Source organism: Dermacentor variabilis, chromosome 6, assembly GCF_050947875.1.
Source record: "Dermacentor variabilis isolate Ectoservices chromosome 6, ASM5094787v1, whole genome shotgun sequence".
Classification (NCBI taxonomy): Eukaryota; Metazoa; Arthropoda; class Arachnida; order Ixodida; family Ixodidae; genus Dermacentor; species Dermacentor variabilis.
In genome coordinates this window covers 84,287,777-84,348,724 of record NC_134573.1, presented here as the reverse complement: position 1 = coordinate 84,348,724, position 60,948 = coordinate 84,287,777, and the positions used below count along the sequence as shown (strand labels likewise).

The 60,948-nt window shown below is 45.6% G+C and overlaps 2 protein-coding genes, 1 non-coding gene and 1 pseudogene across 4 annotated transcripts; 2 read left to right on the top strand and 2 right to left on the bottom strand.

Annotated features, from left to right (window-relative positions):
• Positions 1–3,473: 3,473 nt before the first annotated feature.
• Positions 3,474–17,296, bottom strand: LOC142584914 (endothelin-converting enzyme-like 1). Its single transcript, XM_075695263.1, has 2 exons — positions 16,943–17,296; positions 3,474–6,077 (listed from the first exon to the last, which is right to left on the bottom strand). The coding sequence occupies exons 1-2, from the start codon at positions 17,054–17,056 to the stop codon at positions 3,867–3,869; spliced, it is 2,325 nt and encodes a 774-aa protein (XP_075551378.1). The 5' UTR covers positions 17,057–17,296; the 3' UTR covers positions 3,474–3,866.
• Positions 17,055–21,019, top strand: LOC142586200 (uncharacterized; annotated as a pseudogene).
• Positions 21,020–23,417: 2,398 nt separating this feature from the next.
• On the bottom strand, positions 23,418–23,501 carry TRNAL-CAG (transfer RNA leucine (anticodon CAG)). Its single transcript has one exon. It is a non-coding gene; the product is annotated as a tRNA-Leu (tRNA).
• Positions 23,502–24,954: 1,453 nt separating this feature from the next.
• Chmp1 (charged multivesicular body protein 1) lies at positions 24,955–56,988 on the top strand. Of its 2 annotated transcripts, none has more exons than XM_075695265.1 (6): positions 24,955–25,187; positions 37,114–37,211; positions 38,970–39,185; positions 41,260–41,411; positions 43,009–43,084; positions 56,191–56,988. In XM_075695265.1, exons 1-6 carry the CDS (start codon positions 25,169–25,171, stop codon positions 56,230–56,232), a joined length of 603 nt encoding a protein of 200 aa, XP_075551380.1. In that variant the 5' UTR covers positions 24,955–25,168; the 3' UTR covers positions 56,233–56,988. The 2 variants fall into 2 exon arrangements, with proteins under 2 accessions (XP_075551380.1, XP_075551379.1); XM_075695264.1 differs by lacking the exon at positions 24,955–25,187 and adding an exon at positions 35,872–35,898 and having other exon boundaries at positions 37,086–37,211.
• Positions 56,989–60,948: the final 3,960 nt, after the last annotated feature.

Genomic DNA, 60,948 nt, shown 5'->3' with positions numbered 1-60,948 from the left:
CATCACTCTCCCCGCTCTCCGTGATCCTGGCGTATTCTCGGGCAAAGATGGGGAAGACGTCGATGACTGGATCAGCCTGTATGAACATGTCAGCCGCAATAACCGGTGGGACGCTACTATTATGCTCGCCAACGTAGTCTTTTACCTCGATGGCACACCTAGAGTTTGGTATCGCACGCACGAAGGTGAGCTCACCAGTTGGGATTCACTTAAGACACAGCTTCGAGACTTGTTCGGCAACCCCTACGGTCACCAACTTGCCGTGCAGAAGGCGCTTTCCGGCCGTGTGCAGACGTCAACAGAGCCCTATGTCACGTACATTCAGGACGTCTTGGCTCTGTGCCGCAAAGTTGACACCCATATGACTGAGTCCGACAAGGTTTCGCACATTCTCAAAGGCATTGCCGATGACGCCTTCAACTTGCTCGTTTGCAACAACGTAGCGACGGTGGATGCTGTTATAGAAGAGTGCCGCCGCCTGGAACTCGCTAAAAGCCGACGTATTGACCAGCAGTTTGCCCGTCTGCCCAACACCCCAGCGACATCTTCCTGTGCCAACACTCCTCGTCCCAACAACACTGCCGATGTTACCAGGATCGCCCGGCGTGAGATCGAGGCCGCCTATCCGGCTGCCTTCGACTCCAGCTCCTCCAACGCACCTGCAGTCATGGTTTCTCTGATCCACGCAGTTGTCCGCCAGGAGTTCGCAACGATGGGTCTTCACACCATCTGCTTCTTCGATTCCGCCCCGTCCCGCATCATCTTACCCAGCACCTCCACCAGATATGTTGCGTAGGAAGACGCAGACGAAAAGCTATGTACAAGTATATTTACAAGAAAATACGCTGCGCTTGGCCAAGAGGAAACAAACCGCGCTAGCTTCTAATCGTCGTCGTCTAACTGCTCGGCTCTTCGTCATTAGAGATACTATCCCGTAGCACTCTGGCATCTAGTGATGTCGTGCATGTCAGTAGGCTCAAGACCTACTACACTGCTTCAGACTCCGGCCTTTAGTCGCTCCGGGACTGCGCTTTTGCCGCCGGGGGTAGTGCTGGTAGTGCTAGGGTAGCACCGAGCGGGTGACCGCTCGGTGCTTGCGTCGGCAATAACGCAAATTTGACGTCAGGAGATTGAAATAAAAAAATATTGGAATAGTTTTACGTTACAGCGCCCCTTATGAACAACAGTTAAATAAGACAACAGACACCACTCAGTACTTATTTTGCGGCTTTTTCCTTCCGCGTATGGGCAAACGCGAAGCCGTCGCACGTGGAAGCTGCGTCGTTTCAGCGTCTGTTCGGACAACGGAGGCGCTGGTTCCCAGCAACCAAAAGCACTGGGCCTCTTCGATGTTCGGAGTTCTGGGAGCCCGCTGGCAGCCAGATGGCAGCCAGCTACTTCAGGTCCTGACAGGAAGTCACGTGGGCTGGGATCCCAAGACAACCCGAAGCTGCCCCAAGTTTGCAAAATCGAACGTCGGGGAAGCTGGCAGCGGGATTAATGTAAACATGATATATACCATCATGGCAGTGCCCGGCGAGGCCGGCGCGTGCTCGTCGTAGTAGGCCCATTCATGCGTTTCCAGCTTTAAAATATTTAGCCGCATTCAGGGATACGACCACTTTTCAGAGATTTCGGATTTCGCGCGACTCGGCACAGGACGCGCACTGGGCCAACCTCACTTTGCACAGCGCAACAGACGACCCCTGATGCGTGCGATGCCGCGACGCGAATTCGCGCGAAAGCGATTGTATCCCCGAAAACGATAGCCCGAGGATGCCTGCTCGCCGCGATCACGTCGCCCATCGGCGACATTGACGAGTTGGCTTTGTCTGAACACTTGACAAGACGTGAAAAAACAGGATATCGGGTGCGTCTTATACGCACAAAATTTCGTGCCGACCTGTTTCTACGTCGATTTCATAAAGTTTGTTTCTGGCGATAGTTCTTCTCTTATGACCATAAGGAGCTGGGGATGCGGCTAGCGCACGAAAATACACACCGCCTGTAACCAACGAAGAGTTGCACACGACGGCAAAGAATACTGCCGTGATCATAAAAGCAATAAGCTAGTGTGCGTGTGCCTACTACTCAACCAGGGTATTCTTAACATCAAAGGCCTGCCGTTCGAACACATATCGCTTAAGAGCTGCAGCCCAAGCGTACGACGAAGAGAGAGCGAACACGGGCGAGCTGCAACGCTTTCGCTAACTGCAAAGAAAAGGAGATATATCCGGATTTATGCGCGAGATATGTGAACCCGAAATGAACCAAATTAAATGCGCTGCGACAGAACGCTCCCAAAGAACGCTGCTCGGAACGCTCTCGCTGGGGATCAATGGCTAGGCGGCGAGCGGAGAGGTTGGAGCGACTTCGCACGCTGGCTCCAAGATACCGACGACACAACGACGACACACGACACAACGTCACATCATATCGCAGAGCTCGCGAAACGCATCTTAGCTACGTTAGCTCGGCGAGCAAGTTGCGGAGGAAAAGTGCGGCTTGGAAGATGCCAACATTCTCTTTTTGTTAATGTTTCTTCATACAAACTCCTGTGTCTCTCTATATATATTGGTAATAATTAACCACAGCAATAAAAATTATTCGCATTACCGTCTTTCTTTTTTAAGTTCGTAACGCAACAAGCACCATGTTCCTTCATTGTGTTTACTGTTAATATTGCTCATATACCAGCAAAGCCTTAAAACGTCACAAAGCTCTCGTTGCACGATTGGAGTTAGCTGGCTTCGGCGATGAACGTGCCCCCTCAGGTCAGTTGCGCGAAACGCGCACACAAGCGCCTTTTCATCGGCGAAGGAAGACCCGCAGCCAACCACCACGAAAGAGGACCAAAGATACAAACGCAGTTGTTTGCTTTACAACGCAAGCGTCGATTTCTGGGTCGCCCACAACGTAAAGCTATAAAAGAGGCACGACGGGAAGCAACACGAACGAGTCACTCTCTCGTTCACGCACACAGCATCGCCATTTTACTACAGCACTGATCCTGCCTCAAACACCGTTAGTAGCGCCACTAAAACCATGTCAAGCGCGAGAAAAACCCCTATTTCGTCCCGCTTCTGTAGAAAAGTTCACCTTTCGTGCGTGCATATGCAGCTACAGCGCTCTAGCGTTCCCATTGGTTCGTCTATTTGCGTTTGAACAGTGACTCGCGAAGAAAAAAAAATTATTCGAAAGTGTGCGCTCGCCATACAGTTCATCCTCCACGGTGTATCGCCTTGAGAGCTTCGGTCATAATGAGAGCCAAAAGTTCGACAAGAAACTGCCAGCTCTGATACTTTACATGTATCATCTGTGCACTTATACATGTGTACAAAAGGGAAATCTAACTTACAAATTGCAATGTCGTTCAATAAACGCCATGGGGGTAATGACAATGCAATTCGACGTGGAAGCCGCTGTGAAGTCAGATGCTTCTGTTTTGAAGAGCAGCACGCACACGCTGCAAGGGCAGTCCATCTTGGTTTATAACCCAGTGAAATGTGTCTAACTTAGAACCAAAGCAACAAACACAACATTACACACAAGTTCGACAATGGAAAGTTAAAGACCGCATAATAAAAGCGTAAACAAATAAAAACTGCTGTCTGGTTTCACACACATCGTCTTCAAAAACAGTTCGGCCCAATTCGACAAGAAGGATAGTGCTACGTCATCGGCCATACAAAGTAACCGCACTATACCTCAACGTAAGAAAAATAAAGGTACTGTGGACCGTATTCTATATAGCAATCATGTAGCTTCAATAATTGTTTCAAGCGAAGTTTGCCAATACACAAAGAGGCACAAGTGAAGAGTCACACAAAATAAGCTTCAGAACGGCGCCGCATTCGCCATCACTGTCACCACGCAGCGCACTTGGAACGAGGATTCATCGTCCTCCCTTGCGGGCAGTGGAAGGCCTCTCCGAACGCGTCAAAAAGCATCAGCGGTACGTTGCACCAGGATGCTTGGGTGAGACCTCGCCTTGGCTCCATTTCGACCTCCGGTAACACGCAGCTGGGAAAGCAGAGCGCCAGAAAGAAGAGCTGCTCGGCGCTGTAGTCCTCAAAGCCGCGGTTCCACTCCGGGTAGCCGGGACTCGCGGAGAGCGCATCTAACAGTGGTTTCAAAGAGGCTACCGCCACAAGCATGGCATCCGTGTCTCTGCGATCCTCTCCGAACTCCGTGCCGCTAAGGTCGCCGCGCTGAAAGGCCTCCTGAACGCAGCGCACGCTATCGTTCGTAGCGAGTTGATCCAACCTGGACTTGTAAGGACCGTCTGTGCCAGCTGCCCTGAAGGATATTGTTAGCAGCTGGCGGGCTATTAGCGAACCCATGAGGCCATAGTTAACGCTCTCGTATGCCGTGGTCGGAAACACAGACTGCAGCACGTACATGTTGGGGATGACGACATCGCGAGGAGACAACACGAACGGCGACGCGTCGTGCTGGTGCCAGACGTCGCCCCACCACAGTGTTCTCTGTGCCTGGGCGCGCATGCTCTGTAGGCGGTTTCCTGGCGCGAAGCCGAACCAAGACGGCGTCACCGACAAGTCGCTGTGAACGCCGTCCCAGAACGTGCGGGGAATGATGCTCAGGTTGTCGATGAAGTCTTCACCCAAGTCTGGCAGGTCCACCATCGCCGCGTGAGAGGGCACTTCCGCACCAGTGGCCTCGCCGGTCAGAACGGCTTCGAAGTTGAGGACGCTCCCGTTGATCCTCGCGAACGCCTCCGGACGCGCAGCACCGTTGAGCCAAGCCGCCCGGCGCACAGATGTGCCGACGGCAGACTTGACAGCTTGGAAAACTTCGGTGGCCTTCGTTACTCGCTCAATGTCAAGCAGGAGCGCGATGTAAGGTGAAGACAGCAGACGCGGCACCATTTGGTCCACAATCCCGTAGCACAGGTCCGGGTGGCGCCGGGCACGAGCGATGTCGTCGCCGTAGATGATAGTGGCGAGCTGATTGCTGGCGAAACGACCCAAGCCTTGGACCACGCAGAGACCCGCCACGAGGAGGAGGTCCGTCTGCCACCGGTTCGAGCCGAAAAGAGCGCCCACTTTTCGCATGTGCATCTTGTTGTAGACTTCCACACGATGCACTACGTCCGAGACCACCGGAACTGGCTGGTCTCTCGTGAGCAGCCAGAACCAGTAATGACCAGAAACAAAAGGTGTGAGATCGTCGGCGAAGGTGATGATGTTGTCGTACAGAGTCGACGACTCGTTTTCCAGTGACTCGTTGCCACTGGTTGCCGTCGAGTCACCGAGAACTTCCCTCTGAAGTTTGTCGAGCTGCTCGCAGGAGACCGACTCGGATTGCTCGTCGCCACGTTCCATCAGGGCGTCGCGTAATTGACAGATGTACTCTGTGTTGTTCTTGCGCAGCTCGCGTTCTTTCAGCAGAAGGCGCGGACCCAGTCCCAGGAAGTCGTCGGTGAAGACAAATCGCGCGGACAAGTGTTTCGTCCCAGGTGACATCGCTGGCCCTGGCGTGGAGAAAAGACGGTAGACGTAGAAGAAGAGCGGGAAATGCCAGTTCACGGAGAGGTCCACGGCCACTTCGACAATGTTGGCGCGTGTGTCCACTTGTGGCCAGGGCAAGCGGCGTTCACGCAGGAATCGTTTGAATTCGCCGATTCCTCGTGTCCTCTCGGCCAGACAGCTCTTGTAGAGCATGACCGCCTTCTCGTGACTATCCTGCAACTGCCGCGGCGGAGAAGACCTGGCGACGCGTTTGCCCACGTCTCTGCGGAAGCTGATGGCCGAGTCTTCTAGCATGGAGCGACCTCCGAAGCTGGGTCGCCAGCCTTCGCACACGTAGCTGTGGAAGTCCTGACATGGGTCCAGCGAGGCGTTGATGGAGGCAGCCAACGCGGTGACGAAGTCGCGGCACTGTGGAGCCCAGCACGGCAACTGGTGGCGCGCGCGATGACTGCGCGGGAACAGCAGCACGATGAGTAGCAGCAGCGAGACCACGAGGACGCAGCAGCCGAGGGCGCTGCGCGCGCCGGCCGCGCCGCCGTAGACGCTGCGCATCCGGGACGTCAGGAAATGCATGCGTGGGCGAGACTGCGGGAGACAATCGTCAATTAGGGGCAACAATGGAAAACTGATAGGCCTGGGTCAGTCACGTGTCGGGTATCTTCAGCTGCGGGGTTATGTATCTCTGTAAGAAACATCCATAAGCTCGATGCCTGCTTCTTTTGTTGGGCGTGAAGCAACCCACGAAAAAAGGAAAGGAGATGTTGGGAAAGAGCGCTTAATTGCGATAAGGTAGAAGACCGGGCCACTAAATGGGGCGGGGGGACATCCACTGCAGGATGCGACGGAACAGGATGCATGGTGAAGAGGCAAGGCAAACTCTGTCTCTTTGTCCTAGTCATTCGTACTGTCTTTAAATTACACTCATGAGTGCGCGAATAGTTATTTTTGATACCGAATCGACTGTTGTCAGGAGCGAATCGAATATCGAATAATTTTCTAAAAATTTTCGAATAATGAACAGCCGTTATCACAATCTAAAACGACGTTCACACCCTGATAGTCTTAAAATAAGCAAGCTTCTGTCATTACATAGTACGTATAAGACTTGTTTATTAAAGTACAAATGGAGCATTAGAAGCAAACAGGCAGATTTTCGCATGCGAATGACTCTTCAGAATGCGAATGACCGCTGTATAGCCTGTCAAGTATGGCTATTTAAGTGGCATAGCCTGCTCCACTAGGCAAGTTCTCGGGTTTTAATTCTATACTATGACCGCGTGAATTGAACTTTGCCACAGGTTAGCACCAATTTTATGTTTAAATGGGTGCAGCGGACGTTTCGAAATATTCGAAATGTATTCGAAAAGTATTCGCATTTCCGAACAGCGACTATTCGATTAGAAGATCGAATCCAATAGGACACTATTCAGTTCGCTATTGAAATTTTTCGAATATTCGCACACCTGTATTTAGAATAGATTCGTCTAACTCACCTTAATGTAAGCTGCAGCCAACTTTAGATTATTCAGTATCACTGATTATCATTTGTCGGCAAGAGCTGAAACAACGAAGAACTCAAGGTGCCGTTTAGACTAGGGTCTGAAGTTTTGTCACTGCCATGGATACAGTGCTAACGTGTTTATTTACAACATGCCCATTGGCTTTCTTTATATTATGTTGCGTGACTATCGCTGCCCTCCTCGCGAACATCGAGAGGCCAATCGAGAACCGCCGACATTTCTTTTTAACGCGATTATCGTGGCTAGGATTTGTGTCTACTGTATACGTGCCTAGATAGCTGTGTCTAGCCGCTTTCCACGGCCTCTTCAATGAAAAAGAAGGCACGTCTAACATTCTAGCAGAATCTAACAACTAAATTCTAACTTCTAGCGGAATCGAGCCCTTGTCGCACGGTTTAATCAACCTAGCAGTCACACGCTTTAGCACACTGTGCCACGAATGCATTAGGTGTGTACCGCATTTCAATACACCTCTTCCACGTCATACTTTGGTGACTGGGTATGTGCCATGTGTCGCTATTCATTGAAAAAAAAATAGAAAGTGCACAGGATGTATGGCATCAGGGTGTACGTGCGCATATCGCAGTGGCGTACCTAGGTGGCACAACGTGTCCAGAGGAAAGCATTACCTGGTCAGCAGACGAGATAAGCAAGAGAGGTTCTGGAGTATACGCGGAATGAAAGCTAGGAAGAGATCGATTAGTACCGGATTCATTACAGTCCTATCTGTATCTACCCTCTCTCGATATGTAGATTTTTAAGGAACAGAGAAATGATCGACGACATATAGGCAAAATGCAAGGCCGCTATGCAAGTAGTTACATTGCCCCACTAACTCAAGCAGGCTAGGCCACTGTAACCACTCCGGTTCGAAAGGAATGCCGATAAATCATCATCATCATAATCGTCGCTGAAGCGCGGGAACGGAGTTCTCATAGGAATACACTTCTCACGCATGACGCTTTTCTCGGCGTCCGCACGCACAGGCACGCCAAGCGTCTCAGTAGCCACGCACGGGCTTCGCGGCGGCGCCACCAGATGGCGCAGCGCGTGCGAAGGAAAAAGAGGCCACAGGTTAGCCCGGTTGCAGTGCGCACTTGATACATGGAACGTTTCGGCGGCGGCAGTTACGGTGCGTCGCTACACTGCTTGCTTGCTAATCGCATTAACGTCGATGTTAAACGTGAGATCGGTTCTACAGATTGGCGACAGCGCCCTCAAGCGGCGTCGCAGCGAAGCCCGCGCCTGGCGCGCGTACGATTCTTCCGAGAACCGGATGAATTTAGCATGGTCTTTTTCTTTTGCCGCTGAAGATTGGCACACACGCAGGGACACATACGGCAGTTACTAAAGTTGTCGTCAGCGAGGTTTGTTGAAGAACGGCACAAACCCCATATGGTGGCGCATTACACAGTGGCCCAAGTTGGTGACATATGTTCATTGATGAACGAGACAGACCGAGTGCCACATACGAAGTACTCCAAGTTGACATCAAAGAAGTTCACTGAACAGCGGCACCTACCCAGCCACCCCCGTCGGCGTCAAAGAGGTGCAATGAAGAGCGCCACATAGCCATTGCCAGGTACTCGGTGACCCAAGTGGGTATGACGATTGGTTTCTGGCCCTGTTCCGTCAGCACAGCCGCCCGATGCGCTACCCATAAGACCAATGTTTCTTAATCTACTTCAGTACGTGGCCCGTTTTAGTAGTACCAAATGTGCAACGACATCACTCCCCGGCCGCTATATATACGCCTTCTGAGAATTTATTTTTTTACTCATGCTGATACACTCATAATTTATTTAAAAGAAATAACAGCTGCGGTGCTTCTATTTATTTAGGTATTTATTTAATCATACGTTTTATTATGAACTGTGTCTTTGCTTTCCTGATACAACCATATCTGCTGAACCCCAATTAAACAATTTCGGTGAGACAAAACTGGCTGTGGCTTGGAAGCCGTGTCCGGTGAGCTTTATATTGTGGTGACTCAAGGTTTAGATATCGGCTTGTCTTGCCGTTTCGCCGAAAATATTGTGGCCTTCTAAACTAATATTACACTGTAGAATAAAAATCATTTCAGGGGCGATATGCGTGCGTTTGTGCGTGTGTGTGCGTGTAATAATAATATTTGGGGTTTTACGTGCCAAAACCACTTTCTGATTATGAGGCATGCCGTAGTGGAGGACTCCGGAAAGTTTGACCACCTGGGGTTATTTAACGTGCACCTATATCTAAGCACACGGGTGTTTTCGCATTTCGCCCCCATCGAAATGCGGCCGCCGTCGCCGGGATTCGATCCCGCGACCTCGTGCTCAGCAGCCCAACACCATAGCCACTGAGCAACCACGGCAGGTGTGTGTTAGTGTGTGCGTGTGTCACCCCTGACATGATTGTTAGTCTGCACTGTATTATTGTTTTGGCCATATATATATATATATATATATATATATATATATAATTTATTGGTTCTAACTCTTCAATGGCTCAAGTCACATCCGGTGTACCCCAGGGGAGCGTGCTTGGTGCCCTGCTCTTTCTAATGTTTATTAATGATTTAACCAATTGTGTATCTTCCAAAATTCGACTGTTCGCTGATGACTGTGTTGTCTACCAAGCAATTAAATGTGAAACTGACCACCAATTTTTACACATTGACCTCGATTCAATTAACACTTGGTGTTCATCGTGGCTAATGATCCTAAACCACTCTAAGACAAAGCTGGTCTCCTTTACAAGAAACTCTTCCCGCATCCCAACCACATACACTATTAATCACGTAACAATTGAGACAGCTTCTACTTACAAATATTTAGGAGTTCACCTTCAGTCCGACTTAACCTGGAACTATCACATTGATCTGATTCTAGCAGCTGCTAACAGTTCTCTTGACCTGTTAAAACATAACCTTCGACACGCTCCGGCGCCTGCGCGTAAACTTGCTTATATCACCCTAATCCGACCTAAAATCGAGTACGCCTCAGCCAAATGGGACCCGGATCAAACCTACCTCATAGATAACATCGAATCTCTGCAGAACCATGCTGCTCGTTTCATTTCTTCAGATTACTCACGTTTCACTAGCGTCTCAGTGTTAAAGGCTCGTGCTGGTCTTGATAACCTTTCCCATCGTCGCAAACTTGCTCGCATAACGCTTTATCACAAAAGTTACCATCATCCATTGCTTCATGACGATTTCTTTCAATCACCATAGGCGGTCTTTCCACGCCATGACCATCCTTTCAAGATCAAATGCATCATTTGCCGCTCTTCTTCTTTTGCGAAATCATTCATACCCAAAACAATTATTGAGTGGAACCCGCTGCCTGCTTCAATCGCAACTGAAATTAATTCGTCTAAATTTCATGAACTTCTAAAAAAAGAATGTGATGAGTAGCCTTTCTTCTAGTTTTGTTCTGTTACCGCAATGTGTTTGATTTTTAACATGTGTGTGCGTGTGCGTGTGCGTGTGCGCGTGCGTGCGTGCGTGTGTGTGTGTGTGTGTGTGTGTGTGTGTGTGTGTGTGTGTGTGTGTGTGTGTGTGTGTGTGTGTGTGTGTGTGTGTGTGTGTGTGTGTGTGCGCGTGCGTGTGTGTGTGTGTGTGTGTGTGTGTGCGTGTGTGTGTGTGTGTGTGTGTGTTCTGTTTATTATGTTGCGTTTCTCCACTATGTCTCCTTGAGTGTTGCTGTTCTGCTATTTTATTCATATTGCCTATTCCTTGAATACGCTTCTCTAGATGTTTATAGAATTTTTGTCACCCCCCTATTTAATACCCTCGTTGTGAGGGCCTTTAGGGGTTTCTTGAAATAAATAAATATATACATGTATATACAATATATGGCATGCATTTCTGTTACTTTCTTACCACAACGTCGTTTTATGCATTGAAGCACGAAAGTAACTGGCACTCGTAAGTAATTCCCAGAAAGACCGGGAATTACTAACTCGAAACTGATGTCATCCTGAGAATTAATTTCAAAATCCGCCTTGCAAACTCTACGGCTAGAATGTGTGAATTGCGATATGGTCCATAAGGTAACTAGTTAAAAACTTGATCAGTAAATTTCTGTTAATTAGTCTATTACGCATTTCAATTTTTTGTGCAAGTAGTGTCAGCCACTTCGAGTAGACAGACCACCTCATCAACTCTAATTGCGCTATCAGTCACAGGCGACCTTTAAAAAATTTGGAACTATTCGGTGAAACATCCGGTATATCGCGGGTGTCCCAGCTAATTTTATCCAGAGTTTAGAAATATACCGATGCGCTTCAAGACGACGCGGCCAAATGCATGTTGCTGACTACTGTATTTAGTAAGCCACACTATTTTTTGTATTCTGCTTAATTCCATGATCGGAATTTTTTTTTATTCTGCTTAATTCCGAAATTGGAACCAAGCAGAATACAAGCAGCATCTGCATTAAGTGGAAAAAAACGGATGCTTAATGGGTAGAAAGTCAGAAGCTGTTTAATCGGACGTTTTGCAACCCGTTCTACAACTTTCTAATTCGAATATTTTTGCCTAACTTTGTTGCTTGAGAAGTTGGTTAGTTAATCTTGACTATTATGCGATTCAGCGGAATATAAAACTAGCGCGACTTACTACATACAATAGTCAGGAACATGCATTTGGTCGCGTCGTATTAGGGTGCATCGGCATATTTTTAAGGTTTGGCTAAAGTTGGATGGTACACACTGTATATGGCTTACAACGGATCGGCCGCCAACTAACAGAGAAATTTCGGGAAGTTGCTTCCTAAGTGGCACTTCTCCAGCCCTGCTCAATGAATACCCTCCGACAAACACCCTTATAAAATGCTTCGGAGTGCAACTTTGCATGTCTGTTACCAAAAACTATCTATCTATCTATCTATCTATCTATCTATCTATCTATCTATCTATCTATCTATCTATCTATCTATCTATCTATCTATCTGTCTGTCTGTCTGTCTGTCTGTCTGTCTGTCTGTCTATCTATCTATCTATCTATCTATCTATCTATATATATATATATATATATATATATCTATCTATCTAATACTGCGAATTGCGAAGTTCCAAGCAGAAGGGCACCCAACGGATTTCAGGAACCCACATAATTGTAATAAGGCGTAAAATTGAGACTTTAAAAGGAGAAGGACTTCGCACAACAAATCTGATAAGGTTTAGAGTTACAGCTAAATGTACAAGTTTATGTGGATGTACAGAAATACACCTAAATGGCAAGCTGAGCAATGAAGACCTGTGGCACGAATTCCAGTCTACTATACGGCCTATTCGAAGCAGCGGACAATACTTGCAAAAAAATTGAGATGCAAAATCAACTAATTATTAAACACTCATTAATTATGTTTTAGCTAATTACATTATGGCCCACATTGCAATTTACAAATTCTAGCCGTGGACATGGAACGAATTTTCAAGATGACACCAGTTTCGAGATATAAATTCCCGAACATTGCCGAGAAATGCATTGGCGTTCCAGTTACTATGTCAACAAACCGTCGTTTCATTCACTGAAGCACGCAAGTAACTGGAACGCCAATGCATTTCACCGCAAAGTTCGGCAATTTAAATCTCGAAACTGGTGTCGTCCTGAGAATGCGTTTCAAGTGAATCCGCATTGCAAAGTCCAAAACTAGAATTTGTAAACTGTAAAATGGGCCATCAGATAATTAGCTGAGGAATTAATTAGTGAATTCTTGTTAATTAGTCGATTTTGCATTTCAATTTTCTGTGCAAGTAGTGTCCGCCGCTTCGAGTAGACCGGCTCATAAACAAGAATTGAGCTATATGCCGCAGGCAACCTTCAAAAAATTTTGAAAGTGTTCGCTGAAACACTCTGTGTGTGTATATATATATATATATATATATATATATATATATATATATATTCTTCAACTGAATGAAAATGCACTTATATCTGATTTACCAGTCTATAAATTAACGTACCGGTGCTCTCACTCCGTTGCTTTAACAATGACGACGACCACTAAATCAGTTCTAACAGATAAACTATTCTCCCGAAGCTCTATCTTCGCTAACTTCATTATAATGTGCTGATTAGAAAAAAGTTCAGGTCAATTTTCTTTGTTTTTCTTTTCGTGCTGAAACTCCAGCACCGACATGTCCGCGTGAATTCACCAATTTCGCTTTCTTGGTCCATATTTTGGCCGTTGTAGCTTTTGCTCTTTCAGAATACAATTTTGACGATCTGTACTGATAAAAAATATTTGCCTACGTATAAGCGCACGCAATCAAAATTCATGACGTCACGGCGATCGCGCATTAGCTTCAAGTTGGCGGCGGTGCCCGCCTTTCGTTCTTTTTACCAAGCCTGCTCGCACGGTAACCTAGATTTCTCGCTTATATTTTTCACGCGAAGCTTGAATTGCCTCTCCCGTGTCGGCGTCACCGTACGAAACAATTCAAGCAGCGCGAAAATATGAATTGCTTGCCGGGCTGCGGGTTGCGCGACCACCACGCTAACTGATTCAGCCATTATGGGTTCATCATACGCGCCCTATAAAGCGGGGTTTTATGTGCATGAAGCAGACGCAGCACAAAGAACGAGCCAATCACAGGCGTCCCCTCGCTCCGGAGGGAAAGGCTGTGATCACGTGTTCGTTTGCCTCGCACCGGCGTTTCCTGCCAGTTCAGGCCCGGCATTCACATGGGAGGCCGCGTTTGGTTCGTTCTGCCGAAGAGCAGGCTGCGTTGAAGGAACGGCAGCGCGGCAGCGGGCCGCGCGTTCGGCCATCGGTTCGGCCGGAGAACGGGCGGCGTTCGCTTGAGAAAGCGCTCGTCGTCGACGTGCCGACCTGGCCATGAGGGAGTGCGAAGCCGAGGAGTTCCGACAACGAATAGCCGCGGATCCCGAGCATCGCTTGCACCCATTTTCACAGAAGTGGAAGAGCGGTCATTTTTTTTTCCTTTTTCCTACTGTGAAACGATAATTTACTAATATACAGCTCGCACCCAAAAATCTTCGACATTGCGACTGCCTGTCAATTTGAACTAAATTCTGATGTTTTACGTGCCAGAACCACGATATGATTATGTGGCACTCCGCATAGTGGGGACTCCAGAATAATTCTGACCAGCTGGGATTCTTTAAAGGGGTGGAGACATCACAATTTTCGTTCATGGGTTTGTTGATTCAAACGTTGCGTCATCCTTCAGGGAGCACGATACACACAGCGGGATTCATATATATCCGATAAATAATTTAATAATAGCATCATTATACCGAGCGATTTCGGTTACGGTTTCTGGGCTCCGGGGGACGTTATGACGTCACAGAGGAGGAAAAGCAACTTGGCTTGGTCACGTGGGCCACAAAAAATAGTGACGTAAAACGATGCTGCGTCGTCTGCTCACGCGTACGCGTGCTCTCCCAGCAGAGGTAAATAACTGGCGATTCGAAGTGCATGTCGCGATTATTATAATTATTGCGAAGAGCGACAACAACGGTAAGAAAGTATTGCGGCTTGTGAGAGTCGGTGATTCATTCCGAAGCGCCCTAAGCTTTAGCTTTGAAGTGAACCGGAAAAGGCCTAGCGACGATATCGGCGGCGCCGAACGATCAGAGGCGGTGAGGCTGCCGTCGGTGCCAGTGGGACCACTCCTCGGTCGCTGATTGGCCGCTTCGCCGTACGGCTGCCGCACAAATTAGTCCCGGGCCCGTTCTCTCTGCGGCAAGGAAATCTCGCCGTTCGCGAGCAAAACCGCCGTCGCACGGGGATCTGCGAACGGCAAACGGCGTGCGGCGAGTCTCCGTGCCGGTAACGTGGACGGGCCTTCACATTGAGAAAGGCCAAGCGAACGAGAGACCGCTCCGAGCTGCCGAACTATGCACGAACGCCGCATATCCTGGTACCTTTCGGAGTCGGCCGGCTAGTGTTACACGCAGTTTGCCGTTCGCGGGCCGCCGTGCGGCGTTTGTGTTGTCCACTTCTCTCCTCTTGTGTCCAAGTCTGCACGCCTTACCCCTTCTTTGCATTAAGAAAGGATTTCTATATGCCTGCAGCTCAGTCATAGTGGAGGCTATGCTCGGTCGCTCGGGTTAGCAGGCTCCGTAATCGGCATTTCATCGCTACTCATCATACGTCACGTATTTGTGCTAGTGTGCTATGACGTCAATATTTTCGTTCCTCCTCTGTGACGTCATAACTGCCGCGCTAGCGATGGGTCTCGACCATGAGAAGGAGTTTTTAGTGACTTTTTTAGAGCTGAATTAAAATTATTTTGAAATGTTTGCAGCGTCCAATACCTCGTTCTGGGTGTCCTTACATACGGAAGCAGCGTACAACATGCTTTTTATAGCCTTAAAATTTGGTGTCCCAACCCCTTTAACCGTACACCTTAGTGTCCGTACACGGGTGTCTCTGCGTTTCGGCCTCATCTAAGTGTGGCAGCTGTGGCCGAGATTTAATCCCGCACATTCGCTCCTGACAGCGCAGCGCCAAAGCCACTGCGCCCCCACGGCGGGTGGCCTTCTGTCCAACTTAGCTTCAATGTACCAGAGTAGCTCATAGGCCGCATATTTTAACGCGATAGCGTTAAGGAGCTCGTGTCGCAGAAAAGCCGTCAGCGGCGTTGGCCGTGAGCGATAAATCCCAGAAGGCACTTCATATGTAGAAAACAACTTGCAAGATGGGCTGAGTGGGAATCGAACCAGGGTATCCGGAGTGTGAGACGGAGATGCTACCACTCAGCCACGCGTTCGATGGCTCGAAATAGGACAAAAGCGCCTCTAGTGAATGCGGTGTTGCCTTAGAAACGTGTCGTAGAAAGTTATACTGCGGTGTATATCGGTAACTATGAGCATGTAAATTACAGAACTCGCAGTTACACGAGTAGCGAAGTACGTTTCCGCTACATTTCTTCTGCGCTCTGCGCACACGCAGAGCCATCTTGCGGCAGACACAAAAGTCCCGCTCCTCGCAATGTATGGCGCTGCCCTGTCAGGTGGCGCGCCACTCTCCCGCGCGACGAAGCTCCTCTTTCCGCTCACAGCGCGATTCCTAGATGCAGCGTTCGATGCGGGACGCCTCTAACGTGATCGCTGCGCCGTAGTGCGTCTGGTGGGAAAGCGTCGCCCGCGATATGTACCGTGCTGCTTGCGAGGAGCCATGCGTCTGCGTGGTGCTCCCAAGCGAGATGGAGGACGATCCCATCGAGGCGTCAGCCCCATGATCACGTCCGCCTTCATGGCGCGTCGCGGCCCGGCTGTCCGTGCCGATTACGACGTTTGGCTCGCGTAGATCGTTTCTCCATCCGAGTCATCGAGTTCTTTGGTACGTTCCGCTTTCTCAGGCGCACGTTTCGTCATTGTGTGACTCAAGAGCATGCCGAGCGAATGAGTGGGCGGTGGGAACGGGGTGCGATAACGCTATCGCGTTCCACTCTTGAAGGCAAAGCTTAAGCGTCCTCGAATTTTTTAATGGACTTTCAGAACACGGCCTCAATTTAACCAACTTTCAGTTAGCAACATCGAGAAGGCACACCCTTCCAGTAAAACGATACTTACCGCACTTATTCGTAACTTTCCTGTTGCATTTCGAAGTATTTTAATATTGAGAAAAATTCTCTACAATGCAGCAAATACGTTAGGATTAGGTATTCTAAATGCGCTTGTTAATAAAAGCGCGTACTCTCACGACGCTGCTACCTGACGGGCAACCTTCTAAAACATCGTTTCTTGAAGATCTTGGCCGTTTAGTTACGTTGCATGGAGCACTTCAGTGAAGTTCAACAGAAAGCCAAAGGGGCCATGTCCAAAATTTTTGGGCATGCAACTAATTTGCCTGTTTTTTGGGGATCCCTCAAGAATGCGCTCAAGTAGGACAACGCCTATAGGGAGAGCTACGACAACACAGGGCTCGAAATCTGTTCCGCAAGCTGGGTGCGTGCATAATATACACTCACGCTGGATGAGCCCTCTTCGGGTGTTGTGTGCATGCGGTCCGACTTTCGCCGCGATGAGTCGACCAGGATGGACCGCGGAGTGGGCACCGGCGACACCGTCTGGCTCGCGGACATGGCGCCAGGTGACCAGGTGAGCCGGCGCGAGGGCAGACGACGTTGTGGGCCCTGACGTTATGGGCTGACAGGGAGCGTCTGCCTGCGTTGCCGATCAGCTATGCCCCAGGGGATAATCGAGAGACGCTGCAAGAGAGGCAGAGAGATTATCGCAGTCACTCCGGCGGCGATCACGATTGCCAGCTCGTGATGGCGTTCCTTCTTCTGTTAGCGTGCTCTAGCTCGTGCTGCTCGTTCCCACGCTGCGTGACGACGATGATGATGGTCCTAGCTGTAGCTAGTACCCACAGGCGCGATGTGGAGCATATCAGACAGCAGGAGTAAACGCATAAGAAAGAAGCAGTTAAATGAAGAAAAAAAAATTCAATGCCATATCACTCTGAGAAGGAAGATGGCCAGCGAAACCCGCCGTGGTTGCTAACTTGCTATGATGGCTATGGTGTTGATCTGCTAAGCACGAGGTTGCGGGACCGAATCCAGGCCATGGCGGCCGCGTTTCGGTGGGGTCGAAACGCGAAAACACCCGTGTACTTAGAATTAGGTGCACCTTTAAGAACTCCAGGCGGTGTAAATTTCCGGAGTCCCCCACTACGGCGTGCCTCATAATCAAATCGGGGTTCTGGCGCGAAAAACCCCAGAATCCAATTCAATTCAATGACCGACGAAGCTGTGCAAGTGTATAGTGATGGCTATATTGGTTTAATATATGGTGATTACCATATTGATTGAATAAAGACAGACTTATCCGACTTCACCGGCCGCTGCCTGGCACGCTGGAAGCGCCGGACTAAACCGATCAGATCGACCAGACAACTACCGCCATCTGTAGTGAAGCATGATGAGTAGCTGAGGCTTGGCACGGCTGGGCCAGAGGGGTTCGGTGCTAAGTGTGCGGGATGAAGAAGAATAAACATTTTATTTAAATAGCGGACTGAGGTTCTTGAGGGTGGAGCCCCTATTCCAGGGCCCCACTAGCTCTAGCGGCTCGTTCGGCCTGGTCCAAGGTTGCCTGCTGGCTTCCCAGGTCCGACCGCCGGGTCTTCTTCCAACACTAGAGCCAATTTCCTCATCCCTATTGGGAAAAGTAGTGGGGGGACTGTAGATCCCCGTGGAGTGTTTTTCAGCGGCCATGTGAATCTTGTCCAATTTTAGGTGTCCCAGCGCTATGGACGCCGTCTTGTATTTGAGAAAACTCAGCACTTAACTGCAAATCCTCCCCCCACAGCCTACTTCTCGTAGGCAGGCGAGTATCGCGTCATGGGATATGTTGTCAAAGGCCTTCTGCAGGTCCAAGGCAAGCAGGATTGTTTTCATATTTTGGGATCGTGGTTTGAGAACCTCGTCCCGAAGGAGGAGGAAGAGATCCTGCGTGGAAACCCCATGTCGGAAACCGTACATCGAATTTGGTAGGAGTTTGTTGTCCTCTACGTATCTTGCAAGCCGTGTTTGGATGACTTTTTCGAAACGTTTTGTAAGGCAGGAGGTTAACGAGATTGGTCGGAGCTTGTGGAACGATTTTGGTCTCCCTGGCTTAGGTATTAGAATGACCTCAGCCTCTTTCCATTCCAGCCTCCTATTTTCCAAACCGTATCGTTGAAGAGTTGCGTTAGTTTCTCGAGAGCTTCGGTGCCCAGGTTCATGATCATGGCGTTTGTGATACGATCCGGTCCTAGCGCCGCGTTCCTCTTGAAAGCGTGTGCTGCAGCGTATACTTCTGGAAGGGAAATATCGGTTCGTCTAGGGCGGGCTTGGCCGGTCCCGTGTAACCTGGTGTGGTGGTTGCGGTCACCCTTACGTACGTACTTTGGAGCTCATGCGGTAGCTCCGCGTCTGAGCCTGCGTAGTTGCTAGCTATGCGCCTCAGGAAGAGCGTAGTTTCTCTTCGTCTTGTTGCAGGGGTGAGCATACCGCCAATGATTGCTCACGTTTTCTTCGTACTTAGAGTGCCACGGAGAGAGTCGCACAAATTCCTCCAGTTCGTAGTTCACAGCTCTTGCGAGTACGCATTGGCTGCCTCCGAGAGCATTGTTCTGCGCTCTCTGAGCTTTCGATTGTGCCGTTGTTTCTTCCATCTTTGGTAAGACTTCTTCTTGCTTCCCAAAGGTGGCTGAGATATTAATTTTGTCGACCACTGGGTTTTCCTGTGTGGTTTGAAATTGTCTGGTGACTAGTTCAGCCGCGTCCCGTAGATACCCCGCCAAGTATCATGTCATGTTGAGATTCAGGGCTTCAGTTTGTGATTCCCTAAATGTCTTCTAGTCTGTCAGACGATTCACTGCCGTTCAGGGAATCTCTCAGAGGGGCCACGATGAAAGCCCCACAAGTGAAAACAAGGGATACTGCGCTGAGCTCTTGAACTTGTTTAGCAAATATGACGATATTGTCAGAAAGAAACTGAATGGTGGAGCAGCGAACGCGAAGTACGTTCATCATTCGGTGCAGGACCAGATCTTCGAAATTCTCAGCCCCATCGCATTAACAAATTTAAAGGAAGAGATGGGAAAAAAACCTGCAAGTGCTTTGTACATATTGTCGATGAAACCAAGGACCTGAGCAGGACGGAGCAATTATCGGTTGTAGCAAGCTACTACGTCAGTGGGGCTGTCCTTGAGTGGTTTCTTGGATTCCGAAACGCTGAGCACTTGGATGCAAGTTCGCTCCTGGGCTACGTACGAGAAACGTTGAATCGCAGCGGCATAGATACTCAGTTGTGCGTTGCTCAAACATGATGGTGCCAGGGTCATGAGCGGTACCTCCTACAGGCGCTGTTCAGGCAGGAAGCGCCGCAGGCAGTGTACGCCTACTGCATGAACCACCGCCTTAGTCTATGGTCATCGTGGATGTCTGCAAGGTGATAAAACCGGTGAGTGAATTTTCTCTCTTTTAGAATGCCTCCATGTTTTCCTGAGTGGACCTGCAATTCACTCTCTGTACGTAGATGTGCAGAAAAGGTCGTCTTCGCCAGTGATATAGAACTGCAGCGTCTCAGCGATACACGATGGGCCTGTCAGATAGCGGCTTACACAGCGGCAACGAAAAGGCTTCCTGCTATCCTTGTATGTCTCGCCGAAGTCATCGCTGCAAACATCAGGCGGGAAACGGAAGCTCAGGGTCTGCTTGAGCAAATGAACTTCTCGTTTCTCTTCCATTTCATCCTATTTACCAAGGTACTCAGCCGCCTTAAGGTTCTTTCGGACCTATTACAAAGTAGAGACTTCAATATTAGTCAGGCATGCCTCGTGGCACGCAGTCATATTGACGAGTTCTCCGAAATGAGAAATTCGCAGAACGCATTTGGTGCTGTCTGGGAGCAAACCCAAAGAGAAAAACAGAGAATGGCGCGCCTTCCGCTCCATTTAGAACGGTATATGCATTGAGCGAAGGACGGCCCCTTGAAGAAGTGCCTCCAGATTCAAAGGAAACATTCAGAGTTCAAGTTTTTCTACCCGTTTGAACCTGATTACTGAGCTGACTAGACGGATCACGGAGAATAAGGATGTACACTGCGGTGTTAGCGCCTTCCACCCTCGGAGTGAGAATTTCATGGCCATCTCCTTAGTCAAGCCTTTCACCGAGCACTATGCATGGGACATCGAAAGCGTTGAAGTTGTGTGCAAGCTGGTAACGAAACTTCTTCAGCGCATCGAAGCCGAAAGTAAGCGCGAGATACAGACACTTCTGCAATTGGTGATTGTCTTGGGAGAATATGAACTAGCCTTCAACAAACTGCACAAGCTAGCTGCTATCGCCGTGAAGATACCGGCATCGTCATCATCTTGCGAGCGCATGTTTTCTTGCCTTCGAGGACCGAAGACTCATCTTCGCAGCAAGATGACGCATAACCGTCTGAGCGACCTAGCTGTGCTTGCGGTCAAGCGATCTCTTGCCAATAAGATGAATCTTCAGTGTGTTGTCGACATGTTTGATGCGGCGCACAGAAATCGATGTATACGTCTGCACTAGTATGCCGGTATAATGATATCCCATCGTATCTCTGCGGCGCTTTCACGGGAAAATTGTGCGGCACGGGCGTAGGACCGATAGCTATACCGGTATCAGAACATCCGCTTCACCATCGAATAAATCCCTGCTCTGTTTTGTCTTGTACTGTCACAGCGCAGGCATTGGCAGCTGTGGTTGTGACGAAACCTTCCTCTGTCCCTGTGATCGCTTTGAAAGAGACTACATATAGGGTGCTGTCCAAGGCCACGTCGGTGGCATAGCTTGTGTAGTGAACAGTGAATATATAGTCGGAAAGCTGTTATCTGGGTTTGTTAAACAAGTTGTATTGCATGGCCAAATGTAACACTGACTGAAATGCATGTTGCGTGTTGAATTTTTGCAGTTCTCTCCTCTCTTCTATTTGTTTTTCTTTATTATTTTCCCATATACCTTTTTGTTATTCTTCTTCCCATTTCCAATGTTTAGAATGACCAGCCGGTGTCACAAGGGTGTACATTTTTTTTTTAATTTAGCGTGTCTTTACCGAAATTGGAATTGATATCCACATTGCTTAGAGGTGTCAGCTCTCCCTCCTGTTGTGAAATATACTATTTTGAGACTATATTGAGATCTAGTTAAGTGATGTTATGTTGCGGCCGGGTACCTGTTTTCTTTTGGTTTAATTATTACTGTTCTTTTTTATGTGCCGTACCATGTATTATATATTTTTTTTATTTTCTCAGCAGAATCACTGCTGTGCAAATACGCTAAATTTTAATTTATGTCGTACTGCGATACTGGAATAGCTTATTCACGCTGGTGTGTTTAAAAGGCCTTCATTCAGCCCAGTTAAACATAGTCAAAACACAACACCTAAGTTCCCCCCCCTCCCCCCGAAGGAACTCACTTGTCGTGGGTGCACCCTCAACGAAAAAATCTTGGCGCCGCCCCTGGTGTTCGTACGCTAACTAAAACGCAGACCTTGGCTGCAGCGCGAACACCGAACGAGTTTTCAGCGTCGCTGCTGATGCCTTCACAAGAAAACCGTGGAAAATTACCGAAGGCAAATTTGAAAAGCAATTCTTAAGGACAATCGAAAGGGCCAGCCCAAGTCGTTCTACATGCTTTATAAGTTCAATGTTGATAAACGTAGCATGAAGTAAGTAATCCGAGTACATTTTTAGTAATTGCTTGATTACCTTCGTGTGGCTGTCATCGGTAACCGTAATCAAGTACGTTTTTGAAAGGAGTAATTGTAATTCTAGTCGGGGCTACCTTTTTTTCTGTCACGTGTACAAGTCTGGTCCTACGATCCACAGGTGCAAAAGCCTTACTCACGCGACCTCTGCTATGACACCCACGTACGTGACCACGGATTACACAGAGTCCGGGATTGAGAGCCTGTGGGACACAAATGGGCAGTGACAGCAGCACCTCTGACTTCGAGACTAAATAATAATATCCTTGTGCTAACGAAAAGAAACTACGCTTCCTAAAAAAATTAACAAAAGCTGAGCACGGTATTTTGCTGGGCTGTAGGCATGAATTAAGGTAAATAGCGCAATAAAATCAGGTTAAAAAATGACAACCATTTCACTCGGTGAAGATGGAATGGCAGCGAAAGCTGACGACCGTCAAAGCTCTCAAACGAAAAGCAAAGTGCTTTCGCTGCCATTCCATCTTCGCAGACTGGGATGGTTGTCATTTTTTGCGTTGCGAGTCTGGCGTCGTTGCTCGTTCGAAGTTGCCCGGTCTCGCGATTAATTGTCGTTTTCGTTCAGCATAGCGGGAACCTTCTTCGTCGGTAGTCGTTTCGCGCCGGCGCCGTTTTTGCTGTTCCCTCCGGCGCTCCTCATACGCAAGTTGTTCTTCAACTGTACGAACTATACGTGTCCGCCCCATGGATAATGCATGTTTTTAGGGCCTAAACCTCTGCTGCTTATATGCTGCGATTACCTTGACGTGACGCTATTGTTCACGGCGAGCGTTCTAATCTGTTCCGCATTTTGAGATATGCGCCGCCGCGCTGCACCAGTATGGGTTTGTTCGCTAAGTCAGTTTCTGTTGCCGGACGCCGAAAAAACTATGTTCTTACCCTTGTGCCTGGGGCCTCTTTGGGTCCCACGTATGACAAGAGTAGTTTAAGGATGCGTTACAGGGCCCAGACCCCACAGGGCCTTCGTATATGTGCCAGCTTGGACCCTTTCTGCACTATCACCAGTATATGCCCACATGATTATTTATTTCCGTTGGCGGATGCCGAAAAAAACTACGGAAGGTGAGTCATATACAGCTCTGGCAGTAAATGAAAGGAGGGGGGAGGCAGCGCTGTCCAGCAGCCTATTTTCACCCTCATTTATACTTCTTTTATGCGCTACTCTTCATAAAAATCGCCTGAAAATACACGGGAAAAAATTAATGTCAGAAGTGGGACTCGAACCCACGCCTGGCAGACCAGACTGCGACCTGAACGCAGCGCCTTGGACCGCTCGGCCATTCTGACTTTTTCTGTTTTTATTACTGGCTTGGCAAAAGAAAATACAATGTGAGTATTGCACGGCCATAAAAGACAACTAGTCAATGCCGGATCGGTGTGGTGAGATAAGAACGATGTAGGCTAGTCACTTTGTCCAAAGCACTTATAGCCAATCAGGAGGATCACTCTGTGCACAGAAAAATTCGCGTATATATAACACACTTTCAATGAAGTATTCATGTGCTTCAGTATTCATGTATTCATGTCTGAACAATGCGCTCATGTCTAATATTCATACGCGTTCGCCACACACTGTGCATGCACAGAAGCATTAACAGATCGACAGGCACTCCCTCTGGTTCCGCGCATGGCAGGAAGCGTATCCCGAAAGCACTTAACGGCAATTCCTTTTTAAGGCTACGTTTTAGAATATCCCACAAAAACACTGCGTCATGACAGTCCAAAAATATATGCTCAATCGTCTCCGGTTTTTTGCATATAAAGCAATTCACAGACCAAGGTACAAAAATGCCTTTGCTTTGCAGCCACGGTTTCACTGGGAGAGTGCCTGTATGTAGTTGAAAAGCGAAAGATTTAACAGAAGCTCTTACCGGCATTCGTTTAACTCTCTTAAGAACATCTCGCTCTGAACCTAAAACAAATACTGTACGATACAACGGTACAGGCAAGAATACATCAACAAGATCTTTCTACAACTTTTTACTAGTAACAGCGGCCATCCTGACAGAAGGCAAGATGTGGCTACTTCGGCTGGTGTGACACTATGGCATCAAATGACCTGTAGTGGTCGCGGCACATTTCACCGTTGGTGCAGTAGCTCGATATCGTGGTTATGACCTTTGTGTAACTCTGAAAAATGGCTTTATAGCAGCGCGGTATGACGCAGTAGGAGGTTGCTCTCCCGGCTGGCCAAAGTTCTGAAGCAGGGATCACGTAGTGGGTTACACGTTTCTACTGGTTTCAAACATATAGAGCTAATCATTCACTAAGAGGGAACTAAGTAGTTGGCTTGATCTTACTTCCATATCAGCCGATCGTGCTCCATACACTACACGGAGCTAGTAAGTCAAATTCTACTATGTACGGGTACTGGCGTTCAAGTGTACCGTAAATCCAGATCTGCTGTTTCTCTTATTGCTGAAAGCAAGCGTAGGAACGCGTGAAATTAATTACCTCACTATCAAAAAGCGCCTTCGTCCGTCACTATTAGCGCCGTTTGACGGGTGCCATTTCAAATCCGCGCCCGAGTGACGGTTGCCGTTGAGTAGCAAATGCGAATCTCGAAGGCTACGCGTTTGCGCGCGGTATGCGCCGAAAGTGTGGTCAATTTGGCATAGAGTTACTATACTGACCAATTTGGTGTGGTACGTCATGGCCGCCATGTTTTAGACTTTACTTCTGGCAACACTTGGCCGAAAATTTAACTTCCATCCAACTATCGCTGCACTTTCGTAGCCATTGCAAGTTATTATTTCAGCCGCTTCTGCCGTATGTTTTCGAAGCGCACGGTAACAGCAAGTTGTCACGGCTTCGCCGCTCGCTTGTTACAAAGTGTACGAAAAAGTTTACAATCGCGTTGATTACATCGTCTTCTGTGAAGTGCTGTGCAACGCTCCAGTTTCGCTGTGTTGTGAAACGTAAGAAACGCCTAGGAGGTACTCATCGCCGAAGAAATGGCTACGGCCATGGAAAGTATCCTTTCTATGCTTTCGCTTACGTCATTCCTTTGCAATCGTAAGTTTCTGCCAGCTCGTTCTGTAGCCCGTATTGATTACGGATTGCTTCTTTTTTCGGGCGCTGTTCCGACCAAATCGCATTGTTAATGTCTTCGTAGCTTGTAAGACCGTTCGCGTCATTGGCGTAACAGTTTATCGATGTCATGGGCGTTGTACCAGATTCGTTCACGGTGACTTCACTGTTGCGTTGCCACTAGGCGCTTCATTAAAACAAGAAACAATTTCTTCTGTTATAGACGACTGCCAGGTTGCATCACCCTACTTACCCTCGAAAACTGACACGCCAAGTACGACAATGTTGCTTTTGACAAGGAGAGGTCCACTTATCGAAACGTCGGCCGGCCTGTCTGACTTTATCCCTGTTTATTCAACTTCTATCCCACAGTGATCAGCACACAGGCAGCCGCATGGCCTATTTGCTTGGTGATAGGCTTGTCATTGCACAGTATATTCGTGCTTGATGCTTAATTTTTTTCCTGTGATACCAAACCATGATGGTCCACACTTTCAAGTATCTGCAAACTGGTGGATACACGCAATTTAAAATTTAGTGTGCCATTAGCTAAGTAGCGAGTTCTGACAATTCACGTAATTAACATATGCTTACTGTAATTCCCCACATTCATGCTGAGCAGCACATTTATGTGGCTTTAAACAAAACGTGTAACAATGTTGTGACTACAGTCGAACCTAGATAAAGAAAATTATTCTTGATATCAAACACACAATACTTGCTTACCAATACTCATGTGCAATAACTACCCTATTTAATTTAATATAGGTTGATCTTCTTTGTTTTTAGGAAACGTTAAGCAAAAACAAGCTATCAACTTATACTTCTGAACAAAGCTAGCAAAAGTATGACGTAAGAAGTATGAAAAATATGAAGCTAACGGAGTTCTCCCGTTGCACTTGCTCTAAAGTCAGTCTGGAGATAATTTAGTCTTGCTTTAAGGAACACTGCTTATCCAATGTGCTAGACGGCACTGAGGACAAGATTGTTTAGTGCCAAAGACACCTGTAAAGCATCCGACGAGGACAACTTGACTGGTAATTACAATGAGGAGGCAGTTTTGGAATTGACTAGTGAGATTTAGTGGCCAAGCTTACGTAAATACAGGTGTGTCATGTTCAAAGTGTTTCGTTTTTATAAAAAGATATAGGTTAACATACATTCGTGTTATTACTTTTTTTTCAGTTAATCAATCCGTCTATTTCTGGTTTTTGTGTACACGATACAATGAAAATAGATGGCAAGAGAAAAAGCTGCTTTCTCAGCGCTTGACTGAGCTCTAGCCACACATACAGCAGCAAATATACATATACAGCATTCTAAGCAAATAAATATATACAGCAGCCTAAGTTTTTCTTGCTACAGCTTCACATTAAGGCCAACCATCTTGCGGAATGTATGAGTAGCATAATATGAAGTATTGAAAATAATATACACACAAAATACAAACAGAACCCACATTGAGACATGTATTGGGTATCACGATAAACATTATACAAACATTTTAGCATAATTAAATCAAAAGAGGTCTGTTCAACATATTAGGTTTTTCTTTACACTATACGAAGATCAAATATGTCCTTTCTCATTAGTGTTAGTATATCTACATCCCGTGCGTAGCATTCACTCATTGTAAGTGGCATTCTGCGTCAAATCCTTTCTGGGCCATAATGTGTACAGGAGGAACGAATTTCAAAAGATGATTGATGCCTAAAAGGATACAACGCTGTTTTCCTTTAAATTTTCTAGGTCTAAAAACTTTTCACTTTTGCCAAATTGAGAATTCTTATACATTTAGTAATTTGTGGATGTGAATTTCTCAGCCAGTAGAATATAGAGGGGTCGACCTACATTCATGTTTTATTTATATTCAAGTAGATATGGTACCTTGTCACGAGCTGGACATTGTAAATATCAAATTGCGGGCATCTGATCCAAATGCCACACGGTTGCTTGCATGTTGCAAAACAGAGTGTTCCAGATAGTTATGTTTCTGCAATGGGTGTGCTTTCCCGGTACTGCGCTCGCATTGAGGGAAGTAGATTCAAGTGGATCTGCACCATAGGCGCCGACTACAGTGGGGCTCCGGGGCCCAAGGTCACTCCAGAGTTTCCCGGGGAGGAGCTGAACCCCCCTTCCCTCTGGCGATGGCAAAGCCTACCCCCCGCCCTCCCCTCACACCTAATGGGTCAGTGCGAGAGTTTTGTCACCCACATAATTTGAGGTTTCATTTCCCTTGCCTTAACCTTTTCTCTTAAAATTTTATTGTGGCTAATAGCTTACTGCATCATTGTTGGCGGGGACATGCACGGATCTTAATTTAAACTTTGCTTTATTTCTGCAAATTCTGACAATAGGAGAACGGGCACATTAGAAGTACTAGCCCTGGCTGCCTCATACGTATTTTCTCACTTCAACATTGTTCTATATTTCAACTGTAAACACCATGCAAATGCACAATATATTTCAGTATATACACAGGACAAAGTTTATTGTATATTTAAAGAGAAGGACGCAGCCAATTAACAAGTACTTCTAAATGAATGTACAGCTGATGCCTATAGAATGAATATCTTGCTGTATGTTCACTCACTTCAAAATGCTTTGCATGCTTTTTGACCCTGAAAAAAAAAACCTGTAGACATTGGGGACCCCTTAGGCAGAGTCTGTTATCAACAGTGTATGAAATGCACTTGAACGATATGTGTCTCAGTATTGCTTCACTTTCCAGTAAGCAAAGCTAACAACTCATTAAAGAACTTCTAATAAATTACAACATTTATTATAGATGGAAACATTGTCACTTGTATGCAGAGGTCATAAATATATGCGCGGTGTCCCAATTAACTGTCATGCACCAAGATTTAAAAAAGAAATGTGTTACTCAAAAAAAGCCTAGTGCATATTATATACAGTACAGTGGAGTGGCTGCCAGTAATATTTTCGTTACAAAGATTTAATTAGGTGATTGTAATTAATTCTCTAACTCGAGACATACTGTCATTATTATCACTGTGTCAATGTTCAAGCTGTCCAATAGACAGCTTTCTTTCCGCCACCCCCCATCTGTACCTTACAAGATGGAAATAAACTTTCATTTCATCAATGGGGCATATTGAGGCGCAGCCAAGGCACATCAATCTGCGGTATATTCAATGATGTACTAATCGCGTACTAACTTTTTGCAACTGATAAATAAACCCTGCGAAATGTGACAAATACCACGGAACTGTGCTCCCACCAGCATCATAAAGGAGCGCCCTCGAACAGGCTTCTTATGAGTTAACCAGAACGAAATGAAGGAAATGAAGAAAAAAAATATCCGTCCAAGCACTCAGTACAGATGGTTAACCAGTGAAGCTGAAACGTGTGGCCCCGGTGCTTATCACTGGATTAATCCTGACGGATCATGAAATGTCGGCTTGGTTGGCTGCCAGATCCTCCGTATGCAGTTGCTGCTTGCGCTCGGCTGCACGAGCCTGTTCTTGCGCCTGGGCTGCAGCATCGGGACAGCGTTGACGAGCTCATTCCTGGTTCTGCTTGCGGCATTACTGATCAAAAGATGCCTGCTCTTCAGGAGTCTGTATGACGAGCGGCCTACCCATTTCGTAGCCGGAGAGAAACTGCTGCACCCGCTCGGCTGTGACAGAGAGCAACGATATCAATATTCGCTCAGCCAATCGCATGCCTCCCTTTCTTTTCTTTTTTTCGTGCATTCACATTTGATTGCGCCGGAGGAGTGTTCGGAATACAGGTGACAGCCGGTCGAATCAGGTAGCCAAATGCAGCTTCGCTGTGAAACATTGTGATTGAGCTTGTGCCTTACCTGACACGCCTTGGCCGAAGTAACACATTGTGTTTGGTATTAGTTGGAAGCAAACTGTAATAGCTGTCGATATGCATAGATAAAGTGCACAGATGGTTCTTCTTTTTTGCCACAGAACCTATCACTAGAAAAGCGAATTGACAATGTCAGTGCAAATGTTTAAAGGTGCATTTTGTTTCATCCCAGTCACCTTGTCTTTCTCTAATGAGCAGAAGGAAAAATTATCCTTGCCTTGGGAGTTGCAAATGACAACAAGCAGAAGGCTGCAAATATATATCAGTCGTTGAAATCTGGTGGTATACCAAACGCGTTGACTATCATCAGAAATGATGAAAACCGAAGACAAACAGGCAGCTTCAAGAAACAGTGGCGTAGGACTCCATCTTTAGTCCCAGCCTATGCACGGGTGTTCTATAATTTATTGCCTCAAACCCACATGCTAGCGTGCGAGACGTGGCCACCCAGGTATAAATTTCCAAGTCATCAGTTTGGAGGATTCTAAACAACGGCCTTTCACCCGTACCACCTTTTTAAGCAGCACCAATTCTTGGAAGATGTAAACCTGTAGAATCGTCTAGATTTCTTGTATTGAGTCCTCACAAAAGCCAATGAGTCACTGGACTTCTTGAGCAACATTATGTGCACAGATGAAGCTAATTTTCTCAGTAACACCCAGCTAAGTTTGCATAATGCACACTATTGGAGTGACTACTACAATGCATGCTGGGTAAAGCACCATCAGCACCACTATAAGTGGTTGTTCCATGTGTGGTGCGGAATTTACGCCAGTGCTATAATCAATCTTATCTTCCTTGATCACACACTGACTGGACAGTGTTATGTGGACGAAGTCCTTGAAGGAGTGGTGGTACATGGTCACATCTTCCACTTCTGTGGTATCGGGAAGATGGAGCACCAGCACACAGCAGCAGCCGAGCATGAAACTGGCTGGATGCGACTTTTCATGTGTAATAGATTGGAAGGCACGGACCTCTAAATTGGCCGGCTAGATCACCTGACCTCTCTCCACTTGATTTCTTTCTTTGGGGTTATGTGAAAGATTGTGCTTACATGATCGAGACGGACGTCAGATTAGCTCAAGGCAAGGTTAACGGATGTCTGCCGTCGAATTCCAGAGTTGGTCATCTAGAAAGCCATGGAAGATGGGACAAAGTGGACTCAGTGCTGTGTAGCTGCAGAAGGAGACCTATTCAAACACGTCCTCTGGCAGCAGCTGGTGTCGAAGGGCACTTATGAATTCATGATAATAAGGGCTCACTGAAATCTGATGTATTTTTGTTTTTTCGTTTTTTTGTGCAGGATTGCCAATTCAGCTGATTCAGAAGTGGTTATGTACTTTCTTGAACTTATCGGTTTTGCCCTTTCTCAACATGAGAGTCGCTTCCCATTCTGTTTGTTTTGCTTTTATTTTATGCCGTGATGCTGTTTTTACAGCACATATACACTCTCGTTAAAACTAAAACTGTCACTATAATCTGGCTTTGGTCCGAAGCAAGTTCCTGGCACGAAATATAGCTGCACGCACACTCTGCCAATGCGGTCCGAGCAGAGCTGGGATTTTGAAACATGCTATGCCTATTACATGGCCTTTCACCTTTCATGCATGGTCGGAGCGGGGAGGGACTTTTGTTATTAATGTGATCAGTCGGCCTCGAGAAGCGGATAATAAGTGTGACTTAGAGTGGAAAGAATAGCTGCAAAGCCACGAAACCTGCTGTTGGTGCTCCTTCCATATCATTATCAAAGTGATGCGCTGTCTCTTCGGGTTTGCGACAGGCAATGCAGTGGCCTTCAGTCAGCATATCTGAGGGCGCTGCTTTATGATGCGGGTGGGAGCGCAGTCATGGGGTATTTTTCATATTTCGTGAGGTTTGTTTGCCAGCCGGAAAAACTTCGCACGCAATTAGTACGTCGCTGAAAACACAAATGTCATTTGGCGGTGCCTACAGATGCCTCATTGACACTTTCATAATTAGGACAGTACTTCTCAAATTAGATAATTAATTTTAATTGTCGTATTAAATTTCAGGAATGAAAGAATTACTGACAGCTACTCCACTGTACTGGAAAAAATAAGCGTTAGGTTTTTTTCGAGTAACACAACTGCTCTTCTTTTTTAAATGTTGGTGCATGATAGTTGGTGTACCCTGTATAATTCACTCAGTAACCGAAATGAGGCCAAGCCGGATTCACTCGATGTCAGAATCAGCAGCAGTCGTGCGCAGGAGCGCTTATACTTGGACTCACGGAAAAAAAAGACAGAGAGAGGCTGCAGTTTAGCTGGAAAGGCGAAACAGTATTAGTGATAGCATACGATTACACGAAGGAGGATTGTACCACCGGGAGACGCCAGATTCTTGGTGTTGGAAGAGGACTTTTTTTCACAGGCTGTGAAATTGGACTGTCTCCTACTATGAGGTCTTGTAAATTCTCGTATAAGGCCGTCACTTCAGCGAACAATTCTTCGAGGTCACACAAAATTTTGAATTTTCGAGTGCAAGAAATATACATGTATACACACACACACACATATGGGAGGGGGGTTTGGGAAAGCTGGTCAGGCCCCAGCGCTCCCCCCCCCCCCCAGACGAATGAAAACTTTCCGCCTATGGTCTGCACAGTCCTGTGCAGCTGCTTTCTGTTCCAAGGTGATGGTCTTTTGTTCTCGCTTTGAACTTTGCTCGTCTACAGCATTTTGGAACCTGCAAAACAGGGATGTGATCAAAGAAAAGACCTTGCATGCTGTAATGCCAACAAAGTCCATCGGGGTCGAGCAGCATGTGGCACACAACACGGCGTGCCTACTACACAGCTGGCCCAAGCTGATCTGCCACTCTCGCATCGCTCCACCATGTGAATGAGGTGGCCAACGAACCTTGCTGCTCCAGCTTGGCTGACTCATGGCCTCCGATATTGCACCAGCGCTGATGCAACCTTGAAGGCCATGCCTAGCTGCTCCAGCCTGTGCAGTGCACCTCAGTGAGCGAGGAGTGGATGGAAAATGCAATAGCACTTATGGACTTGGCTTTAGGTGCACGCTAAAGACCCCCAGATAGCTAAAATCATTCTGAAGGCCCACTCTATAGTGTAAAAGTAAGGCTCACTGTACAACCTCTACACACTGGTAAATTAACAGCGTTGTTGCAGACTTCTAACTGTTAGCCCATGTGTTCGGCTTGTGAATATTTCCTGTGTGTGAGCTAAGTATAGGGTTTTAGTGTTTTGTTGGAAAACATGTTTACCTTACATTCTGTTATACAACTACCACTAGATGAACATAGTGATGTGAGGAAGAGTAGGATAGTGACACATCTCACCAAACGAAATAAAATGCTTACTGCCAAAATATATAGCTGTCACTTGAGCGAAACCACAGGAAAACATCCTGGAAATAAAGCGTGGTTCCTAGCAGCTAACCAACACATTCACATGCTAGAAGTCGCAGGAGGCCATAATCGTTTTGGGTAACATTGATGAAACGAAGCTAATACTATGCATTTCTCACAAGCATGAACATATCAATCCAAGCTTGCACCTGCAGCGGTTTTACTCTATGTGCATCCTCCTTGTTACATCTGGCTGGTACAGTTGGTTTAAGTAAATGGTGAGCCACAATGTGACAAACATCAGTATGTGCATGCGATGGCTGTAAAGCACATATTGGGTTTGAGCAGGCTTCTTATTGTACTGATTAAATGACTTAGACAGCGAACGCCTAGTGCTTCAAACAATTTATTAGACACTGTTTCACATGAATACAAGAATTGGGACATCATGGCTTACATTAACGACGTTCTTGTCCACCTTTTCCTGCATTCCGGGTCGCAGGAAAATCTTAAAATGTAGGCGTCGTTTTCTTTTTTGTCGGTGCAAAAAAGTTGTGCATAAACAGAAAGGATGGAGTGTTTTCAGCTATAAAACTGTCATGCAGCTTTCATCTTATGTTTGCGAGCCCGAAGAGACAACTTGGCAAGCACATCTGCGGCACTATGAGAAGTACAAACACCAGGCAACACAACAGTACTGCACTGACTAATGCCTGCGCATGTACAGCCTGTTCAACAGCTCCAACACAATATGGTGGCTGTGCAGCACGAGCATGGTCAAAGGCTGTCGCCACCCTGAACGGCGGGAGGTGGCGCTGACGTCTAGGCACCCTAATCTCGGAGGCCACTCCTAGCTGCACCAGCCTGCCTGGCACAGCAGTGAGAGACAAGTGCGATGGCAATAATGAGCTTCTGTTTACGTGCGGCTACATGCAGCTACATGTAGTGATGAGAAAGAACGTTGTTGCTTGACACATATACTGCGCGGGGACTCGGAAGTGTTGGATTTCTACACCAAATCTGCCAGACCCCACAGAAAGCAATATATTCGGTATGCGAGAGTTGGGCCTTTCTTGCTTTCAGACAAATACAGTTTGTTATATGCATTGACAGGACAATTCTATTTGTTGAAATTACCTTTTAAGTACATGGATTTCTACAAAAATTTCAAGGGGTACTTAAACTTGCTATGTTATATCAATTATTTTGTTATATCCCGTTTCATCATGTTTTAATGTATTCAAAACTACTTCTTTCAATTGAATTAAAGTGCATCGGTTTTGGACTTGACAGCAGTTCACAGCTATGCTTTTATGTATGACTCTCAGAAATACTCATTGTCTGCTCCATCTGGTTTGTGGCTGTCCTGTTCATCTCATGGCTGGAATAGGTTACCAGCTATGTCTTTGGACAGCTGCAAGCGTTTGAAGAAAACTTGCCCTTCTGATCGTCTTATTCTTGACAGCAACTGCTCACAATCGCTGAGTATTCATAATGTGGGCATGTGACAGTTTCTTGAAATGGTGCATAAATTACAAAATCTTTTGGAGACCATTGTGAACTTTTAAAGTGGCACTAACCATTGGTGAGTAAGAACATTTGCCCTCGAGTGGGCAACAATGCATAGGAAATGTTTTACTTGAAGAGCCTTTTGAAAAGGTGTGGGGGATCAGCAGGCAACATCTGTTTGGAGTAATAAGATCTCTCTCTCTCTCTCTCTCTCTCTCTCTCTCTCCATCCATCCATCCATCCATCCAATGTTTTTGCATTCAGCTGCTTAGACTCACCACAACATGTGCAAGTGTTTGTAGGCCTTTCTAGAACTGAATACCTTTGTCCAAGTTTGAAATAAAGGCAGGTGCTCTTCTATTCCTGCTGATTAATTTTACAGCAGCTGTTGTAACTTTAAGCTCTTGATATCTCCATGTGCCCATCTGTAGGCCATACAAAAAGCGCTAGCTGCATTGCATAAGCACTGCAGTTGCTTCGAGTTTCTGCTTGGAGGTTGTCCAAATAGTTCTCCAACACTCGTAATGGTTTTAACTCACTAATTGTAGCGACAAAGAATTCCACAACAGGTTTATTTATGTTAACTTATCATTGCCAAGCTTGATTCTATGTTTGATATTCTAAACAGTATCATCATCACAAAAGCAAACCCACAAGGTTACTGACAGTCTAGGGTAATAGGAACCAGAACCAGTCTAAGAGAAGCAAATGCACACTTCCATTGACCATCTTGTATGGACAGGAGGCCACAATATCTGTTTAAAAATGCTGTGTGAAATGTTTGCACAATAATTTTGTTTACATAATCTGCCTGTGGTTCTTGTGTCTTTTGGTATGAAGTTGTGTAAAGCTTATGCTTTTGTTCAGCCTCTATGAAGCTACCTGCTGCTTAGAATGACAGAAAGCTGAGCTAGTTGGTAAGGATTCATTATGCAAAAAAGAGGTGAGGCCTGCAGACGGGACACAAGAGTAGAGAAGTGGACAACACAAACGCCGTTCGTGTTGTCCGTTCGTGTTGTCCACTTCTCTACTCTTGTGTCCTGTCTGCACGCCTCACCTCTTTCTTGCATAATGAAGCTACCTGCTGATTGAGGTGGCCAGCCTCCCCTCAAGCTGCAACTGGTATTTTTCATAACTTTGTTATGGAGTAAATTCAATACCACATACTGTAATTGTTTTATACCACTTTTGGGAAGAAAGATGAGGGTCACCAAAGCAGTTTTCTAAAGGTTTCTCGATGTGACTTGAAGCTACTCATAAGGTCACCATAGCAACAAGTCATAGAAGAAGGCCTTAGAAAAAAACTGTTGTGCAGACAGGCAATGTGCTCACAGGCAATGTGCTGATAGCGACTGCAAGAAACGGTTACTGTGACACACCTGGGTGTAATATCCTCTCTTGGAGTGCAGCAGCATGTCTTTCCACACACTTGACAATTGTGCCTCAAAGCATGTTGATGACCGCACTTGAAGCAGCCAGCCTTAAAGTGTTCACTGTCCCGAAACTTAGTGTTAAGTGAAGTTGCCAGACTGAGCGGTTCTTTCTTTCACTTTCTAATTTTTTCTTCTGGACTTTCTCCTATGAGTCCATGCAGAACTTCTACTTCTCTACAATATATGTTCTCAGCAGCTGTTGGCGCTTATCACATCAGCTGGCATAAACTTTTTGGCTGCATGAGCAAAATGAGCATGCATTAATTTTTCATTCTCCTGCTTCCCACAACCCTTGGCTATGGAAATGATGCACAATAGGCTGTTGGCTTCACCTGCTGGTCTTTGGTCTTATTTATCTGTTTACACTTAAGTGTGTGCCAAGTTTTGTATAAAGCCCCGCAATAAACTTCAGTCATGTAAAATCAATAACGTATTGCCTTTTTCTTTGTTTCCATACAGTGATTGTTGCAAGGAATGCCTTGTCACATCCCCCCTTCTCGTGGTAATGGTGGCAACCCTACACATCTATGTGTTATTTGGTGTGTTTTATTCTCCTACAAGTTTGCCCATGGTTTTCCTAACCTCCCTTATCACTGTGAAATGTAGTGGAAAAAATTGCTGGCTGTTCAGGCTAATGCGTATGTGTAGACATACACATACATGACACTTCATGTTGCTATTCTGGTTTTGTTATCATGAAATACTTGCACAATTGTTTGCCACATAGTATCTGTGCTCAGTATTGTGTTGCTGGTAGTAGCTCATTCACATTTAAGGGACACTAAAGGTAAATACAAAGTTAAAAGTGATAAGCTAATTCTCAAAAAGTTCTAAATAAAACATCATTATTATCGAATGCAGAGCTTTAGTAAGTGAGGAATTGCGATAAATGTAGGACACAATTTAAGACTCTACCAGAACTTTCAAGTACTAGCCTTATGACATTGTAATGGCCCATTATAATTCTGTCTCTAGTACTCAACCACTGATCACTGCATAGCAGTATGACTGCAGAAAATGCTACTTTCCCAATTTTATCCTGTTTGCAGAAAAAATAACTCATTGACGTTACCCTTGACAACAATATGGATGATGAAAAGGTTTCATTTTCGCTCAACCCAGCGACACTTGCACTTTCATGTTTTGCTGGTTTTGGTATTGCATATTTCGGTACTAGTTTTGTTCGCTCGCAAAGCTCGCACTAACTGCAAGCAGCAGAACAAGTTACGTCTATATGATATCTTTGCTCGGTTTCTGGCCACTTTTTACACGAAAACCCGTAGCATCAGTTCTCTGGCACTGTTTTACTCATTGGCAGGAGTAAAAGGCAGTGATTATATATCAGCATCACACCACCTTGCTCATGCTTTGCATTTTGATTTTCGCTAGGGGAATACAGCCCTCTTAGTCGCAATTTTGTCTGGAACTAAGTCTTGGCACAAAACAAGTGGTTCAATGTTTCTGGAATGATATTCTAACAGTCCACGTTGACCAAAAATCTGCCTTAAGTGTCCCTTTGAAATGTAACTGGTAATTTATTACCAAAAGGAAACAATTCTAATACGACCAAGGTACTGTTTAAAAATGTAACTCATCAATCACAAAAATGCAGTTCTTTACATACATGTCTGCTAGAGACTGCAATATGTTGAGTCGTAAACTCAGACTTCTTGTGTATACTTCAAAGAGGCATGCAAGCTGCTATGTCGTCTGTCTCGGGCTCTAGCACCATTTCCTTGACGAATTGAGCACAGAGCACCTGTTCAACCTCAAGTTTGCAGCCAAGGAGCTTGAGAGGAATGCGAAAAAGTGTGAAAAGGAAGAGAAGGTGGAGAAGACCAAGCTGAAAAAGGCAAGTCACTGCTGTGAATCTCTTAGTGTGGGCGGTTGGCAGCTGCAATGGGCACTGCCTGGCCATTGCGAGCTGCAATGCATGCAGGAAGCAATAAGTTATTCATTCACTTGAGAAATAATTAAGACTAAAACACCTTAATGGCACCGAAAGTGCAGAAAAATATTTTGTGTGTGTGCTTCTCCTTTATCTTGTTCGTGTTTCACCATAGCATATTGTGTTGGCAGCTAATGACATCTTTGACATTGTTGTGTGGACTGATGGGGTATAGGCAAGCCTGCAGAGTTCACTTGCCAAGTCAGAGCATAACGTAGGGTGCAGATGAAAGGTTACAAATCCACAAACTAGTGTAAGCAACATAAAGGACCAGGATTTCACATATTCAAAAGCCATGGCTGTCTTGAAGGCTTTGATCAACACCCCTGTCAGACGCACAAATTTAATGCAACTTTGAATGAGTGTACTTTGCCATTATTGTCATTTGTAGGCCGTCGCACCGCGAGGTTAAATGAAATTTATTGTAGAAACACTTGTCTACGAGTGCCATTGTCAAACTCGCTTTGCCGTGTCAAAGTACACAGCCGCGATGGCAGTGCTTAAAATGTACGCAAAACAATACTCAGTGGACAACTGGTGCCGATTCTGAAATCAGTATTTTTGTGATTTATAATGTTCTAAGCATCCCTGCTTGTGAAAACAACCATTCTTTCTCTGCCAATGAAACCTGTGTTGTTTATCGTGCACCCACGCATCACCACTCTCAAGACTTCCACATGTGCAGCATGTCGCTTGGGTGTGGGATGCAGTGTCGTATGGTCCTCAGAATCGATTGTGTTAATGTTTCATTTTTTTTGGAGTTATTACCTAAAATAAGCATATAACTTGCTGACTAATTTACCAGTCAATACTGCCATCAGTTCCAAATGCCACTTTCTTTTCTCACCTACCAGCATACTGCCCAAGTGACACTGGCTGTGGTGAAGTGCGCTCACTCAAAGTGTCACTAAGTTTGCCCATCCGACTTTGTTGTAATTCACTGCATTCATTTACTGGCAGGGGTGCTGTGTGTGCGCTTGGAAGGTTAGAGGAGTACTGATACAGATTTTTTGGAGTTGTACAAAGTCTGCGACGTGCTTCTTGCACTTCAACTGGCCAAACTTGGCAACCATTAAGCTTATGGAACAGTTAAAGGTATTTTATTTTGCACTAATGTCATCCCACAGTGTCGCATCTGACATCATTGACATTATCGTGACTTCATGAGGTAGATAAAAATTTGCTGAAGTTGTGTAGATGTAAGGCTGGGTATGATGGCATTTCTCATAAAACAGCAAGTGCTGCACATATTACGTATTCCTTCTGGGTGCACTCACGTGTGGCAGGACAGTGACCACAGGAACAGAGCCAGCCACTGTATCGAAACATCGCGACACATCCACTTCTTAGTGAACTTAACTTAAACTAGTCTATAAGAATAAGTTTCCGAGTAAATTATCTAGTGTGCTTTGGCACTTACCGGTGAATCGCTTAGGTTTGCACTTTCAAATAACGCAAAAGGAAAGAAAGAGAAATTAGAAATTTGATGTCAAGTACTCCTTCAGTGCAAGTTGCGCAATAAGGGTTGCTGCACTTGCACACTTAAAACATTAGCAAACATTCTGGCATTTTGGTACCTCAAGTCGTAGATTTTGCTGTGCAGTCTGGTCGTACTCAAAAAGTCTGCCATCCATTACCCCCTATGCCACCTGGTCCATGCAGGCGATTCAAAAGAACAATCTCGAAGGTGCACGGATTCATGCGGAAAACTCAATCCGGCAGAAGAACCAGGCACTCAACTACCTCCGCATGGCATCGCGGATCGATGCTGTGGCGAGCCGTGTGCAGACTGCTGTCACCACGAAGAAGGTCACCTCATCCATGGCGGGTGTCGTCAAGTCAATGGATGCGGCAATGAAAAGCATGAACCTGGAAAAGGTGGGCGCAGTGACCAGGACGTTGCAAAGCTAAAAACAGTAACTTGGCGACGTTGGAGATTGGTCCACTCGGTCGGTTCTTTGCATTCTTTTGGTCTTTCATTCGCCTTGTGCCTGCTGCACACTGTGCACATCTACAGTAAGGTAGGTAGTGGAACCCGTGGATTGAATAGTTTTGCAGGGCACTTCATCTGTACCCTTAGCGTCTGCAGTCCATAAGGTTCCTGGACTGACTGAAATTCTTCAAATTGTCTGTCGCTGTGGCTAAGGGAATATGGTGCTGTTCTCCAGACCATGAGGTTACAGATTTGATTTCTGGTTTCTGGGGCCACATTTTGATGGGGGAAGAGTGCAAAAGCACTCAGGTACTGAGCTTATGTCACACATTGAGGAATCCAAGGTAGCCAGAATCAATCCAGAGTCTTCCACCCATAGAGCTTGCATTGCCTTTGGATGTTAAGTCCTATAGTATTTCGATTTTATTGCGATAGCAATTCTAAAAGCACTCGAGGTGCAATGTTGCCATTGGGCTGGCCCAGGCACAGTGAATCCTGTCTTGGAGGTCATGTAATCTGCCTTGGATGCCAAGCCAAAGGGCCAGCATGCAAGGGTGAGCCAGCAAGGCTAGCAGGTTCATGCGCGCTGTCTTCCTGCAAGTGATGTGTTGGAGGTCACTTGATCTGCTGAGAAATCTGCTGAGTACAGTCAACCTCTCTATATGGCTTTCATAGATTATGAAAGGCCTTTTGATTCAGTAGAGAAACCAACAATCTTGAAGGCTTTGAGTAATCAAGGAGTATAGGAGGCATATATGAATATCTTCGAAAATTTCTGCCAAGATTCCACACTACCTTCCTAGTGTGGAATTGATTTTACTGATACTTACTTAAAAAATTAAGAAAATGTACGAAAATCTAATCACTGCTATCAGTTTGAGCCTCTTGTTAGACTGTGCTATCGAAATACTTGTAGTTCCTGGTGGGCTTGAACTGAGCTGTTATGATGCCTTTGCTATGCAGTGGAGCACTAATGATCATATCATCTTGCCTAAGGGTATGAATGTCTTTAAACTTCCTATTAAATCTGCTCTGTGAATGCAAAAGTTAAACTTAATTCATTTCTGTTATTTATACACCTTTATTACGGTTAACCAAAGCATCTGTGAAAGCTAGATTTGTGTAACTCTCGTGGGGTTTAAATTGCATTAGCAAACTTGTCTCTATCTCCTCTGTCTTAATTCCACAGCACAGCTTTTGGTAGCCTTGCTGCAACCTGAGCTAGCTGTAGAGCTTAAAGAAAAAAATTAAATTATGGGGCTTTACATGCCAAAACCACTTTCTGATTATGAGGCACTCTGTAGTGGAGGACTCCAGAAATTTTGACCATCTGGGGTAACGTGCACCTAAATCTAAGTACACGGGTGTTTTTGCATTTCACACCCATCGAAATGCGGCCGTCATGGCTGGGATTCGATCCCGCAACCTCGTGCTCAGCAGCCCAACACCATAGCCACTGAGTAACCACGGTGGGTCGCTGTAGAGCTTGTGGGTGTTGTGTCTGGCACCTCCAATAAAGAATAACACTGTTCTCACAGCATGTGTCGAACAAGTAAAAGATAAAATCTCGGGTAAGCTATTGTGGACGGTCAGGTTATAGTCAGCACCTTCCTATTATTATGTCAATGATAACTCCACGTGTTTGGCCTAATAACTTGTACATGTTTCATTGACAAAGCCTTAATTTAAAAAAAAAAGCAGCTTTGAAGGAAGCGCAAGTGAAATTGCATTCGAGATTGCAGGATCATGAAGACTCGCTGCCCCAGTTATCAAAGTATATGTAAATGAAAACACTTGTTAGGTTGGGGGCTGGGAGCCAGCAAAAAAGAACTAGGTGGTTTTCCTGCAGTCAGTTTTCTTTTTTTTTTTCTTTTTTGCTTTGGGGAAAGTTGCTCAGTTCACAGCTCCATATAGTAATTTTTGTAAGAAACTTTGTGCACGCACAACAGCTTTGCATCCACAATCAAAAACTAACTAGCCCGAACACAACCTTTTGTTTCGTTGCTTCCTGGTGCGCAGATCTCTGGCCTGATGGACAAGTTTGAGAAGCAGTTTGAGGACCTGGACGTGCAGGCGTCCTGCATGGAAGACACCATGAGCTCCACCACCACGGTCACTGCCCCGCAGCACGAGGTCGAGGGCCTCATGCAGCAAGTCGCAGACGAGGCTGGGTGAGCGTCTGTCAATGTATTGGAGACGCACCTCTTTTGCCTCGGATCACTTTCCTGGCTCCTTCTAAATTAAGAGTTGCAAAGTCTGGCAACTGAAACAGAGGGCAGGAGTTATGTCTTGTTGCATGGCAGGAACTTATCCCTATGTGCCTTGAGGAATAAGTTGTTTACGAATGCCAGTGGCGAAGCAAAGAGGAGACATACTTTAGTTGTTGAGCAGAAATTAGCAAGGCACAGACTGCACAAATGAGTCATTTATAAGGGACATTATAAGAAAGATTTAACCAGCCTTGCCCGCAAAGACCCTCCTCGTCAATGCTCCCTCCCTATTTTTGGGCAGGGATGTGCGCCACTGTCAAGATTTACTACCAGGAAACGCTGAATGGGTCGATTGATCCCTTCTGCCACGGAAAAAAAATTTATGTCGCCTGATTAAACTTTGTTCTCGTGCATTGCAAGCAGCGGCTGACAACAAGGAAGAGCATGCAAATAAAGTTTACAGGAAAAATTAAGAAAGAAAAGAAAGAACAATGCAAGAGTGTTAGATTACACCACATCAACACAAATTTGAATAAAAAGTTGCATCTTGTGCACCTGACACACAAAAATCACCCCCTTCAGGGTGAGGAGCTTTGCAATAGGGAACAGTCTGAGCAAAGGGAATGTGAGGATATGGAAACAAGGGGTAGGATAGGAGTAGATGATCACGTGCACTTTCTGGGACACTTGCCGCTGCAATCTTGACCTGTCACCAACTATAGCACAATCAGTGATTGTCAGATTGGATGATGTTTGTCATTGCATCAGCTTACCATAGACTGTTGTGTAAGGCCACAGCTCTAAATTCGGGCCTAAATACACTAGAACCTCAGTAATAATTTTTAGAAAAAGAACTAGAGAAAAGACATGCTAACTGGAAAATAAACAAACCGAAGTCACTAAAACATTCGGCAGGCTCGACTTTAGTTGACATCTACATAACGCAAAATGTGCTGAGCCAATGCATGCTGAATGGGTGGGGCTTGGGCGAGCAGAGACGTGCTTTGTCACTTTTTGTGCGGCTTCAGAAAGCTTGCATTCAGCCTCCTCGAATTGGGTTTGGGTCAGCAGCTTCTTTGGGCGGGGCATTTGGGTAAGAAGCTTTGACTTGCCCGCTCAGCGAGAATCGTTGCCACACGAAGTACTGACGCGTGTCAAGCAGGTCGGGCCGAAGCAGCCCGAGGCATGCTTTGGCATTCTTTCTATTGTGTAGTCTTTTTATGTTTAGTGCTTGGTTGGATAAAATTGAACCACGCACTTTATTGACAATCCCATTAACTTCATAATTTGTCTTCATAATTTGTGTTGTCAACAAAGGATTTCCATTGTTTTGACCCTCTGTAGCACTTTTGTCTCTCTCGTTTTTCTATTCTTACGGCAATTTTTTTTTTTTTTTTGCTTTCGTCTTTAAGTACAGACAAAAGTGATGCCTTTTGTAGAATCCATTTATGATGAACTAATCTCTATTCTGTGTTGGCAGCTTAAGTTTTATTTGTACGTTGTCCTCTAGTTAATTGTAACAGTAATGATGTCGTGCCCTGTTTTTACTTGTCTGCAGCCTGGAGTTGAACATGGAGCTGCCCCAGGGTGTCAACAGCACCATCGGCCAGTCGACAGCAGCCTCTACAGAACAGGTGTGCTTGCCAGAGTCTTACTTTTGGCTGATCTGCAAAGAGTTAGAAAGGTGGCCTAGCCAAATAGCAATTGTCCCATGCTTAGAATGCTGAAAAAAATGTTTTCGGTTGTGTTGCGTGCTGTGCTGTTGCCACAGGGGCGCAAAGAGCACGAACAAGGAAATTGGGGACCAACATGGACTGGATGCGTACATTAAGTGGAACAATGTAGGGAGAAGACATTTGTGGTACAATCATCTGAAATTCTGTGGCACTGTCTAATTGCAACAGTTCGCAATTACGATGTTGTCAGGGCCAAAAGCAGCAGTTTGCATTCATTAGGATTGTCATCAAGTGTCAATTGAGGCTTGCTTCAGTCTAATGTGAGAACATTGTGCATCAGACTCTTAAACTTCACAACTACACAGATTATTGTCCGCTGTTGAAAGAAGTGTACTATTAGTACCTTTCCATTGATTATCACTGAGATAGGACATAGCGTCCCACAGATTAACCTATTCATGTGTAAATGTACATCTAGTTGGTGATATCATCCACTTCTTTCCAATAAGGGCAAAGAAATGTTCCAGGTACTACTTTATGTTCTTTCTACTGAAATACTCTTCGCTTCTGGTTAGATGTTCCCATTAGCAGTGGACCATACTGTACATTAAGTGTGGGCATGGTGTTGCAGTCACTAAGTGCTTCTTTCACAGACTGTTGAAATTTAGAGCTTTTAAGTGCATCACTCGGTAAACATTGTTTGTTATGAGTTCTAAGAAGCCTATGTTTGCAGAAGTTTAGTTACTCGCATGAGTAACCGAAACCGGCTGTACATCCTTACTCTGATAAGTATGCAGTGAGTCAGCACTGCTGCTTAACTGGCCAGACAGTACATTAAGCTATGTGACATCTGTGTCAGGGATTCATCACCAGTTCATTTTGAAGGGACACGGTGAGCAATGCTGATTCAGTTTAGAGGAGCAAAGCATTCTTTTGCAGCTCTGTTTTCACGTATTTGGTGGGAAACAAAGTTATGCCCTCTGAAAATGACAGCCAAACACCCCTTGTTAAAGTTCTTTTCTTTCTGGGGTAGGCAAGGCTTCACAATCACATGTAGCAAAATTCTTTAAAGGGTCCCTCACCAAGTTTGGCCATTTTTAGCTGACAAGCACAGTGCATACAATGCACCCCAACGATTGTGTCTGTTAAGGAGGGACACTGCTACTGAAACAATGTTCATCATCTTTTTCATCAATATTAATGAAACTTTCCAGTACTCCTAAGATTTTTGTGTTGATTTTAAGTATGTAAATAGTTTTGTCGTTGATCAGTTAGTTTCTACGATAATTAACATTTCACTTCCATTGTTTAAGGCCACAATGGAAAATAAATGGCACAATAAAAATAATTTGTAAGGCATGTTTAGATAGCATAAAGAGTAAGGAATGAAAGATAGCAAGCACATTTTTTATCTGACCCTTAATAGATATCTTACAGCCCATTGAATACAAGCCCACAAAATATGGCAACCATGTGGCAGGAACTGTAGCAAAATAATTATTTTCCAAAGTGAGAACAAAAAAATTTGCTTGCTATAATTCATAAAGTACACATTAGGCTCCATTCTGCAAAAAAGAAAAAATTTTAGTTCTATCTGTTCTTGATGTTAAGATATCGAGGCCTGAATATTACATGGAGCCCAAAATTTGTGTTTTGAGAAAAGTACAAAAGACAAACAGCATTAAATATTAGGGGACATGGCACCCAGAAAATACATTTTTGATACTCGCTCTAGACCACGGTGTAAGAAGTAGCTTAGGTGACTCAGCGGCGTGGGCTGCGCGCTATGTGGAGTGAAGGCTTGGAGTTCTCCTTTCTCCATGTGTCAAGAGAGGGCGCTGGAAACTAGCGCCCGCTGCGTCCATTTCGCGTGCACCGAGATCACTGACCAGTTGCCGCTGTGTCGTCGCCACTTGTTTTCTGCGCACCGTGTTTTGTCAACACATTTTTCACTTGCCTGTCAGGTACGTCTCATCCTTCGAACTGTTTCATGAGTCTGCATAATGGGAAAGTGTTTCGTACCGTTTTGCAACAGTGGTTACAAGTCTTGCAAACAAAAGTGCTCGTTTCTCAAGCCACCAAACGAAAAAGCAAGACTTGAAGCATGGAGACGAGCTATACCTCGCAAAGACTGCATACTCCAAAGGACGGATAAAGTTTGTGAAAAGCATTTCGCATCTCATTTTATCCTGAAGACATGGTCTGCAGAAATTGACGGTCATATCCTGATGTCTGGAACAAAAAGAGCGGGCCTTTCAAAAGATGCTGTGCCGTCAATTTTCGAAGGTGCACCAAGCTACCTCTCCAGGAAGATTAAAAGTCCTCGAAAGTGAGTGAGACAGCCAGGGCTTCCCGCGGCTGCTTCGGTTAGTAACCCGAGCAGTGACAACAGCAACGTGCCGACGTCAGCGAGCAACATAGATGTTTCTCCAGCAGACACCATGGAAACGTCTTCCGACGATACCACTTGGGGCGCAAATTCCAGTGAAAATGACTCATCTCATTCATTGTTCGAACGGCTTTTCAGTGCAGTATCTTTCATTAGCCTACCACAGCCTTCACGGGCAGCACATCTCATCGACATAGCAGGCGTGAGGGACGTCGTGTTTATTGGCGCTGCGGTGGCGCATAGGACAAGCGATGGATCGTCAGTACTGTTTAACAGGAAGGCACTCCATATCAACAGTGACATGACAGTCCAAGTCTACATCTTAGACAAGTTGATAGACTCTACTGCAGTGGGGTTAAGTCCCTTCGCCACGTCAAGCCTTGAAGTTGAATATGTTGAAAGTTATAGACAGCACAGATATGTGCAGGGGAGGGCCAAGCTTAAAGGACTTCCCTGATGTATCCCCTGAATGTGCTTTTGTGGACTCTCAAAACACCTGGAGACACAACAAATGCCTCTTGGTAAGGCCTCAAGGTGCATTCTGTCGTCTGTGTTCTGGCCTTGCTGACACCCTTAGGATCCACGCTGATCGCCGAGCTGCGCGAGCCAAGCAGGAAATACCTTTCAAGCGTTTCAGATTGTCGGTGGCGCCTGCCCAGCAGCAGAAGCTTTCTGCTTTGCGACATGCAAGGTCAGCACTTCAGCGGTCACGAGCACGACTGGCAAAGCGCAACAAGCTGCTATTGGGGCAGTTGCAAGCGGCGATGCAGCAGCTAACAGTTTTGCAGGAGCAAGAACTCAGTGAGAAGCTGACGGGACTTGATATACCGCCACCACAGCTGCTTTTGATACAGGAGTGTATATCAGCGGCTAGGTGTGCATCAAAAACAAGCAGACGGTATACAGACGACTGGATTCTGTTATGCCTTTTGCTGCTCATACGAAGCCCGGCCACATACTCTTTTTTGTGAAACAATGACATATTGCCTTTGCCGTGCGTCACCACAGTGAGAAAATATATAAGCATGGTTTGTCAGAAGTGTGGATTTGATGAAAACTTCTTCAAAGCCCTCAAGATTAAGGTTGCCGCAAAGACCACGTTCCAGCGGAGGGGAATCCTGATCTTGGACGAAATCCAAGTAAGGAAAGAAATGGCTGTTAACTCGCAGACGATGACATACACCGGCCTTGTTGATCATGGAGAGCAAAATAATCAAAGTAATGAAATGGCAGATCATGGCCTCGTCTTCGCTTTTGCTCCGTTCGGTGAAGCCTACTTACAGCCAGTAGCCGTGTTTGCATCTGAAGGACCAACTAAGGGGACGCTGCTTTCTCAACTCCTGATCCAATGCATCGTACACCTGGAAAAAGCCGGAGTGTTCGTCGACGGAGTAGTGTGTGATGGTGCATCCACCAACCGCGCAATGTGGAAGCATCTCGGCATCACTGGCGCACTGGGTGAAGTCCGTAATTCCTTTGAGCACCTATTGGACAGCTCTAGAAAAGTGTATGTATTGTCCGACACTCCTCATCTCTTCAAGTGCGTCAGAAACAGGCTTCTGGATAAAAAAGTTTTAAAAAAGACGGAAAACTGATAAGGTGGTCCTGTTACGATGCCCTGTTCATTGTGGACGGCAAGAACAAAGCAGAGCTAAAGGTGTGCCCAAAAATAACATACAATCACATAAACCCCTTCAAGATGCTGAGGATGCGGGTAAAGCTTGCCACTCAGATATTTAGCAACTCCGTGGCTAAAGGAATTCTTTTCTACGCAAAGAGAGGCGCGCCTCGTTTAACTAATGTTGAGCTGACGGTCGAGTTCACGCTCTTATTTAATGATCTGTTGGACGCTTTCAACCGGCGGTTCCCCGCAGAAGGCTTAAAACTGGAATGCAAGGATTTCTGTCTTCTAGAATCTGCATCCGAATGGCTGGACTTGTGGGAGCCACAGGTCGTGAGCGGTGAAATCCACAAGGACCTTTCTTTTGGCGCAGTCAACCGCCGAAAGCCTACGCGTGGCACTGAAGTCTGTGCGCGAACTGTCAATTTACCTGCTGAAGGACTGCGGCTTCAAGTATGTATTGACAGCGAAGATGAATCAAGACCCGCTGGAGCGTTTCTTTGGCATAATCCGGCAAGCTGGTGGTCAGAATGAGCACCCAACGTTCCCCACATTCCTACAGCTCTACTACATGCTGAGCTTGTATTCTTTGGTAAAACCACCAAAGTTTGGGAATTGTACGATGCCTGATAAAAGCCAAGCCGCCGTTGTGACTTTGGCTGATATCAGAGAGATATATAAGGGGTCAGCAACGCAACGTGCAGCAAATTTGCATGAATTGAAGCAAAGGCTTGACGGGCTCATTGATGAAGGAAGCTGGGAGTGTGACGACGCTTTCGATTTAGACGAGCCTGACGCAGACGCAGCTGTAGTAGACTGCATTGTCTACTATGTTACAGGGTTCGTGTCAAAAAAAATTCGCAATGGAACAACCTGCTCCATTTGCAAGGATGCTCTTGAGGGAAAAAAAGGTCTTGCAAATGTGTCCGAAGCTGATCTCGTGAACTGCAAAACCAGGGGCTGGCTCACGCATCCAAATATGCACCTCTTTGACTTCTTCAAGTACACTGAAGAAAAGTTCGCTAAGTATGCAGGTCACAGGGATGCATACGACAAAACTACTGATGCCGTGCTGGACAATTTCCACTTCACGTTTCCTTGCAGTACGCACAAAAAAGAAATGCTGGCGAAGTTGCTGCATTACTATATATGCCTACGCATGCGTCAGTACTGCAGGCAATTGAAGAACAAGCATGATGCAAAAAAGAGCCACGACTTGCGCAAAATGTCAAAGCTTGTGCAGACACGACCTCTTCAATGAACTGAGCATGAACTTTCTTGCTTTTATGCATTCCGTGTGCTTTCATCGAACATATTGTGACTTCTTCTGTTATCGCTTTTTTACTTAAGATTCTAAAATTCAATCAATAAATGAGAAGAAAAAACATGTGTTGATGTGATCTTATGCTAAATATGCGGGGAATAGCAAACAGATACGACTGAGGTTTTTGAACAAGTGATGCGAAATAAAATTGATTAAAATATTACATGCGTCATTAAGAAATGTTGTTAGTCTGTATCATCACGCGATTGCGACAGCCCGCGCGATCGCACCAGCAGCTGCTCGAAAGTCCTATACCATCATGTTAATACCACCGTATTGCTCAGGCCTTACGTCATTCAGGCAATATATATTTATATGCAGCCTCCACCAAAACTGAACCACAAGCCGGCAATCATTCCTCTGCCTGATTTGTTTCATACTGCATGTGACCTGCCATTTGGGGGATCACGTTGATGCCATCGTATTTCTGAGGCCTCGGCTTACGTTATTAAAAAAAAGTAAGTTATATGCATTCTCCAGCGAAACGACAACACGCCGGTACCCATTCCTCCGCCTGGTTTGTTTCATACTGCATGTAGATTGCAATTTGGGTGTGAGACTTTGTTGGCACCGTGCAACTCATTATTAACATTGTTCAAATGCCCAGACCTCACAGTAAGTACAAACCGTTCGAAAGTCGTTGAAAGCGCTGTGTTGAAACGGAAAATTTCAGTACCTTGAGCAAAGTGCTTCTAACACCATGAGCGGAGCGCAGTGACAGGATGTGCGAAAAGCAAAGCCAAAAGGGCGTCAGTTTCTCACGCCATCTACCGCGCTTCCCAGAAGCAGAGCTTTACCGCGGCGCACCCTGTGACGGCGTCTTCTCACCTAAGCTACTTCTTACACCATGCTCTAGACACATGATACTTTCAGGACACACCCAATCTTGAGTGCTGCTTATAAATGTGCAATTAAATTTTTTCTGTAGTCAATAAAACATGTTACAATTTTTCTTGTGTTCAAAATTGGGAATGTGATTTGCAAAAAAGTGCTGCAACAACATAGCTAAAATTAAGCAGGTATGTTCCTGGATGTTCAAATACTGCAAGTTAGTACTTGGATGTTTGTATCTGTACTTCAGCCAAGGTTATGAAATTTTAAAGTTGTAGCTTTACCAATGTGAATTGTTGTTGGGGATTTTTACAGGATTTCAAAATATTTCAGTCTCCTAAGACAGTATGTCATAGTTTTTGTGCACTCTCTGACTCGCCTGCATTCAAAGAAAAAAGGAGTTATGAGAATTGAATGAGTAGAAGGGACATAGGGTGCTGATCCCAAAATTTGAGACAGAAAAGCTATACTTGAGACAAAAAAAAGACTTTAAAAAATGTCAAATTATAAATTGCAAGCTTCAAAACTGGAAAAGAATAATTACAATATAATTAATACACGTATAGGCTCGTAACAGAATCTGAAATGCACCAACAGTGACTTATCTACGGGGCGATCTTATCGGCTTGCCTGAACTTTGGGATAACCACCTCCTTCTTGCTGTAGGAAGCAGAAACAGCTTGCGCTTCACTTTTTATGGACGCGTGTTTGGTTTCAAACTTCTTCTTTTTTTATAGAGGGTCAATTTATCGCTTATGTTCGCAATACGATGAACAAAGAAACAGCATATCAGCAGTTTTAGAAGTAACCCACTGTCAGGAGCTCATCTGCTAGGCCTAGTTGCTGTAGCTACAGCCAATCAGAAGGTGTCTGTCAGCGCGCTGGCGCACTGAGGCACTAGGAGGGCCGTTTGCATCACAGGTTTTACCAGGCCGACTCCTGATTGTTTTATGTTGGCACTTTTTCTATGCTATCGTCAGTGATGACGCGAGGAACTGAAAGGTGGAACTTTGAGCTTTTGAACGATACCAAGATTGCGGCTCTCAACGACGCGAAAGACGAGAAATAGCTCCGTGAAATCCGGTGTTTCTGCCTGATCTTGAGGTTGTTGCTCGCCATCTGTGCTGACAAAATATTTTTTTCAGACACTTAGGATGCGTCTTTGGGCAAATCGTTTGGATAGGGTGTAGATTATACATTACAAATGCCGAAACAAGTAGTTCCCAAAAATCTTTTTTTTTTCACAATTTTTGTTTTTTAAGACCCATGTTCCCCTTTAAGTCGACTGTCTGGCTCCCAGCCAGAGAGTCGACGACAATCACACAAGTGCTTCTAAGTATATGGTAGTGTTGTGACGTCACTCACAGTGACAGGTGACTTCGAGAAATATTCAAAGCAACATCACTGATTTGTTTAATCTGTTACTTCATTAGACTAATTGAGGTTTAGAGAAATAATAAAACATACAAATCCAATGGCTGCGTGTTTCTGTTTTGCTTCATACTCTAGCAGGAGCTGTGTACTTCCATTTCGTCTTGTTGTTCCCACATCGTGCAGTCGCATGCACAGAGAACAAAATTATGTCATTTTCTACCATGTCCCAGCACTGTGATCATGCTCTTTCATCCTCGCGTGTCTGCCTCAGTGCTCGTGATTGTGGCACTGACTTATACAGCTAATCAGGTGTTCTCGTGCAGCGTTGGCGAAATAATCCGCTGCATCAAGCGAGACAAATGCAACAGCTCGCACGTGAGACCATCACCAGAACTGCACCACTCAGCAAAAATGCGCGTGTGCGAGAGAGAGAGAGAGAGAGAGAGAGAGAGAGCGCGAACATAGGGCCTGTGACGTATCCGCCAAGTGATCCTCTGGCTCCGGTATGAGAGAACACAAGGAAGGAATTTTGTTTGCAGAGGCGAGATGGGCCAAGTGGAGAGAGTGTCTATGATGACGGTGACGCTGGCCTCCTGAAATTGTGGGTTCGCGGCACTTCGAATATTTGTGTGTCTGCTATTAATGAACAAATTTGAAAAATTGTTGCGGTAGAACACTCATTAGACAGCGTGCAACAACTTCCAGCACATAACCAAAATTTGCTATGTGGCCTGATGAGAGGCCCTGTAATGCCCTAAGGCAAAGTGACGTTTAAAAGAATGCCGCATTGTCAGCGCCTATACATCCTTGTGGTATCGCAGATCTTAAAGTGTTTTCGTCATGGGCGTGCGAACATTCAAAAATTTTGAATACCATCGAATGTTATATTTTTAATATTCTATGTTTGAAACAAATCAAATATATTGCTGGCTTTGCAAAACCAAATGGGTTTCGTAGTGTTTTTTCAATCTGATCTAAAAATATGTACCCTATTTTGTGCTGAATATTGTGGATCATCTTTTGCTGCTGGTGAAATTTTGCATGTAAAGCACGCTCAGCCACTAGACATCGAAGCTATTCGGAAAAGCCAGCTTTTCCATAGCAAGGGGCTTGTGTTTGGGGATAGCGAGAGTGCACTTGAAGCGCAGTGAAGGGGGATGGGGACGATTTTTCAAAAGAATCCAACCACATTAAAAATGCTCCTTTTTGGGAGTATAGGTCTAAGCGCCGATTCTCAGCAGTGATGCCCATCCATGCGGCCTCACAATGCAAATATGCCATCTCTCTGCCACCTGCCCATGTCACGCCCCCGTGCATTGTATCCCGTGCCTCTTACAACATGTCAAAATAGGATGGCCGATACTCTACCGCAATATGTGCCTGAGTGAGACCCAAAACTTGTAGTACAGATGTCGCAGGCGAAGAGCATTTTGCAATGGGCATTACCACGATGCCTGCACACATGATGCACGCAACTATGCACGCACAGGCATAATTGGAGTTATATAATTTTAAAAAAATTTTATTTTTATTCCTTAGAAGGTGCTCTCTTCCATCTTCCTGTAGTATACTGTGAAACCTCGTTAATTCGGATTTCATTGGATTGAAAAAAATTTCCCAATAACCTGACTGTCAAATTATTGAGGGTATCAAGAAACAATAAACAAATGCTTACTACATCAACACACCTTTACTTACTTAATGAATGAGGAAATCCTGTTTCTATTCTGCACAAAAGCAGTGCAGAAGCTGCAGTTTTTGTCACCTTGTGACTGACTAGCTCCTGCAGCAGCAAAGGCCTTGCAACTTCCTTAACAGCACTACTGCGGCGCATGCTTTAATCTGAGACACCCTTTTCACTGCTGCTTGCACGTACCAATTATTTTGTCGCCAGTGAGGTGGTTGGTTGCCCACACAGCATTCATACATCACGATGTAGCCGATGCTCTTCATCCTCATCAGCTTTGCACTGAGTCAAAACAAAACTGTTTGCTACGACAAAAAACATCCAGGACTGCCGAGAGGCACTCGAGGTGCGTAGGGAACGTTGGGGAGAATACTGTAACGTCGTCCAAGTAGCACAGGCACGTGGACCATTTGAAACCGTGAAGTAGGGAGTCCATCATGCGTTCAAAGTGGCAGGAGCGTTACATAGACCGAGCAGCATAACTTTGAATTGATAAAGACCATCGGGTGTTACAAAAGCAGCCTTCTCGTGGTCGAGATCGTCCACGGCAATCTGCCAGTAACAGGAGCGAAGGTCGATAGAGGAGAAATGGCGCGCACCGTGGAGGCAGTCAAGGGCATCATCAATCCGAGGTAGGGGATACACGTCCTTTTTGGTGACCCTGTTAAGGTGCCAATAATCCACACAAAAGAGCCATGAGCCATCCTTCTTTTTTACCAGTACAGCAGGTGATGGGGGGCCCTTGGACTACATGACAGTTCAATAATGTTCTTGGCAAGCATTTTGCGAACTTCTGTGTGAATAACTTGATGCTCAGCCGGTGACACTCGATACGGGTGGCAATGAATAGGAGGGGCATCGCCGGTATTAATGTGATGTTTAACAGCTGTAGTTTGGACCAAAGGACGATCGTTAAAGTAAAAAATATTGTGGTAGGAAAACAGAACATGGTAGAGCTCACGAGCGTGCTCGGACGGCATGTCAGGCGCCAACATTTCGTACGATCACGATATGTTCATGTGCGTTCAGGCAAAGAAAACAAGCAGTTGAAAATGATGGAATGTACAAAGTAAGAATGAATCGTAAATTTAGGGACACATGCACAATGAATACAGAAATCGTGAGCAAATACAAGTTATGCATTGCTCAGAAAATACATATGAATAAATGTGCAAGCAATCACTGGGAAGGCTTAGGAGTAAAGATTGATGGTGAATATCTCAACAACCTTCTGTTTGCCAATGACATTGTTCTATTCAGCAACAATGCAGACGAGTTGCAACAAGTGATTGAAGACCTTAACAGAGAAAGTGTAAGAGTGGGGTTGAAGATTAATATGCAGAAGGACAAAGATAATGATAAATAGCCGGGCAAAGGAACAAGAGTTCAGGATCACCAGTCGGCCTCTTAGAGTCTGTGAAGGAGTACATTTACCTAGGTCAATTAATCACAGGGAACCCTGATCATGACAAGGAAATTCGCAGAAGAATAAAGATGGGTTGGATTGCATATGACAGACATTGCCAGCTCCTGACTGGAAGCTTACCATTATCATTGAAAAGGAAGGTGTACAATCAGTGCATTTTACCAGTGCTGACATATGGGGCAGAGACTTGGAAATTGACAAAGAAGCTTGAGAACAAGTTAAGGACTGCGCAAAGAGTGATGAAATGAAGATTGCTAGGCATAACCTTAAGAGACAGAGAGAGAGCGGTTTGGATCAGAGCGTAAACGAGCTTGTAGACAATATTCTACTTGGCATCAAGAGAAAAAAAAGAGCTGGGCAGGTCACGTAATGCGCCGGTTAGATAACCCTCGGACCATTAGGGTTACAGAATGGGTACCAAGAGAAGGGAAACGCAATCGAGGACGACAGAAGACTAGGTGGAGTGATGAAATTAGGAAATTCGCAGTTGCTCGTTGGAGTCGGTTGGGCGCAGGACAGGGGTAATTGGAGATCGCAGGGAGAGGCCTTTGTCCTGCAGTGGACATAAAACAGGCTGATGATGATGATGATGATGATGACAAGCGATTAAATGTGCAATTGAATGTAAACATAGAAAACAGAAAAAAATGAGACCTTATTTACTCATGTAAGACCTCCCCTTGCATAAGGCCCCCACTCCCAGTTTAGAACGTGAAAATCTGGCAAAGAAGTTTCACTAAGCGTCACGCATGCCATGTGTTGGTTAATTGCTGCAAGCCGCTACTAGATGCCACTAATTACTGTATCCCGCTGGATCATGATCACGCAGTGTAGATTTAGTGTGCTTCAATGGTATCGGCTGTGTTGAGGTGCCACTGCAGTCGCTAGCTGTGTTGGGTGCAAGTAGACAATACACTTTCGTTTGAGAGCTTCGAGGTAACGGGAATCTCAAACATTAATGGAGAGCATGGAGGACTGCTATATCTGGGAGATCTCCAATGAGGCAAACTTATTGAATGACAAGGGCAGCGGAAATGACGAGGACGACTGAATGCAAGTATTCATAGGTAGCCACTAGTGCTTGTGTTATTCCGCATAGCAGTCTGAGCATAGTTCGAGGCTTCACTGAGTAACCATAAATCTGCCTTGTGTAAGGCCCGCACCCTATATAAGATCCAGGAAAGAAGGTGTGGGCCTTACCTGGGTCAATGCGGTAGGTATCAATAGCCAAAAACAATGTTGCTGTCCAATAAAAAACATACAGAAGCTTTCAGAAATCTAGTTTGCACTTGTTGATCATTCCATGGTCCATGCACTTTTCCTAAATCAAAAAGACAAATCATTAAGTCTGTTCAGCGTGAATCTCAAAGCAGTCTCTTTAATTCATAAAGAGCACAATTCGTAGGGATGTGTTAAGACAGTTCCTCTCAAATTTTAAAAAAGGAAAAACACTAGCACTTGTTTTTGCTAACAATCCTCAGTGTATGCAGTTGCCTGATATTCCAGACTTCATGAATGCACAGTCATGGTTCCCATAGAGCTAATGCATTTTTGCAGCCAATTTTTTGAACGAGTTTAGGCCCTAAAGTTTTATTTTCCGGACTAAATCGCTCACTCTGAGCCATGCCGCCCGATCTTGAATGACGCCAGGTTGGATTTTCTGCTGGCTTGGCCAGGCTAGACTTCTTGTGGCCCGCTCTGCAGCCTCCAATATTGGGCGGCACGCACCATCCTCCCTTCTCAGAGGCCATGCCTGCTCTTTGGCTGACAAAACGCTCCAGGGGACGCCACTTTTTTTTTTTTTTTTAAATTATTGCGAGAGTTTCATTCGCCATTCTGTATGTGGTATGTCCACAGGGCAAGTGTGTCTTGCAAATGTTGTCGCATCTTTGTGTTTATTTGTGCGGCTCCGCATTTGTGTGTTTGGCGCCACCTGCTGTGCCTTTGCGAGAGCCAAATGGTGCAAAGAAACGTGGCTTGTTTCTTCGATCTGCATTGGCGGAGGTTGCCAACACGGTGAAACTCTTGTTGACTGTACACAGAGACGTCAGTTTGTGCAAATCCATGCAAAACTGATCACCTGCGAGCATAGTATGACGCAAGGCATCATCAGAGATTCTTCTAAGCTGCTTTCAACCTAATACTTTTTTTTGGAGGGGGAGGAGGGAGGCCGAATGAATTTTCCGGCTGTTCGATTTTTCTGAGTATTTTTTCGTCCCTGCGAAGAGTATTTTTTCGTCCCTGTGAAGTGCAGAAAATTGGTCAGCGGCTGTAGTTTAATTTTTTTCACTCATGACACTCCTGTTCAAGAGGCACAGTAGTCCACTAACCTTTCTTTTATTCATTTCTTAGCACCTTTTTGCTTATAGTACTATTGCCTGAGGCACTCATTCACTTTGTCTTGTCTCGCAGGACGAGCTAACGCAACGCCTTGCCAAACTGAGGCAGCTGTGATCGGCATCTCTGTGCTCTACAGCGTTTGCACACACACCACCCGAAGTTCCTGCTGCAAAGACAGTCCCATTTATCGGGTGCACCGCTTCTCTTTTTATTTTCTTTACACATATTTTTTTTTTTCTCGTTCTTTTGCGTCGAGAGCAACACAAGCTTCATCATCTAGAGGGCAGCAGTGCCGCCTCTGTTATGCTGCGCCCAGACAGAGCACTTCTGGAAACATGGAACCTGGGAACCATGCTGGAGTTGCCTTTCCTGTGTAGTGCATTAAGAGCTTTCGTCTTCTTTTTTTTTTTCTGTACATAGAAAATTCTGACAGCAGCAACTAAGTGCACAGGAATATGTCTTGCCCAGCACGACCATCTTTGATGTTGATGACTTCCTAGTGCTGAGATGAAATAAAATTAACATGCGGAAGTGGCTTCCCCCAACCAACTACGGCGTGTGCTTAGCTCAAGAGACAACTCGAAATTGTTTTTGTTTATGAAGGTTTATGATGCTTACAGGCAACGTTTTCTCAACCGTGCCTGTTGGACGTGCTGTGTGGTTTCGTTACTCAGTAACGATTAGCACAAGAAAATACAGGGCAGAGAAGAGAAGTGTATAAATTGAGAAAGTATGACAAATAAATAAAGTATGGTATAAGGGCCAGTAAGCTGATTTTTGTTGCCATATTTATAGGTGCTTAGATGTTTGTGGACACCAGTTGGTGGGAATCATCATTTTTATGCAAATAAAAAGCTTTTGCAGGTTGTATTTCAAGGCCTACGTTGCAATTTCCTTCTTAATTTTCTGGCAATTACATGTTGTTCTCAGCTACTTGTTTAATTAAGACATGTGTACATTCCATCAATGCTTGAGAAGTTTATGCATATAGTTCAAGCATCCTGAGCAATAGCTTAGTAGTGCTGTTATCTGGGCAGTTTTGTCTTGATGAATTTGTAGAAGTGTGCATACAGGAAGCAAAGTGGAAGAGTTCATAAAGAATTATATCCACATTCAACTTGCATTGAATGTGTCAGTACAACAATCTTCTGTGCAGTGAATCCTCAAGGTGAGACTATCATGTACAAGGGAAAGCTTTAAGAAACCTGGCGAGATATTGTAGGCTGAAGTATTTCATGTACTTGGAGTGACTTCTGCTGGATGCAAGGGGCCACAATACCAAATTTTTTAGCCTTAATTATGTAATGCATGCTTGACCATATGTGTCCCATAGCTAGCTGGCAAAGTTTGAGCCCATTCGGTGCTGTAGAACGTTTGTAGTGGAATTTTTTCATATCGCAGTTGAATCGTACACGAGTCTGTCATCACTAACTGGTGAAGAAGTGAATTGCGTCCTGAGCTACAGCACGCTCACGTTAGTAGAAGCCAGTTTTGAAGGCCATGCATTCGTGCACTAGAAGCACTGGAAACAATTTCAAGAACGCTAAATATGTCGTGGTCTCTACGTGTTGCTTTGTTTCTGCAGGCATTCTCTAGTTCTTGCTGCTTTTATCGCCTAAATAAAAAAAATTGCAGACACAATTGAGCAGTGACGCTCTTTACTGCATCGTTGGGGGTGAGAGCATGCACAACAAGACGTCCGATATGATTTCGAACTGTTTCCAGTAGTTCGGGCGACCCTACACTTCCCGATGCCACACAATGCGCACCAAAATGGCGGTCGCCATCAGTAAAATTAGCTTCAATGCAGCAATTTTTAATTTAAATTCCCAGTTATAATGTGCTCCTAGAGCCCAGTTTTGTGTGTGCTTGTAACCGTATTGGCCCTTCCACTCTCAGTTACAATGATAAATTGAATATAGTTGGAGGACGGTGTTGTGACCCCTTTAATGCATGCTGCCAATCCGTAATTCCAGCTTCTGGAAGGGCCACTGCATGGGGAAATATTTTTGATGGGTTCCAGTGTCTCCGAAATTGACAGTGGGCAATTATTATTGTTGCTTTCATCTCTCGAGGGTCTGCTGAGCAGTCATGTACCCTATTAGGCCCTTTTATTAGCTTATAAGACACTAGAGTCACCGACGAATTTTTCGGAGTCCAGTAATTCTTGATAGATATTCTGTACTTCATAATTGCACCATCAGGGTTCCCATAGAGTTAAAGCATTTTCGTAACCGGCTTTTCAGACGAATTTAGGCCCCAAAGTTCAATTTTCTGGACTAGATCGCTTGTTCCGAGCCATGCTACTCGATTTTGGAGGCCACAGTGTTGGATTTTCTGCTGGCTTGGCTTCCAGTGGCCCACACTATAGCCTCACAAGATTGGAAGGTGCACGCTATCAATAGAGTGTGCGCCATCCTCCAGTCTCGGAGGCCATGCCCGCTCTTCCTTCGCTGACAAAACGCTTTGGGGGACGGCACTTTTTCTTTCTTTTTTCAATCAGCACTATCACCATCATCACTTGGTGCGAGATGCGCTTTTTGTTTCTTGTTGCTCCGGCTGTTCCAGTCACCATTTCCGCGTGGTGTGTCAGCTATGAAGTGTGTGTTTGAGACGTTGTGCTGATCTTTGTGTGTATATTAGCGGCTTTGTGCTGATCTTTGTGTGTATATTAGCGGCTTTGAATTTTGTGTACTCGGTGCCATGTTGCCACCTCCTGTCATTGCGAGACTGTGGTGCGAGGAAAAGTGAAAAGTATGTGATGCTGACGTTGGAAAAATGTGGCTATTATTATGCTAATCCTAGAGAGTGAATGTTCCTTCGTTGATGTTGTGTGAAAGAATATAATCTGTCCAAGCAAGCACTGTCTTGACTATGTCAAGAACTGCCTGAAGATTTTGACCATGTTCAAAAATTCAAAACACGAGCCAGAAGAGCAATAGCAAGGGGGTACACCCAGCCCTTGAAGAGGCTCTAAAGCTATGGGTGAAGGGAGCCTTGGCAAAGAACTTACCCGTGTCAGGAGATTTGCTTAACCATAAAGCTGAGACATTTGCCCTCAAGATGAACATCCAGGAGTTAAAGTTTACCAATGGATGCCTTTGTGGCTTTAAGGAGAGGCATGGGAATTTGTTCAAGATATTGTGCGACGAAAACGGAGCGGTAGACCAGGCCATTGTGTCCGACTACTGTGCAACCAAATTGAAGTCCTTGCTAGAAGAATGTGCTCCTTTGGACAAATTTAATTGTGATGAGACAGGGATATTTTTCAAGATGCTGCCTGATCGTACCTTCACATTTCCTGCTTAATCTTGCACAAGGGAGTAAACACAGCAAAGAAGTGATTACAGTGATGGTCGGTGCCAACGCACTCGGCACAGAAAAACTGCCACTTCTCGTAATTGGCAAAAGCAAAAAACATGAAGTGCTGCAGAGTGGTAAGAACCCTCCCAGTGAAATATAACAGCTACTCCAAGGCATAATATCATGCACTCTTTGTTTCAAGAACACTTACGCCAACTCCACCAAAAGTTTGTGCGTGAGAAGAGGAAAGTTATTTTTTTTCGTAGACAGCTGGGACGCGCATGGTGATACGCCAAACCTTGAGGCCATTTGGCTGGAATTTTTGCCTCCAGATGCGACAAGCATGCTGCAGCCGATGGATGGAGGCATGATCCGAAATCTCAAGGCACGCTGCCGCACCCATTCGCCCAGCCCTACTGTCCTGTGTCTTGACAGTGGGAAGAAGTACACTGTGGACATCCTGGCAGTCATACATGCGTTGGCCGATGCGTGGAAGGCAGTAAAGCGGGTGGGGATCACACGGTGCTTTGAGCATGCAGGTTTTTGCGTTTCGGTGCTCATAGCACACGACACGGAGAGCACGACTGACGGTACCAATTCAGCGGATGGAGGGGAGGACCTAATGTGTAACCTGCGAAGTGGTGGCGCGGACATTCCTACCACAATGACATTTGAGAACTTCACTTGTGTTGATGGCAACATTGCACTGTGCGCAGAGCTCACGGATGATGAAATCGTGTGTCAAGCTGTCCCGCAGCCAGAAAACTGCTCAGATGATGATGATGACCGCCCGCAACCGTCGGTGGCAGAGATCGCCAATGCGGTGACGCGCTTGTCTAGTGTATACGGAAACGTCACTCTAGCCGAAATGCAAGCAAATCTGATAACCTCCAAGTGTAGTATAAGGCAGTGCTGTATCAGAGATTATCTTAAGCCACTCTAAGCCTAATGACTGTAAAATCAGTCGACAACTGTATAGGCACTATTAGAGGTCTTCGCAGTGGAACTCACTGGCTGGCTTGCTAATGATGCTCTTTCCTGGCGATATTTGTCTTTGCGAAAGGTTTTGTGTGGGGATGCAAGGACAACTAGACAATACCTGCAGTTTTTCGTCTCTCAAAAGCCTTCTTTTCAATTACTTTATTTTGCAACTAAAGTTTATTTTTGTGAAAGCAATAGGCTAGAAAGTATTGCTAGGTATCATTGTCCTTATCTGCTGACAGAAAGAAATAGGTTGTGCCGAGCCGTGATACACCGATCGAAGAGAGCGAAATCGCGCCTTGTCACGTTCGACGTGGCACGAGAGTGCACGAGTAAGTTACATCAAGGACCCAAAGGCTTGGCTGATTGTTCGCAGCGGTTAAGGCTGTCTACACCATAGTCTACAATAATTGTAAAGTGCAATACGCAACTCGGCTTGCGGCCCTGCACAAGGCTTTTTGGAACTGGTCCACTGCTTCCCTGAGTGGCAAACTAGAGATGTATGAAAATGCCAGTAATACAACAGAGTTCTGAAAGATGCAGCCT

Coding starts and splice junctions, on each gene's coding strand:
- LOC142584914 (XM_075695263.1), bottom strand. CDS start 17,056: ATGTCCGCGAGCCAGACGGTGTCGCCGGTGCCCACTCCGCGGTCCATC. Junction 6,078..16,942: donor CCGAAGAGGGCTCATCCAGC/GTGAGTGTATAT, acceptor TGTCTCCCGCAG/TCTCGCCCACGCATGCATTT.
- Chmp1 (XM_075695264.1), top strand. Junction 41,412..43,008: donor CAAGTCGCAGACGAGGCTGG/GTGAGCGTCTGT, acceptor ACTTGTCTGCAG/CCTGGAGTTGAACATGGAGC. Junction 43,085..56,190: donor CAGCAGCCTCTACAGAACAG/GTGTGCTTGCCA, acceptor CTTGTCTCGCAG/GACGAGCTAACGCAACGCCT.